This window comes from Aulonocara sp. 'chitande type north' Nkhata Bay, linkage group LG18 (assembly GCF_057382095.1).
Source record: "Aulonocara sp. 'chitande type north' Nkhata Bay isolate Kocher_YH1m ecotype deep benthic linkage group LG18, A_spYH_male_GT1.1, whole genome shotgun sequence".
In the NCBI taxonomy this organism is placed as follows: domain Eukaryota; kingdom Metazoa; phylum Chordata; class Actinopteri; order Cichliformes; family Cichlidae; genus Aulonocara; species Aulonocara sp. 'chitande type north' Nkhata Bay.
Window position 1 is genome coordinate 38292994 of NC_141361.1, and position 60948 is coordinate 38353941.

Genomic DNA, 60948 nt, shown 5'->3' on the forward strand with positions numbered 1-60948 from the left:
AAACTATGAGTCAGAGAGGTTAGCAGAAGTAGAGTCGAGCCTCAGGGCAGAATCAACCCACTGTCTGCTCACACAGACACAAAGACTGAGTGAAGACAACCTACGGTCCAAACGTTGGCTTTCAGCAATACTGATTCTTATGTTTGAGGGCACACATGCACCACACATATCTGAATGTCTCAAATCACTTAAATCGCTTTCAAATTTGTGTCCCCTTTATGAAGGCCTGCATCGCACAATGGAGAAGTCATAGGGCTACACAATACAGTCTCAGGAACAGTTAACTAGACAAATCAAGAACGTGCTCCACGGTAAATTTGTTTATTCGTATTATTATATTAGGTTTCCCCATGTCTCAGTGATCTAAATCTTACACAGTATACAAACTGGGTGCTTTAACAAGCTCACTCAAAGGTTAAAAGTGTTATAGCAAAACCTTTTTTGTGGATTTTGTTAGAAGGGTTAATAAACATCTCAGTTCCCAAAAATCTGAATTTTCTGGCTATTTTCTGATGTGTTGGGTCTTACAGTGCTACAGATGAACTTCTCACCTTGAACACACTCGTACCCTGATATTGGACGCACACACACACAAAAACACAAACACACAAGTTCAGTCAATGGCACACTGTAAAGCCTACAGAATATTTCAGATAGAGGACTGCATTGTTGTTAGGAGGTCAGAGGTGAACATCTGCAGAAGGACAGTTTCCATTACATCAAGTGTTCATAACTATCACCCAATCAGCCTAAAGTCCCTTTTTGCTCCTCTCACCCTTACTTCACCTCTAGAAACACGCAATCACGCAGACACGCACAGAAACAGAGTGAGACACACACAGGGAGAAAAAGAGGTCGTTGCTGTGAAGCTCAGTGATGTTTTTGCCTCAGTGCATGAATGTATACTGAGGTAGACTGTAGTCTACCTGTCTGCATATAACACACATGCAGATGCAGACATAAGCTGACGACAACAGCGAAATCTATTTTCCAAAGTTTATTTTCTAAAACTGCTTAAATCCTGTTGAGCTGTTTACATCAGCCTATGTCCTGCTTATGCATTAGTAGGGCACAGGGAACTGAATGTGAGATATTCGGCGTGTGTGTGTGTCTGTGATCGGATGTTTGCTCAGCTGCAAGTGTTGTTCTCAGAGCCTCTTGTCTTGCTCCAACGCGAATGCTAATGAAACACAAGGAAGGCAGTGTAAGGAGGTGATTCTTTAGCACATATGATCCTGTAAATACTGTCACATTATCACAGTTACAGTATAGAAGGTGTGTATCCCACTGGGCAACAGTCCAGGACTATAAGACAATTTGGATCCTTCACGGCAATGATGTCATTCCTGTTTGTGTTTTGAAGGCCTCGCCATTGTGCATTGTGACAGATTTTTGCTGTGAACTGTCTGGAATGAAAGGCAACCTTTAGAGAAATGCGACAGGAAAATATTATCTCATGTTTGCTCCACATGTCCCTCTGGCAAAGGACCATCTATCGGCATCCACCCACTGTGCACCACAGAAACCACTATTGTTCAGAATTCCAGTAAAATGCTAGAAAGTGTCAATTTAATTATGCTTTTTCTGTGCATCGGCTAACAGATAGGTGTGACTTCAGGAGAAATTCCTTCATCAAATAGTTTAACAAGTAGTTAAAGTTTGATAGTATTCATTTACACCTGGCGCAGGCTTTGTCTTTAAAGCTGGAATAAAATGTGGATTTTTCCTAATGAATGATCTGAAGAATCAAAAAGGTTTGGTCATCTCTGCGGTTCTTTTACAACTGTAAAAGACAGACCTAACATCGAAGAATCTCAGGACCCTGCCATCACCCCACCACTTTCCCCACTTGAGTAGCCTCATGGTTACTTGAAGGCTGACCAAAAGTCTAGTTACATGGCCTCACCAAACTCCTCCCACACCAAAGTTATTGCCAGAGCCGGTTGGACTGCTGGTACCTGTCAGCTTCAGAGTCCCATAGACCAATCAAGGCTGATGGGACTCTTTCTTTAGCATGACTGCTCTCTTCACCACCAAATGATATATGTTTTGGGCAGGCGGCCTGTCCAGGATCCCTTCCTTGCCACCTGATCCAACTCACCACCAAGTGGTGACCAGTTGACTGCTCAGTAGCTAAGTCATGCAGCGACTGATGGGGAAAAAAGTGATCACCAACCTGTGACTCAGGGTGTCTTTTATACCAGAGTTGGCAAAAGTACAGACATTCTGTACTTAAGTAGAAGTACAAATACAACTGTTAAAAAATACTCCAGTAAAAGTACTGATTCAACTTCTTTACTCAAGTAAAAATGAAAAAGTTCAGTGTCTGAAATGTACCCAAATAGGAAAGTAAAAAGTAGCTCTTTGGAGGACGTTTCCATTTTTGTGCAGCGCTAACTGAACCTTGTGCTGTCTTAGCATAATGATAAAATAATATCAGTAGATGGGAATACAAACTTTAACTTTTTATTTAAAAAAATCGAATTATACTCAAATTGAATCTGAAGAAAAAGAAGGATGATAAAGGATTTGGTCTATTGCCTACATTGTAGAGGGCGGCTTTGTTTTTAAATAGTAAAATGTGTACAGTCAGAGGTGAAAGTGGATTTATCAGGTGGGAAACCCGAAAATTGTTTGTAATGTTTCATGCAGATGTGTCACGAGTGTCCTGGCTGATTTCCATCCTCTACACTGAAAGCACACTATTTCTAGTGTCTTTTTTCTCCAAGGTATAAAGTTGGTATGAAGGTGAATGGATGTCAGCATCATCAGCTAAAGATTCACATGAATCTGTGCTACAGCTGATGTAACGGAAATCAGACCATGAAAGCACAGCCACTGTGCAGCAGTCACACACTGTTCTTTACTCCATCACAGTACAAACGTAGCTGTTTATCCTGCAGAGGATTGTCATGCAACCTTTAAATAACACAGTGAGTTTACCTCAGTTTGTTTTGCATGTTTCACAATATGAAAAATTTCCAATCAGACCCAGTATCTGATTTAAAAACATGAGGACTTACACTTTAAATTTCCAGCTAATCAAACACCACTGAGCAGTTCTTACCTTTAAATCTTCTAAGTGCCACAAATGGAGGGGCAGCTGGTCATTCCCTGGCAGATAACAGCCAGGTATCACAAAATCATTTGAGTCTCTCATTCATCAAAAGCGCGGAAAGCCAAAATAGGTACTGAAGAACCGAGTGCACATTCACTGTTCCTCAGGGAACGATAAGGGCTAAGGGAAAGAGAAATGTCTGAGCTGATGTAAAACAGTTGACAGTGAACCGTACCGCAGAATGTCACAACACAGAACTTGGAAGATCTTGGTGTGCTCGAGGACAGCGGTCCCCAACCTTTTTTGTGCCACGGACCGGTTTATGCCCGACAACATTTTCACGGACTGGCTTTTAAGGTGTCGCGGATAAATACAACAAAATAAAACTGGTACCGGTACCGAAAAAAAGAAGATTTATTCATAACAGACGTGAAAAGACCCAGGAAAAGAGAGTAAACGATAAAAACGATAACAAAATAACGCTGAAAACCGATAAAAACCCTGAAAACCAGACATTTCACACCTGAGCTTCAACTCTCGCGGCCCGGTACCAAACGACTCACGGACCAGTACCGGTCCGAGGCCCGGGGGTTGGGGACCGCTGCTCTAGGACAAAAGCTTGTTGTGAGGAAATTAAATTGCTACATGTATATTGTGTATGAGCTCTCTCCTGGATTGAAAATTTGGGATTTGCTGTGCCATAACTTCCCTTTAAGCTTGGAGTACAGCATCACGAAAATCAAGTTTGCATTACTTGGGATTTAGAGTTTTAACAAACTGAGTGTGTGTTTATGTGACACTCTCTATCTGCAAAGAGGAAAAGATGGGCATAATTTCTGTGCCCACAGAGTCAGACCCAAAACGCAAAATCATTCCCAAGCATAAACACAGACGCAGAAGAACCGTGTACTGTCAACATTTTCCTTAAACTTGGACATTTCGTGGCCTGTTTAGCAGAGGTAAATGAGTGAGTGCAACAGTTTGTCATGTAAAGTCAGACAGACAGGAACATGAAAGAAATTTGGGACGATTCAGACACTTACATCTGTAAATCTGTACGAAGCAGTGTTGTGGACAGACTTGTCCATAAAACCCTCAAAAATGTATTTTGAGATCAATCTGTAGCACAAATTTTAAGGGTGGGGCTTTAACAAAAGGGAACGCCATTGTTCAATTCAATTTTAGCCCGATTGCTATACTGCATTCACTTTAAATTAAGATGTATTTAAGGTTAGGAAAATGTGAGTGGAGCTAACAATGAGAAGAAATATCGTCAAACAAACTGGGCTCCTCTCATAGGCAGTTGCTGTCTGATGTGATCTCAGTAGCTTTAAACTCATTTTCATAGCTCTGTGGCTTCCAACAGTCTGCAGATGATTGTGAACTGAGGAGCCACAATTCTTCCATAAGATAAACAGCTGGTCACCACTGACCTCAGGTATACAGTTCAATTCAGTTTTGTTTATATAGTGCCAAATCATGACAGCAGTCGCCTCAAGGAGTTTTATATTGTAAGGTAAAGATCCTACCATAACACAGAGAAAACCCCAACAGTCAAAGGATATATACAGATAGTCCGGCTCACTCACACATGTAGGCAAGCTGACCCACCACACACACTACAGTACAAAGAGATGCTGTTATCTTTTAACCCATATGACAATAAAACCTTTACTATCATCCAGCATACAGTATTTTTCTTTTTTTATTTCTTTTCTATCCAGAGAGAGACAATTATCCTCTAAGACCTGAATGTATGCCAAAACATGAGAAGCTCACAATGGGGCTGGGCTACAGCTACAAGCACAGTGGCAGTTAAAGCTATGTCATTGCTGCAGTCATAGTCACGCCTACAGCCTGTCTCTGCACATGTTTTTAACTGCAGAAAACTTGGACTTGTCATAGAAGGGGTAGCACATTCATGATGGCTGCATTCCATCTGGCTGAGGCTATGCTGTTTGACACATAATAGAGTTGAAGCATCATTTATTCCATTGGTACTTTCCCTCCTGCAGTTAGTGAAAATGTATACTGGGGGAAAAAAGCCATATTTCCTTGAAGCAGTCTGCAGCTAGGATATCTATCTAGCTATATCTAGCAGGCGGAGCTGAGACCATGTCATTGGGTTATTTTCCCACTAAAGGAGTCCAAATGAGTGTATACATCTAAAATCATGGGCTTGCTAGTGTATAAAAGGGAAATAGAGGTTTGTGGTATGTCTCTCAAGCTGTCAAACTGAAACACCACACTTCACACCACCCTGAATCCTCCCTTAGTTATGCTGCAATAGGTGTAGGCTGCTGGGGGAGTCCTTTGATTCACATTGAGTATTTCCTCTTCAGTCACCTTTCTCACTCACTATGTGTTAATAGACTTCTCTGCACTTAATCATCTTGCTATTAATCTCTGGCTCTTCCACAGCATGTCTTTATCCTGTTTCCCTTCTATCACTCCAAACATCACAGCAGATGGCCCCGCCCCTCCCTGAGCCTGGTTCTGCTGGAGGTTTCTTCCTGTTAAAAGGGAGTTTTTCCTTCCCACTGTCGCAAAAGTGCTGCTCATAGGGGGTCATATGATTATTGGGGTTTTCTCTGTATGTATTACTGTAGGGTCGACCTTACAGTATAAAGTGCTTTGAGGCGATAGTTGTTGTGATTTGGCGCTGTGTAAATAAAGTTGAATTGAATTGAATTCACTAAACCAGCAAGAGTGAGAAGATGGAACACAAACTCATTTTTGACTACTTTTCTGACAGTAACATAAAGGGAGTAAAGCCTGACATTTGAGGCACAGTGCCATACACACTAACACACATTTTCCTTACATATACAAAAAACTAACTACGCTGATGTCCACCCGAACTCTCAAGAAGGTTTTAAATGTGGCATATTTGTGGGAAGTGGCTCAGTTAAGAGTTTCATAAGTTTCATAAGTTAAACTTAAAACGTTCTCCTTCTCTGAAATCATCTGGAAATATTGTGTTCAAAATGACAACGTGTATCAAAAGTTGGAGAAGCAGGACATTTCTTCATTTGGTTTCTGTGTCAGGTTCTTGTGTGTATGTGCTCTGTACATGCACCAGTTTCATGAGAGTTACGTATCTTTATGTCTCTAAAACACTGGTTTAACATTTAGCTGTGAGGCTATGCAGAGACATTTGCAAGAGTGATAAACAATGCTAAACAATTCAGATGAAGCTCAGCGGGTCCCCCCCCCGGTATCATGTGTGTCCCTATCTTTATAATATACTGTATTATGTTATAGTGATTGATGCTCATATTCAACACGACCAAAGATTCGTACAACAAGATTAGTCTGTGAAGGTTCTCAGTCATCCAGGTCATCATAGTCTAAAGAGCTTGGAGAGAAAAGCATCTGGACTTCTTTGAGTTCTTTGAGTTTAAAGAACAAGTACAAGTTTCACTTAATGTGCTAAAAGCTCTAAACGCCCAGTTGCAAAACTTTTTCTACTTTTTCATCAGTGTGAAAAGCTGATAAGGTAAAACCCTACAATAATACAGAGAAAACCCTACTTGGTGACAGTGGGAAGGAAAAAATCCCCTTTAAGAGGAAGAAACCTCTGACAGAACCAGGTTCTGGAGGAAGATGGGAGAAAAGCCAAAAGTCACAGCCAATCAAAATAAAGCTTAAAACAATTGCGATTAATTGTGCAAATACAGAAGCTTAACTCACATAAATTAGTGAAGTTTCAGACTTTTTTCAGTTGGAAAAATGCTGTCTTTATATGCTTGATGCCCCAAAGCACAGATAGAGTGTAAGAGACACACAATGATAGTGATTCATGGCCAGCTTTTTCGAAAGAAACCATGGAAACAGTGTACTCAAACAGCAACAACAAACAGCTTCTCTTGAATGTTATGTTTGTTTTTTAAAAGCCATTACTTCAAGCTGTAAATCTGAATATTTATCTTCAAAAAAATCATCAGGTCAAACCAATAAATGCTTCTGATATTCCTTTCATTTCCTCGGCAGCAGCACAAATCCCCCTTCTTTCCTCATTTTGAACCCAGGCACACGCAGTTTTTCTGAAAATGCTAAAGGGTCCCAAAGTCAGAGCACTACATCACCTCTTTGAGCATCACATCATGGAAAATATGAAAGAAAGGCTATTTTGACTGGAAATTGAAAGGACCCTCAAAGAAACACCCATTATGCTGAGACTTTTTCCCCCCATTAAAAACAGAGCTGACCGTTACACTCATAAACCAATGGCACCTTTTACAGTTGGCCCATTGTGCCCAACTGTGTTCAAATCAAAGTCACTCTGGCTGAATGAGCACATTCCAGGCAGGACGTGGGACTGCAGCGAGGGCTCTCAGTGCTGTAATATACTGAAGACATTTAGGTAAAGGGTCTTTGATACACCTCTATAACATGCTTGCTTTCCAGGTTTTAGTCATAAAACACCAAAGGGAGCTTGGAGGGAGTTTTACTCCAGTAACATCAGAGACTGAATAAGGTCAGGAGTAAAAGTGATGTGAGGTCTTGGGTAAAACTGTTAAAAAGAAAGGCGGGCAACTGTCAAGTGCTAGTAAATGGTGGAAATTATGTTGTGGGCAGCAGAGAGAATTGAGTTGACATTTGGCTATAACTAAGGTTTTTACACTAACAGGACTGACATTGTCAGCAGCACAATAATATGACTTGGTTTTACTGTACAGAGGAAACACGTCAGAAACAAGACTCCTACTGGGCTCACCTCACATTCATTTATATTGGCTAAACATTGAATCCTTTCAGGGCAATTCAACCAACGGTAAATGGAAAGTGAAGGTTCCTGGAGCTGGGGCATTTTTTTCGGTGGGGGAGTGGGGGTCTGAAGTATGGGAAACAGTTTTCAGCTGAAATTGCAGTGTAGTCTACAAATGTGTAAATCATGAATGACGATGAAGTCCACTCTGACCACTAAATTTAAGTCCAGTGTTGTGATTTCAGCCCTTAAAAGCATACCTAAAAGAAGTTATCTGATTTCAAGTTTCTAAACTCAGGAGAGTGTTTTTCCCACTGGCTCGTTTGGACAGAGCACTCATATATTCTAGACATGCATCCAGTGGACATTAAACTGATTTTAAACTGCCAGGTTAACAGCAGTGACCAATGGGACATTTGTGTGTGAGAAGAATTCACAGTGAGGAAGTGGGCTTCGTTTGTCTTTGCGTCCACCAAGGACTGCTACATAACATGCTCACGTTGTAAGAATGTATCTGACATGAAGAATTTCCTGTTGTGCTACATGTAAGGACATCTTTGTGAAATGACACTATCGGGAGTTCATAGGTGAAAACTATCCATGTTCAGGGTGAGCTGATTGATTTCCAAAATCTTTAGGTTGTATCAGTGTAGACCCAAGTTTGTTTACATTTCAGGCCCACACTGTATTATCAAAAATATTCACTCGTCTGCCTTCCACTTAAATTCATCCCAAAGGTTTTCTGTTGGGTTGAAGTCAGAACTCTGCACAGGCCAGTCAAGATCTTCTACACCAGACTCCATGTCGTTATGGCCCACGCTTTGTGCACTAATGTGTGGATCCCTAAACTTTTCCTACAAAGCTGGAAGCATGACATTGTCCAAAATGTCTTGGTATGCTCAAGTATTAAGAACTTCTTTTACTAGAACTAAGCGGCACAGCCATCTGTGGTGACTGGTTAGGGGTGAGGGAACCTTGCCCACTTCCAAGTCTTCAGACAGAATAATGCTTCCTTAACCGTCCCAAATAACCACCACAAGCTTCTAGGACCAAATCAACTCACACAGCTGGTTTTTTTTTGGTTAAAACAGCTGTGGGGTGCTGTACACTCTAGACTGTAAACGTATTAATGTCATTGCTGGATTTCTGCATTTTAAGACGAGATCGAAAGGCACTGACTCATTTTGTTAGCCTCGAGCTGCTATCGGAGGAGCTGTAGCTTTTTGCCTCAAGTCTCAACCCACAGGTTGTTGCTTTCTCTGGGTGCTGTGGGCGCGCACAGTGTCACGAGCTGTGTGAATAATCAATATCTCAGTGTTGACAAGTCTTTCCGAGACATATCAAGAACATGAGTTCTAACCAGATGTTCTAACATTATTTTTATCATCCATTGTCAAACATCACCTACACACCACTGACATCAAACTGGCACAGGATCAAAACATGCCACTCATAACTCACTGCATGCACACACACACACACACACACACACGCACGCACGCACGCACGCACGCACGCACGCACGCACGCGCGCACGCACGCACACACACACACAGAGGAAACCCCCTCACAGCATTACCATACAAACACTTCACTTCTCACCCTGGTGCAGAGTTTGACTTCTCTGCCACTTCTACCTACATCATCATACGTAAAGGATTTAGGGGACAGAGGAAGCCTGGCCCATTCCCAAACAAACAAATAAACCATCACTCTCCTGCTGAGCTGTGAGCCGAGCCCCACAGCAGGCAGCCGCTGAATGAAAAGCACCACAGCAGGCAGAGGTGTGATAATGGAAATGGGAAGGGGGCTGAACCATATTGTGTGACTCATAATGGATCTGTGTGAGAGCAGTGGATTCAAGTCCAGACTCTTTTGTTGGCATTAAAGACGGTTAACTGCTATTTTGAGGAAGTTTTAAGCCATTTGTTTTACAAGAACTCTCCACCAGTTTAAGCTCTGCAAATTATTTGGGAATTAGTGAGGACAGGGTAGAAAGATGCTTTTTGGAGAAAAGCCTGTGAGGTCTGAGTGTTTTACATGATGTAAATCAGAATCTTAAATTATTTTACTAGATCATGTATGATTACCAGATGTTATCTAGCTGGAGAATAAGCACATAATTGTGCATGAATCCAAAGCAAAAATTAGATTTTTTGATGTATATTTATCAGATGATAATTTGAGCTAAAGGAGAGTGCAGCATAAAAAACTAGTAAGTTAGTTGACATGCTAGCAGACCAGACACTGAATTGTCCATTCCTGAAAGATTTATTCTTGTGATTTTAGTCTTTGAGAGGAAAATCCTAGTTGTTAAAAGTCATTTTTAAGAACTAGGATTTGTCAATAGTTTGTTTTTTTGTAAGGTTTCAACATTACCCTGAGAAATTTCATCAAGCATCTCTCACCTAAGGAAAGTTCACTTAAAATCCCTAAAAGACAATGACTCGCTTGAGAAATACCGTATAGAAACGTCTACAACCGTAGATCAATAATTTGGCATCATAGTTAACTTATATGCTTACTTATTATGTGTCGATCGCTTTAAAACACTTTTGCTGTCTATAGTTCAGTGGGATTAATCATCAACACTAGGAAACATGTCCCTCCTTAGATCAAGCATCTCTGGGTCACTGTCCCATTTTCTTTTTGCAATCGCAGACCCGTCCCAGCTGTTACTTTCTTTATACAGGCCATGCTGAGCTGCAGCTGCGTGAACCTTACCTTCTGTAACCTGCAGAGCCGCTGCCAGCCAGCACAGCAGCATGGTAAGACACCATCTAAGAAGACACATCAGACACATAATGAAAGTTGCATTTGGAGAAATTCTGCATAGACTTAAAAAAAAAAGAAAGTTAAAACACACTGCAAAAAAGTTCATGACATCGATTTAAAATTCCAGCTGAAATGTAATAGCAGAAATCTAGCAGTGTATAGAAGAAATGAACAGGTCTGCTCTGAGAAATGCTTTTATAATTTCAATAATAATAATAATAATAAAAATGCAGAAAATGTTGAGGTAAGATATAAATAACAGCTTCTTACCGCTGAGACATTTCAGTAAATACGCAAATCCAGCTTTGGAAGTAAACTCCAAGTACATGTGTGAGGCAAACTTTGTGTCCCTCTGCCTGACTGTGCAGACCTGAAGTCACAGTGCTGCTCTCTCTCCCTCCCTCTCTCCCTCTCTCTCTCTCAGCACAAAGACTCCCTCAGTTCTGTCTCTGACTCTTAGGATCCACACAGTTGGGAAATTTGACTCGCTTGAAGGAAAAAAACGTACTCTTTAGACCTTCTTTGTTAACCTGCTGGTTGAGACAATTTCCTTTGATTGATAATAACGTGATGGGCTGTTATTTAAAGTTAAACGCATCTACCAGTGAATCGACTTTCTATGTACAATACTGTTTAGAGTGCTTTCATTCATTGTACCTGCAGGGATATATTTGTATCATTGAAGTGAAAGAAATCCTGTAATGCTTCCTAATGAAAGAGTGACACAATGACGAAGTCAAAGAACATGGCCGGAGCTTCCTGGTTGTCCTGGGTCAAAGATTTGTTGTTGGTCACCCAGTGATCCTCACTTCCCCCATCCCCTGTTTCATTCTGTACACACTCACCCTGAGAGATCACTTTACTGCCTTTCTCCTATAAAGTAACTTTGTACTGACCTGTGTGTCAGATATAGTTGATGGTAATTCAATAAACACCTACAATATAACAACCAAGGCTTTTCTGTGATACGGGAAGTTTTGGTGCCACCTCAGAGGAAAATGACGATACTAATAATGTGTGTACACTAGCCTCTCCATGGTTCATGGAGAGGCTTCATCATCCAATCAAATAGTTTAATTAAAATGAAAAAAGAACAGGATTCTGCTTAACAATGAGCAGATGTTTGCACCTCTAAAAAGGTACCAATTATGAGATTAACGTGTGCAGCCTTAGGCTAAATGAGACAAAGCCTAATTTCTAAGAAATTAGAAAACAAAGAACATGTTTAATGTTTAAATAAAGAAGACAGAGGATTTAACCACAGAATTGATATATTAAAAAAGAACAAATCAATATTCGATCAAGTGCAGTAGTTTAAAATAGCAGAGCTTGACCGTTTTAATCTCCTCTTAGACATTCTTTCTCAAGCTAGCAGAATGAAAGGATAACAGGTCAACAAGGTCAAAGGGAATCTGTGGAATAATCATGTCATGATGTTAACACCCCGGCATCACCAGATTCTGGAAGGATAATGTCTGTGAGAACAAGAAAAGTTACATTCTTGCTCACTGCATCACCTTATACTGAGAAAATGCCCTTCCTAAGACACTTGTGCTATTTATACTCTTTCTGTCTATCTATATATCTATCTAGACTCCTAGGTAGGAGAAATCTGTTCTTACTGCCTTTCAAGTTTAATAAAGGCCGGTAATGTTTGGGTTAAATTATTCATTTGAGATGGTTGGGTGGGTCCAGGTTGTACAAATTAGCATGTAGTAAAGGTCATACATTTCTTGTATCAGATGTGCATTTTTTAAACTAATTTTTCCACTCTCAGAAGGTGTCACTCTGCTGTACAATCACAACACACGTTTTCATTCTTTTTCTCAGAGTTTGAATGGCACACAGAGGGCTCTGTCACTTGAATGTAAATCCATATGGGCTTTCGATTGCTTTCCACAAGTATCTGAGAGAAATGTCAAGTTTAATATCGGCGAAAAGGTCTGTTATGTCTTCTAGCTATTTGCTAGCCTTTCCTATCGGATGGCACTGGGCAGGAAGTATATCATGTGTTTTAAGAACTTTTTTCTCCTGAAAACAATAGCTCGCTGAGGCAGAAAACGATGCTTAGAAGTGCAGTGAGACAGCTGTAGGAGGGGGTCAATTTTCAATGTTCACTCAACTTGTACAAAAGCTTAATAAACAATGTCTATGCTGAGCAACAGATAGGTGGCATTTCATCTCATTTTACACAAACAGACACTATTATTAAGTGCCAAAATCAGTATTTGACGTAATATCAGTGAAATATGAATGCACCTTGTTACTCATGCTAGCTAGCAGTAGCATTAGCTGATGACTCAGCAGCTTTTCCTTTTATATTGATTCCCTCAGTTCCAGAAAACCAGCAGGGTGATAACCAAAGACTATTTTTTATCACCAGCTTAAGTCTCTTTTCAGGTACCTTGCAGCTGCCTGGGGTATACTCTACCTCTCATTCAGTCACAGTTGGAATAGACTCTAGCCCAACAGCAGTCCTGATATGGATAAACAGAAGAAAATGATGGAACGAAGTCTAATTTTTCATTTATTATATGTCTCATATGTGGGTTCATTACTGTAGACTGCAGTCCATGTAATCTTAACGAAAAAACGAGATGCTGAAAGTCCAAGATTTGCAAAAATAGAATCCTCTGTGAACCCATCGTTTACCCATTTTAGTATTTCATGAGCTTTGGGGATTGTTTCACACACTGACACTTGAGGTCATCGTGGTTTTATGTGGATTGTGGCCAGCAGACAAGACTCTCATTGGGGCAACAATAAAGTGTCAAATTAGGTTAACGGTTCTGAAGGGACAGCCTGCACTTTAAAAGGAGCAAGGGTTATGGACAGCAGACTGCGTAACAGAGTTGTAATTCAGATGGTGATCAGAGCATCAGACTGGGCAGGTCGTTATTGTTGCTCTGTGCGTGCTGACCCAGCTAACCACTCTCTGGGAAAAACAGGAAGCCATTTATCCAGGGCCAAGTTTCCCAACAGCCTTCTTACAGCAGCTCCAAGATGGGCTCTGTTGTTTTGTGAGCCAGTGATGATTTTAGAACTAAATTAATTTTTGGAAACTGAGCCTGAGAGGCTTACGTAAGAGACTCTCAGTACTACTCTCCTCTGGGTCAGACAAGAACTCAATACATCTGGCCAGAGAATATCACCTTGGTCACCACTCAGTTTTTTTTAAACTATATATTTATTGTTTTTTTTTTCTTCATTTAAACATGAAGTAACACAGACAGGGTCGACGTAAATAAGAAAATATATTAGAAAAAAAAGTTATATCATCGGGGAGAAAATTTTGATATTTGGTTGCCAATTCAGAGTTATATATACACAAAAAGAATATCTTATTAATACAAATGTTATAAAGAAATAACACAGGAGTCTACAGTCATTTCTCTGTGAAAGCATTTCCATTTCTCCCAATATTGTTCATATTTTTCTGAAAATAGTCTCAAAGAGAAGGTTAGTCGTTCCATAGTGTGAATTTCATGTATTATTTCTGTCCAGTCCGAAACATTTGGTGCTTCCTCATTCAGCCATTTGCGTGTAATAGCTTTCTTGCTGGCAGCCAGTATCTGTAGCCGGTATCTATCCTGTTTCTTTAGTCTGTTTGGTATATTGCCTAAATAAAAAACACAGAAACTCCCTTCAAGCTGGGACCCAATTATCTGTTTAGTGTGTGCAATCACAGCTGACCAGTAGGGAGAGATTTTAGGACATTCCCAAAAGATATGGAAGTGGCCTGCTGAAGTCTATCCACATCTCCTCCAATATTTCCCTTGGTCAACATTTTTGCTTTGGTGTTCTTTAATCTTAGGTGTAATAAAAAACCTCATAGTGTTCTTCCAAGTGAATTCTCTCCATAGTTCGGAGCTGGAAGTAGTGGCTATAGTTTTACATATATTAGACCAATCTTCTTCTTCAGCTCTATTCCGGCCTCTTTCTTCCATCTAAATTCAATATACGTGGTAGACAATTTCCTTTCTGTTTGTAGTGTTGAGTATATCATAGACATTTTTTTTTTTTTAGCACTTTCCCTTTACATATGTTTATAAAGATTTGGACTAAAGACCACCACTCAGTTTGATACAATAATATAAAACTTTGAAGAGGATAAAATATTTACTGTTGGCACGCATTTCAAGTGTTTTGTAACAAAAGGCAGAAATTGAGAGGAGTAGAATGTCATCAGAGACATCACAATGGTCTATATCTGGCTGACTACTACTTTAGTTTCGTTTCCTTTACATACCGTCTTCCTGCTTCCTGCCCTTTGTCTCTGTGTGTTTATAGATATGTTTTATGTGATTGTTATGGGAGGTTCCTTCCAAGTCTTTACAAACACTTCACATTGAGGATAAGCTCATTTTGAGGGTCACAAGCAGTCTAAGCAGAGATTTCAAGTCTTCCCTCCTCCCTCTCGCTAGCCGCTGTCCCCAGGTCCCTACCGAGGCATTCCAGGGCCAGCCGAGCGGCATAATCCCTCCAGTCTGTCTTAGGTTTGGGGTTTCCTGTCAGTAGGATATGTACAAAACACCTCAGCTTTGGAGGCATCAAGAAACCAACCATCTCAATCGGTTCCTTTCACCACAGAGGTGCACAGGCTATTTGACATTTACTGTAGACACAAATTAATTATTGTTGTTTTGCTGTCACACATCATTTTGTCCAGGTCCATATCCATTGTTGTGCCTTGTTTTTCCCCCCTTTATAGTGTACTGGTACCTTAATGCTTATTACCTTTACCAAAGAAAATTAGCACAGAACATATTGCCATAAATAATCAGACATGACAACTTCATTATTATACAGACTTTAAGTTATATTTGTTTTTTGCTAAATAACATCCTAAAAAGAGATGAATCAGTACTAACCTATGATGAAAACAACAACAACAACACTACTATAGAGACTCCATATTGCATCCTTTGCCACTAGCTGTAGTGGCGTCTAAGGAAAGAGCTCACAGACTAACATTATGACAACATACAAAAACTCAGTCAAACTCATCAATAATTAAAATGTCCTGAAACGTTGAAACCAGCAAATCATCTGTATCATTTTCACTCTATTACATCTTCATTATGCTTGGCACATTCCCATCTGTGGCAACAAAAACAGTAATGGCCTAGTGTGTTACGAGCAGCATACGTTTGTTCATGGTCATCAACACATTATTCCACATTTGATATTCTTTCACAATATTGGCTAAAAAACATGTTCAACTCATTTAATCATCCCAAAGTAAAACATTTGTTACAATGAAGTGTCACAACTGGCACGGAAATAAATAATAAAGATCACAAAGGAAATATCATTGAATGTTATTGCCAAACGCAAAAGTATTCCTATAAAAGTCATTGCTGTGATCTTTAGGGTACTCTGTAAAAGGACAGTTTCCACTTTATGTGCATGTCTCAGTGAAACCAACGATTGCACTAAAGGCAACAAAAACAAGCTGCAGTTCATGTTTTTTCATCTGGAGGAGTTGGAGTGGTGGAGCCCCTAGTGGTCTGTCTGTAGTCAATCCTCTTCACTTCCAGACTCTGCACTAAGCTGAGGCTGTGCTGTATGCAGAGTCCCTTGTTGTCCAAATGTGGCACTCTTCTCTTCATCAGTCATCCAGGTTATTGTAATCTAAGGAGGTTGGAAATACTGGACTTCTTAAAAAACAAAGTCTGTTGTCACTGTCCCACCTTAAAGCCTTTGTGTCCAAACATGGTTCGTTTAAAGTACACGTCCAAAAAAATAGGAACCTCTTTGCGCTAGGAGTAGATAGTAATGACCTCCCGACCTCCTCCCCGAACCAACAGTACACGGTCTAGACCTTCCATTAAAACTTCCAGGAACTCCATATCTGAGACACACATTCTGGTTAAGGGGGTTATGCACTACTATTAGACTCAATATGCTTTATTATTTTCTTACCAGGATGAATCAGTAAATGCCACTTCAATATCTTTATTCTAAGTATCGGGTTTTTAGGTCTGATGTCATTAGCAGTTTCCAGGTCCAAACTCCACTTCAGGTCCCAAAGTCAAACGAACAGTGCAGCATCACTGAGAGCTAAAAACTGTCTAAATTCTTTTATCTTTAATAAAATGATCAGCGTTGCTGCTTTACCAGGTGTAGTAATTAATTTTAACATCCAGGCATCCATGAAAACAGAATTTATTAAATTTAATGGAGTTAGAAGTTAGCAGGAAGTTAGCTCGCTAGTTTCCACCCAAACATGATATAGCATGTTCTGAATGAGAGATTTCTGAAAAAATTAAACCTACAGCTCTGCTGTCACTTCCAACATAAATGAAGACAGAAAAACTAAACAGCAGTAATGTTTGTAGGGTTACTGAAGTTGGGCTAGCTGTTTTATAATGTGCTACATTAGCATAATCTAAACACATTATCACAGTGAAGCTGGAGGATGAACGCTAATGTTTTTCCACTTAACAAAAATTAACATGAATGCTCCACAAATGCAATTGCATTTCTTTTAGGGGCTTGTTCAGATTAAATAAAACAAGATACAAAGCATTAAAACATGTTAAAAACACAACAGCCTTAATAAACGCAAAGTAGTCTGGACCCGGAAGCCGGGTTCATACGTCGTCACTTAAAGACTGGATAGAACTGCTGTTATAGTTGGATAGCTTAGCTTAACTTAGCTTAGAACTGGGGCAAAGAATTAACATTGGTCCAAAATGTAAAAAATAACCCAAAATTCAACCTGGAGTTACGAAGATATGGAAACATTAAGGATTTACTTTGTTTTTTATAAGACTGCTTAGAGTCCTATTAAAACGTTTTCACAACAGCATCTTAGTTTTTATGTTCAGTTTTAGTGTGGTTTAATTAATGACATTAACTGAGTCAATATGCTTTAAAATGCTTCTAGGAGGATTTTTTTAACCTTTGGAAGAAGACACGATTGTTGACTATCTATCCATGCTTAGTTAAGCTAGCTGACTCTAGCATACAAACATGACAGTGCTATTAGGGCTGGGCCATATCATACCGTTCACGGTAATACCGGTATAATGTTGGGCAACGACAAGAAATTGAAATATCGCGATAGAATTTGGGTAAAACGCGTGTGCCTATGTTTTCATACGCACATGGCGGAAAAAGCATGCCGGCGGCGACGGAGAATGAGGAGGGCGAAAGCGGATCGTTGAATGAAGCGGATGAACCAGAAGTGGTTGGTAAAAATGCTGCAGCTTCAGTGGTGTGGAACTGGTTTAGCTTTCGACCGTCAGATACACAACAAAGCACTATTTTTGGTAGCGCATGCTAGCGGGTCATCGTTACTACCGTGTTTTTTGGAAAATACGGCACACTTAAAATCAATCCTTTGATTTTTCTGAAAATCGACAGAGCACCTTATAATCCCGTGTGCCTTATGTATGAACTCTGGTTGTGTTTACTGACCTCGAAACGATTTTATGTGGCGCTCGAAAATCTGTCAAATGTTTTAGGACGATTTTGCTAAGCTACGAACCCGCACCGCTTGATGGATTGTCGGAGCATTACCGCTTTTGCAGGCAGGAGTCTCGCGGAGTGATACGTACTGTGCTTCAACATAATATTACCGTATTGTGTGTGTGTGTCTGGTCGTTAAGTGATGACGTGACGAATCCTACTTCCGGGTCTAAAGTAGTCTGCGTTTAATATGGCTTTTGTGTTGTTAACATGTTTAATGTTTTGTATTTTCTTCTATTTAATCTCAAAAAGCTCCTAAAACAGTCAGTGATCACTGTTGACCTCCCTCAGCTTTTATTACCGCTAATCATTTATTTAAGCTCAGTCTTTAAAACCTTAGGATGTAACTACAGCCCAGCCCATGCAGCAGTATATGAATGACTAACCTCGTATTGTGGATGGATTATCTCAGTTGTTCTCCTGGCTGAAGTTTGGTCCTTTTACAGCATCCTGCCATGCGATTACATTTGTTCCTGACCGAGAACACTCACAGTAACTTTTATCGAGTGGAAAAAAGTTAGCTTGTTTATATTACGCTAACATAGCTGTGTCGCTAGCGGTCACGTAGCACATCATTATATACCAGCTAGCCCAACTTCAGTAACCCTACAAACGTCACTGCTGTTTAGTTTTCTGTCTTCATTTATGCTGGAAGTGATAACAGAGCTGTACGTTTTAATTTGTTTCCAAAACCCCGCAGTCAGGACATGCTATATTGTATTTAGATATAAGCTAGCGAGCTAACTTCCTGCTAACTTCTCCGTTAAATGTCATAAATTCCGTTTTCATGGATGCCTGGATGTTAAACTCAATTGTTACACCTGGTAGAGCAGAACGCTGATCATTTTATTAAAGATGAAAGACTTTAGACAATTTTTCAACTCTCAGTAATGCCACAGTGATCATTTGATATATGGACCTGCAGCGGAGTTTAGGTCCAGACACGGCTAGTGACGTCAGACTTAACAACCGGATAACCTCTTTTTAAGTTTTGTGGATATTATACATGGTTATGCTGAGGATATGTTGGCCAGTTTCCACTGGAAATGCCTTTTGGTTAAACTATCAGCAAGGAATTTGCACTGTTACGTTTTTATATAACTTTAATGCACATAAAAAACAGCTGCTTATTTTTGCACTAATAAAGTTGTGGAGTTGTAAAGTATTTTGTCTAGTGTCAATTATATCGTCAGTTATATCATTATCGCAAATTTTCAAATGTATAGCTTGATAAATATTTTTGGTCATATCGCTCTGCTCTAAGTGCTATGACTAATCTCATATTAATAGCAAGAAAGTGGGTGTCTAAATATCAAACAGTTTATCTACTGTGGTTGACTAAATGACTGAACAACTCACAGACTGAAAGAAAAATCCAGTTAAGGGCTTAATACTGCTGGTACTTTGAAAAAGGATACAGTTGTCATCCCCTTTCTTGTTCTTTGGTGGGCCCGGCATGTTCAGCAAGACGAGCTCCGAGTTACAGGATTTCTTCACCACCACCTCGTTCAGTTTCACCGCTGTGTGCATCCTCCGCACATTAGAGTGGTTGCTATGTTTAACCAGAGACATTAACAAGGTCTTTAATTTAACAAAAAATCATGCAACACAGTCAATCATCTTCTAAAGTATGCTATACTATCATTCATCTGTCCACTCAAGTGCAGTATAAAAGATTGGGGATGACAATGAAGGATGCAAATGCAGATGGATGCAGTTTCCTTGTGATAAAAGCACGAGCTTTTTGTCTCATCACGTATGCATGCATGAACTAGTTAATCGCTTTTCTACCAGCATGCCAACAGAGATTATTTCACACGTGAAAAAGTTCAAGCACATGCAGCCAAGAAGTGAAAGTTACTTACAGATTCTCCCACTCACTAGAGGATAGAGGATGGGGGATAGAGGATGGGGGACACACATCCAACATTAATAGCAAAATATAGCCTCTAAATATTCAGAGATTGTATTTAAATCATCACGCTGTCACTCCAGGAATCCCTCCTGCAACATTTTGAGTAAATTTGCAATGCCACTTTCTTGCAATATATATTCTAAATTCTGTTTATGTATGTGTCAAAAGTGTGAGGCAGCATACTTAGCTCTACTTACGGTTTCATGTTGAACATGTCTTTCACTGCCATGTTTTCTTTGTGTTTGTTCCTCTCATTCTGCAGTTTGTCTTTGGTCCAGGTCATGTGGACACGATCAGAAGTGGCGCCAGCAGCCTTGTCATTCGCTGCAGAATGAGATGCTGTGTTCCGGTCGTGAATCAGCTGAGCCTGAACAGACGGTGACATGATATAAAGTCTTATTAGTTCCGTGATCTTCACCCTTAATCTTTCATTAGGAGAGCTGATACTGAATACCACAGCTTTTCAGGAAATGGAGACATTCTAATATGGAAAGAAAAAATGATGAGAAGAAATGTCTGACATGACAGCAGTCAAGCGATATGTTTAAGAGCATAAAGTACATGCAGACTCAAAGAATCACATGAATGAAGAAAAGCCTCAGCTTCCCTCATGTGATGGTAACACTTCTATATATGACTAAATTATTAAAAACCTGCAAATTCATATGTGCAAAACCTTCTGCATATTCTTTTGCAGGACTTGTTTTTACATTTTTAAAAGTGGTTCTCTTTGACTCAAGTCTCCACCTGCATCTGGGACCCCATGCAGACACCTTTGGACTAGGCACGCGCTTCCAAACTGCCTCAATGATTCCCATCACCAACAGGGCAGACTCTGACCCTGTGGACCTTTCTGCAGCCTTTGGCACTGATTCTCACACCATTCTTCTCTCTCACCTCTGGCTGGCTTTCTTGGCCTCACTGGTACTGAACTCTCACAGTTTCAGTCCTACTTTTCCAACTGAACACAGCTTGTCACCTTAGGAGACTCTTGCTCCACCTCTATTCCAGTTAACCATGGGGTGCCTCAAGGCTCTGTGCTTGGACCCCTTCTCTTCACCATCTACATGCTCCCTCATGGGCAGTGGTGCCATGGTTTCTGTTTCCATTCTTATGCTGACAACACACAGCTGTCAGTGCTAAACTCTCCACAATCAAAGCTCCTTGACCAAACGTCTGCATGAAATTACAACATGGATTTTAACTACCTAGCTCAAAAGCAATAGCACTGTGCTTTTGCTTGTGGCCATCAAGACCCTGCTCCAGAAGAATGGAGCTCTTCATCGACATGGGTGATCCCCCCCATCTCAGCAACCCCTGGACTCAATTTAATTTCAATTTTATATAGCACGTAATCACAACAACAGTTGTGGCACTTTATAATGTTATAATGTTCTACACTTTTATTCCAGGGTTATTATAAATCTGTCACCAAAGCAGCTTTTCTTCGTCTAATGAACATCTCTTGACTTTGGTCATCGCTCACTGACTCTTTGGCGCTATCTGGCTGCAATGGAGTCCCATTTGGGATCCCCAACATATCACTCCACATAAAGCTCAACTGGCTCCTGGTCACGTCACGCATCATTTACAAGTTGCTTCTGCTCATTTATAAATCCTGTTAATGACCTGGGCCCTCAGTACCTGTCTGGCCACCCATACATGCAGCCTTGGATGATGTGATCCTCAGCCATGGGGCTCTTTTCTGCCCCTCGCACCAACCTCCATATCTTCTTTAAAACTCCCATCCGTTCTTCAAAACTCACCTCTTCTTTAATTTCTAGATTTTTTATTATTGTTTTAATAAAGTGTCGTTGAGTTTCTTGAAAGGTGCTGAACAAATCTATATTGTAGTAGTAAATTGTATCTATAAAGCACTAAATTACAAAAATAGCTGGCCCGAGGTGCTTTATATTGTACGGTAAAATTACAATAAGAGAGAAAAAGAGAAAACCTCAACAATCACTGCTCCTATGTACAAGCGCTTGGCAAGAGACAAGAAACAGGACCGATGTTAAAACAAATAAGCTTCATGCAGAACCCTGGACATGCTCTCTTACCTATAGGTAAAATGTGTCGTTCCAGCTCTCCAGTGCAAAAATGCATGCATGATAGGGGGAAAAAATGATGGTGCATGATGCAAAACTAGTGACATTATTCTTTGTGTCAGACCTGCACATGTATAAGGCAACTGACCGCTCATTGAGAGTTCCACATCTTAAAATCTGAAGATGGGCACAAATCAAAAGATGAAGATTTGGGAGGAAATAGTCATGACTGATATTTTGGTGCCTGCCGCTCAGGGAGGACTTTGTGTCCCCCTAGCGGCTGTTTTTGGTTTCTGACACTCTGTTAGCAACATCCTGGAGGGTGAACAGCCGAAACAAGCTCATGCATACACTTAACAAATGAGTTAATTCAGAGCACTGTCTAAAGCATTCCGGCGGTTATGAATAGATTAGGATGGTAAAGATGATGAATGGGATAGAGCGACGGCTCCAGGGTTGTTTGTTTGGTCTAGTTGCCATGGCTACCTCATCCTCTGGAATGCACTGAGAGTAGAGGGGCGGGGCGTCGGCACTCGAACACTTCTTCCTCTTTATGGAGGCACGCGATACATCCGTGATGCTCTGAATCTGAGCCCATTGTCCATTCACAACGCAGTGATTAGGGGGAAAAGGTCAAAGGTCAAGAACAGCAGAACAGACCGTGAAGACTTTTGCAACACCTTAATATTTAAGCAGTTTTTCCTAAATCCTGTCATTATAAAAATATTAATTATTGTTGATATGTTTGTTTTAACAAATCCATCATATGACCATCATAAAAGTCTTGCAGGAAAACATTAAAATATGCCAAAATAACCAGCTTATACATCGCTTTACAATCATTTGAAAAACGTTAAGGATGTCCAGTATGTGTCCCTTTACCTCTCTCTCCCTCTCTGTGCGGGACAGCTGCATCTGTTTGAGCATTTGAGATCTCTGCTCCATCACCAGCGTCTTCTCATAGGTGAAAGCTGAGATATCACTGTCATGCTACAGGGAGAGAGAGCATCTGCAAATTCAGTATGAGTAGGTATGGAACTATTATCATATTAAGTAATCTAATGCAGATTTAAAAGTGAATTAAAAGTGTAGACAGTCTCACCATCTCCACTACCTCCACCACTGCATTTAGACGCAGTTGGTAGAGAAACATCTGGAGATCTTTCTTCATCTGAATGGAGTTGTCATCCATCTGTGCCACAGTGAAGATTCGCATTTTGCACTTCCTCCATACCTAAACAGAAAAAGTTATTATAACCAACCACCCAGAGCAACACGCCCATCTTTTATCCAGCTCAATTAATAGGCCACCTGAGTGCAGCACGAAAGATTAAAGACCTGCTTTTATTATTTTATTATGACTGAAGGCCGGCAGGCTCTGCATCAATATTAAACTGTGTGACATTAGAACAGGGGTGGGCAACTCCAGGCCCCGAGGGCCGGTGTCCCTGCAGGTTTTAGATGTGTCCTTGAACCAACACAGCTGATTTAAATGGATAAATTAGCTCCTCAACATGTTCTGAAATTCTCCAGAGGCCTGGTAACGAACTAATCATGTGATTCAGGTGTGTTGACCCAAGGTGAGATCTAAAACCTTCAGGACACCGGCCCTCGAGGCCTGGGATTGCCCACCCCCCGCATTAGAAGCTGTTAGCAAAAGATCTTGATTTGCAAACAGGTCAACGGCTATTTACTACAAATCTTTGGGGAAAATGTTTAAAGGTTAAAAGAAGAGTAATTTTAATTTTGGTTGAAGTTGATTAAATGTAGTCCCATATGGTAATTGTCAAGTCAGAACCTACGGGACTGAGAAATGCAGCCACCTTCGAGGCGCAGTTCCCCACATGACCACTTGAGGCTGATTCCAAAAGCGACTTGATCATGATCTTTTTAACTCTCATGTTAAAGTGCAAACTTTAGCCTTGTAACTTACATGTTTACAGCCTGGTACCAACATGGTTTTGGTCTCCATAAATAACAAAACACATTCACAACAACATGCATGTGGTGATGTGTTTGTAAGATTTCCCCCTTTTGGGCATTCCTATGGCTTAAAGTCAGGGGTGTGGCCGTTTTGATTGACAGGTTCAGCTTCCTCAAGAACTGAACTCAAGACTTTATTTGTGATGTTCAGAACACTTGGTATCGCTGCTGTGTGATGAAGGATGTACAAAAGTCTAGTGAGGGCACTTTTTGCATTTGTATGTTGCTTAGCATTAATTAGCAGATATGGAAGCAGCTTGATAACGAAGCTTGCTAGTATTAGCCAGTAAGTTAGCATACACTCATTTCAAAAGGAAACTTCTGGCTGGAAGACAGCAGCCACAATGCTAACGGTGAGAACATTGAGACAAATTTTAACGGTGTATATAAATGCACTCTATTCATCCTGCTTACTGTGGCAATTTATATAATTATTGATTTTTATCTTACTTTGGAGTCCTTGTTTTTTCTTGAACGGTTCATATTTAAATTCAACTAAAGAATCTTAAAGTAAAAAGATAATTTAGGCAACACAAACAAAGACACACCTTGTGCTGACTAAGTAAGAAAGGCAGAAGCATGAGCAGTCCACCATCATGTACGATCCACCACACATCAACGGTGCCCTCCTTCAGACGCTCCTGGTTAGCAGGGAAATGGTCAATGTTCTTGGCTACGAGCAGAGCCTGATGTGCCGAAGTCGTCTCTCTAACGGTTTCTGCAGGGAGAGAAAAAAGATGTTCCTGAGCCCCGTCCAAAATCTCTAACCTTGTGCGTAAATATGGCGGCCCTAAACACCGGAAATTATGAAAACACCAGCAAACAGAAAAATGCAGCAAAGGCACATAAAACATGGAAGAAAAAGAAGAGAAATAAAACACAAAGGAAGTAGAAAAACCAAAATCTCACAACACACAGAAGTGTTTTTGGGAACACATTACTGTGACGAAGCAGCTGTGGAAGTGACACACACCCAAACATGTGAAGTACTTTTGCAGCATTTTTCTATTTGTTGGGGTTTTTCTTAAACTGCAGTCCATTTGAACTCTCAGGGCCACCGTAAATCTGTAAAACCATAAAATCCTGGCGCGCAACAATACTTGTGACTATCGCTTAATTTGTCATCTGCATCTGCAGGACATCTGGACTAAAAACATCTGTAATCTACTCGGTAATGTGTGATTACATGTCTATGTGGTCATAATAGAAGAAATGTAAAAAACAATACAGTAAATGTCAAATGCTGATATTTTTGGCATTAATATTTTTGTAATGACATCTTTTCTATTTCTTTACAATAAGAATGTTGTAACGTTAGCACGCCATTAAGGACAGGTTTTGTCCTCTTAGTGAAGTGAAGGGCTCATTAAAAGAAATGCAGTTCTGTAAATTGTTGTCCACAGTATTTAAGTAGTTATGGATTAGCAAATGATTGATCTCAGTTATTACAGCTTTTGAAGCCTTTTGACATGTTGCCTCATCAGAAAGCCTTTTGTAATTTTCTCAGTATTGCAGTGTTGTCACACAAAACCCTTCTGTTGAGTTTACCTATAAAGTTTCTCCTTACGGAGGAGTCCCGGTCCTGTTTCCAGCCTGTTGGCCAGGCCATCAGCACGGCATTGTGCTTCATTCCCCCCAGTCCAGCTGACTGAATGAGTATGGAGAAACCATCTCGCAGGCTGGACGACACCACGACGTGAGAGAAACCCTTTGTCTTCTCCGCAGCCATGGCTGCTTTCAAGTTCTGCCGGAAGCAAGCAAGGAAAAGAAAGGAACCGTTTTAGGTGCTGAGTGGTGTGCAATATTTTGATTCATTCACAGCTTCGGCAACATGTTGGTTCATATTCGAGCGAACATATAGAGCAGGAAAACAAACGTAATTACAAAAGTAAGAGACACATGGAAGAAGGTTAAACGCAAACATTAGCATGTACAGTGAAGTCAAGGCTAGCCGATGAGAGCGAACGACTGAACAAACTGAGAAACCTGCTCTCCTTTCTTGGCCTCGTCCCCTCGGGTCATGTATGTCCCCTCCAGGACGGAGCAGACGATGGTCAGCCCCTTCCCCGCTTTGAGCTGCGTGGCGAAGGACAGGAGACGAGGGTGTGTCACCTCCAGGTCTGAGTTCAGTTTACACAACACCAGCAGCTGAGGCCTGAAGACAGAGCCAAAAAATACAAACGTCTAGCAGCAAACAACCGAAAAACAATCAAAGTAATTTTTCTGAATGAATGACAGTCTGTCTGCAGACAACTGTAGTTCTTTAGAGGACAAGATGATAAAAAATGTAATGACTGTCAGTGACAATGAGGCTGCAGCTTAACTGTTCAAGATTTGAAATCAGATTCAGAAAAATAACTGTGCCGAGGTAAAGGTGATGTCATATTGTTCAACATTTGTTCAACAGCCCAAATCTGAATATTCAGTAGATTAAATGTAGAGCAGCAGATTTCTCTGCCAATCTCTGAGTTTAAGAAGAACGTGTTTGTGATTTCTAAGTGATTAAATATAGACCAATCATTATTTGTTGCCTCTAATTAAAATACTCTATTGTGAGAGAAGTGTTTTTGCACTCACCTCCAGTTTTTGGTGTGTAGCGGTGCCTCCTCTAGCCGGATGAGAGCGTAGCGTGCGGCATTTAAGGACAGACCTCTGATTCCATCTCCCCACTCCTTCACTGCCCTGCACCACCATTAAAACTGTTTTACTACATCTCAACAAACAAGAACTCATTTTGATTTTCAGAAAAAGGTGTTGTTGGGATGGGAGCGTATGTGGCTCTAAAACTTGTAGAAACCTTTTCACCACCTGATGGCATCCTTCCAGTTGTGTAAGCTGCCAATTCCTTGCACACTAATGCATCTGCATAACATTAGAGATGCAGGCTTTTGAAAAGAGTGCTGATAACAGGCCAGCTCATTCCTCTCCTCTTTAAATCGGCGAGTACAGCGCCCGTGTTTTTCAATTTTAATATTTTTATTCATCTGGCCACAGAAGATTTTATATTTGGCCCAGTGAACATGGCGGTTATCGGTCATATTCTTTGCAAGAAAGAGCTTTAACCTGCATTTGTGGATGGCACAGCAAACTGTGTTGACAGAAATGTTTTCTGGAACGGTTCCTGAGCCCATGCGCTGCTTTTCAGTGACATAATATTGTCTGTTTTTCATGCAGTGCCAACTCAGACCCTTTTTGGCCTTGTCTTGTGCACACAGATATCCAGATTCTCTGAATCTTTTAATGATATCATGTACTGTGTATGATAAGATAGTTTGCATTTCTGAAATTGTTCCACATTTTGTCAATTTGTCACAGTTCTTTGAAGACTGGCAAACCTTAGCCTCTCTTTACTTTTGAAAAGCTCAGCCGCCCTAAAACGATTGTTGTGTATCAGTTTGTTTCTGACCATACCTTCTTGCCTGCACCTGGTTTAAACGCTGAATTGATCTCATCACCTGAAACTTACCCTTTGTATTCAATGTATTTGTAGATACAGCCGGCTATCACTATGACGACCAGAGCGTAGATCCAGGAGGAGATGAACATGAGGGAGAGACAAAGACTCATCCCTAAGAAGGACAGAGTCCTACAGGAAACAAGCAGTGTCATCATTACTGTTACACTCAGAGATAAGAGAGTTTTCTAGGACATGCTCTTACCAGTGATAGAACTTAAAGCGAGGTCTCCAATTGGGGGTGCAGAGCAAAGTCTGGACAGCACAGGCCAGGTTGACAAACAGATAGCACATGAGGAAAAACCTGAGAAGACCAGTGATTAGTATGAAATGTAAAGACATTAACAAATTCAGTGACAAAAAGAGGGAAAAAAGCACATACATGGAGAGGATGGGGGCTACATGATCCAGAGAGGCAATAAGGATTCCTATCTCGCAGATCCCGACAGTCAGCAGCAGAGCCCAGGTGGGCTCACCGTTAGCCTTCCCATGACCAAAGACCTGAGAAAGAGAGATCCAAAGGACAGAGGTTTGATGTAGTACTTATTTTTATCAAGGTCAAAACGGCACGCCTTTCTAACGCATATGTCCCCCCCTCGGCCAACGCGGATGCAGCCTGTGACTCTCTCCACTCTGTGGTCAGCAGACTGCAAACACAATCACCGAGAGCCCTTCTCATAATATCAGGGGACTTCAATCATGCCTCACTGGACTCCACACTGCCCACCTTCACCCAGTATGTGACCTGCCCAACCAGAGTCAATAAAACACTGGACTTACTGTATGCCAATGCAGAAGAGGCATACAGTTCATCACCTCTCCCTCCCCTGGGCAGATCTGATCACAACCTGGTGCACCTTGTCCCTGTGTATGAGCCCTTAGTGCGCAGGGAGCCACCAGCCACCCGCACAGTGCAGAGATGGTCAGAGGAGAGCGAGGAGGCTCTTAAGGACTGTTTTGAGTCGACTGTGTGGGAGGTGATCTGTGACGACCATGGAGAGGACATCGACAGCCTTACTACATGCATTACTGACTATATAAACTTCTGTGTGGATAACACTGTACCTACCAGGACTGTACGGTGTTTCTCCAACAATAAACCTTGGATTACCCCAGAAATTAAAACCGTCCTCAAGCAGAAGAGGAGGGCCTTCAAATCCAGAGACAAAGAGGAGTTGAAAAGGGTGCAGAGAGAGCTGAGGGGACTGATAAGGAATGGGAAGGAGAGCTACAGGCAGAAGATGGAGAACCAGCTTCAACAAAACAACGTTGGTGAAGTCTGGAGAGGCCTCAGAACCATCTCGGGCCACAAACAGCAGAACTCTCTGCCTGGGAGGGATGTGAGGTGGGCAAATGAACTGAATCATTTCTTCAACAGATTTGATTCAACCATGAGGCAGTCTACAACATCGGCTGCAGACTCACCCACCCCCACTGCTGCTGTTTCACCTCAGACACTTCACACCTCCTCTATTCACCCTGCTCACTCCCCCCCACCCCCAACAACAGCATCCAATACACACTCAACACAAGGCTCCAGCCTGTCTCTCTCAACCACCCAGGTTAGGAGGGAACTGAGGAGGATTAATGGCAAGAAGGCAGCGGGTCCAGATGGCATCAGCTCGAGGGTCGTCAGGTCCTGCGCGGACCAACTGTGTGGGGTGATGGAGCACCTCTTCAACCTGAGCCTGAGGTTGGGAAGAGTCCCACAGCTCTGGAAAACCTCCTGTGTTGTACCAGTGCCAAAGACTTCACGCCCCAAGGACCTCAACAGCTACAGGCCGGTGGCTCTGACATCCCACCTGATGAAGACCCTGGAGCGGTTGGTCCTGGCTCAGCTTCGGCGCCTAATAAGCTCATCACTGGACCCACTTCAGTTTGCCTACCAGCCTGGCATTGGAGCGGATGATGCCGTCATTCACCTCCTACATCGTTCCCTCGCTCACCTGGAGACCGCTGGAAGCACTGTGAGAATCATGTTCTTTGATTTCTCCAGTGCCTTCAACACCATTCTTCCCTCGGTTCTAAAGGACAAGCTGGTGAACTCTGGAGTGGACCATCACCTCACTACATGGATCCTGGACTACCTCACCGACCGACCACAGTATGTGAGGACTCAGGGCTGTGTGTCGGACAGGGTCGTCTGCAGTACGGGGGCCCCACAGGGAACGGTTCTGGCTCCGTTCCTCTTCACCATCTACACTGCAGACTTCTCCCACAATTCCACCCAGTGCTTCCTGCAGAAGTTCTCTGATGACTCTGCAATAGTCGGCCTCATCACTGATGGGGACGACAAGGAGTACAGAGGACTGACTCAAGACTTTGTGGACTGGTGCCAGCTGAACTACCTCCAGATCAACGCCAGTAAAACCAAGGAGCTGGTGGTAGACTTCCGCAGGCACAAGCATTCTCCACTGCAACCACTGAACATCCAAGGTATGGACATTGAGGCTGTGGACAGCTACAGGTACCTTGGTGTTCATCTGAACAACAGACTGGACTGGACTCATAACTCAGACGCCCTCTACAGGAAAGGCAGAGCAGGCTGTACCTGCTGCGGAGACTCAGGTCGTTTGGAGTGGAGGGCCCACTCCTGAAGACCTTCTATGACTCTGTTGTGGCTTCTGCTATCTTTTATGGCGTGGTCTGCTGGGGCGGCAGCATCTCTGCTGGGGACAGGAAGAGACTGAACAGGCTGATCCGAAGGGCCAGCTCTGTTCTAGGATGCCCTCTGGACCCAGTGGAGGTGGTGAGTGACAGGAGAACGGCGGCTAAGCTGTCATCCCTGATGGACAACGTCTCCCACCCCATGCAGCAGACTGTGACAGCACTGAGCAGCTCCTTCAGTGGGAGACTGCGGCACCCACGGTGTGGGACGGAGAGATTTCGCAGGTCTTTCCTCCCCACTGCTGTCAGACTCCATAATAAAGACTTTAACTGATCAAGCACACACATCCATACATATGCAATAATACTAAGTGCAATAATCCTTTCTGTCATCGTTGTATTTTTACTCAGTTGTATATAGTATTTGTATTTGTATTCTATTTTTATCTTATTGTATATAGTATTTTATTTTATTCTATTCTGTACAGTTGTGTACTGTATTTATTCTTATTGTATTCTAATTTTTGCCTCATAACTTTTGCACTGTCCACTTCCTGCTGTGACAAAACAAATTTCCCACGTGTGGGACTAATAAAGGTTATCTTATCTTATCTTATCTTATCTTAACTCCTGTGTGAGAATTTGCAGCTTTTCTCTCATTTATTAGGTTAGAAACTGAAAAAACATTTTGAGAAAAACATAAAATGAAACAGATTAAATACACAACCCAAACATGCTTCCTTAAAACTCTGGGAAGCTGCGACGGGTATAATGTAACCAGTCCTTTAACAATTTATGAATGAAACAATCAGTTCAGAAGACTTTGTGAAAAAGAAGGAAATCTTTTAAACAATCATTTAAAAATGAGAAAGTAGACCAAACATTTTTTACAGTACACATTCATAAGTTATGACTACCTCTGCCGTTGGCTTTTAAACGGTAAAAAAAGCACAATAATGAAGCACGAAAGGAAGCTGCGTGTGCACTTTCAAGATAAAAATGAAAAAGGAATAGGTGTTTTTCAAAAGAGGTGATCTTCCACTAACCTGTAAGAAAGGAATGATGCCGTCGCGAGCAATGGCCTGCAACAGCCGGGGGGCACCTGTAAGGCTTTGCAGTCCCGCCCCGCAGCAGGAAAAAAATGAGCCAATCACAATCACCCACGGTGATGGCCAGGCCAGAATGCTGATGACAGGTTTCGTCTTTACTGAGAAACCAAACCTGAAGCATACATACGCTTTATTAAACAGCAATCGCAATGATAAAAATGCATTATGAGACGTTCTGAAAAAACAAAGCACCCGCTTTTCCAAACATTTAAACATTCTTACTTGTCTCTCAGGACCACTCCTTCAATACAGGCTCCAAACAAGACCACAAAGGAGATATCTGACCAGGAAGTTAAGATGAAAACACTGGGACAATTTACATCAACAGCCTGTGACAATATCAATCTGCTGCTCTTCACCCACAGCTGGTGCATAAATATCACCTCATTTAGAAGCAGCGTGAATCTGGGAATCATCAACATTTTCTTCCCTCAATTCGTTTAATATTAGTAATGATAATAAGAAGACAAAGAACGCCCTGAATTGCGTAAGCCGTTAAGACAACTAATGGAAACAAATAAGTAATTATAAAGTCAACAAAAAGTGCTTACAGAATAAAACAGAGAACAACGTGGAAACAAAAGAAATCTAAAAAACAGTAAATATATGAAAATAATGAATAATAATGAAAGTAAGAGATGTTTGGATCCTCGCTGGATGTCAAACCTTTCTCAACTTTTTAGTCAAAGTAATAAGTCATAGTGCATGACCCATTACATCTCAGTTATCATCACACCTGAGGAAACCGGGCTTTCTGCCTTTCTCCTCAGACACTAGTGTTTCAGTTTCTTCAGCTGCTCTTGTAACGTAGTAACAGTGTCACCTCCGTCTCCACTGCACCTCGAGATAAATAGGTTCCCTAATGCTGACCAACAGGGATTATTAGTGGAAACAGTGGATTTACTTTAAACGACTTCTTAATCTCAGCTAAAAATGAGACCAAGAAGACAAGAAGTGGTGTCCCCCCAAACCAAACCTCAAGCGTGCCTTTACACTTGAACACTCGTGTGAACAAGCAATTAACCCTTAGGAACACCAAGAGAGTCTTGCACTGCCACACCTGATGTCCAACTTTTCCTCACTGGTCTTTCAGGTCTGGGAGGATCAAGAACCACAAGACTCCAGAAGGGCCTTTTCTGGATTTGCTCCTTGGGGAACCAGCAGCAGTGAAAGAGTTTCTGGGTGTTCCTGCAGCAGTTCCACAGACACAATCGACACATTCAGGATCTCGAGGATACAGATGAAGGATGTGGTGAGAATAGCCAGTATGGTTCCTATTGGGATGGATCTCTGGGCGTCTCTGAGATCACCTGACCTGTTAGAACCAGCCATTATACCTGAAACGCAACACAAACTTTACTCATGTAAACGCATTAAAACTATAATTCCTCATGCTCAAGTCCCTTGAAACGTTTATCCTAAATGATTTCTCATCTTTGTATAATGTGACCACAATAAATCATCTACCTGTGACAGAGGGGAAGTATATTCCCACCAGCAGAGTGAAGTAGGTGGCCCAATCGTTGAAGACGTAGTTCTTAAGTTTGTCGTTGTTGGCCTCGGCTGGGACAGAAGACAGGTTTTTCCTCTCTATCACCATGTTGTCTGGGCCATAATTGCCCCACAAGTTGTCTAAAGGAAAGACAAGCACAGGCTGCATGATCAGAATTTACTGCAGAAAAAAAAGACTGACAGGAGGAACTCTCAGTGGATTTTTGCTTGACGGTGACGCACCGTTGATGACTTCCCCCAGGACTCCCGGTGTGGCCTGGATCTCGGTCAGGTTGTTTAAGGCGAAGTACTCGTCACAGGTTGCGTTGAGATATGGACTGTCACAAAAAAGGTTCCAGAGCTCCACATCTGTTTTTGCGCACTTTTCAAACATTTCATTCTTCAGAGTGCGGTTCCCCAACAGACAGACACTAGAGGAGAAAAATGAGATCAAGCATTTCATAAATTGTTGCAGACACAGCCCCCCCTCCTCACGCACGACAAAGGAGTGTCTACTTATTATTTCTTATTGTCAGATTAGATTCATCCATGTGCATGTGACGAGGGCGACAATCTAAAATCCACCCATCCATCGTCTTCCGCTTACCCGGGGCTGGGTCGCGGGGGCAGCAGCCTAAGCAGAGACGCCCAGCCTCTACCGGCTGAGAACCGTGATCTCAGATTTGGAGGTGCTGATTCACACTAGGCTGCGAACTGCTCCAAAGCAAACTGGAGGCCATCACCTGATGAAGCCAACAGAACCACATCATCCGCGAAAAGCAGAGATGAAATTCTGAGACCACCACTTGGCTGTGCCTAGAAATTCTGTCCATAAAAATTATGAACAGAATCGGTGACAAAGGGCAGCCCTGGCGGAGCCCATCACCCACCGGGAACAAGTCCGACTTATTGCCGGCTACGCGGACCAAGCTCTTGCCACAGTTGTATAAGGATCAATGGGCCAAACACCCCATAATCCTGGAGAACCCCCCACAGGACGTCCCGAGGGACACGGTCTAAATCTGTGGAACAGGTGCTGGCTTTACAGATACATATTGGTGTCAGAATTTGAAGATGTTCAGTGCAGTACTGAGTAAAGGACACCAGAAGTAACGGTGCCAAGGTATTCAAGATCCCTTCCAACTTTACACTTTGTTACAGTCGCAGTCTCTTGGATGTCTTATGTAAATTTCAAATGCCCATGCTAATACATACGATCTTTTTTTAATAGTAGTTTCAAGTTTTATTGTCATGTACAGATAAACAGTGTAGCCACATTTATCCATAATGACATTCTTTGGCTCGTGCTCCTCAGCTTTACATGAGCATATAGAGAGTGCAGTTATATTGAGAAGAAAACAACAGAAAATAGCAGTGATAGTAATAAAATAATAATAACAATAACATCAATAAAAAGGAGAGAAAAAAGTATTAAATATTAGAGAATTTAGTTGGTATTTACATTTAAGACATTTAGTATCTAACAAAAAGCAAAGAAAACCAGCTGAAAGAGACTAGAAACTACAATTCTACTTTTGTGCAAGTTAAACAGATCTCATACAGTTACTCTAAGACGTTATTTTAAGGTTTTCCTAAAACTCCCTGAAGTCTCCAGTTTCTCCCATATTGGCTTCTTTTCATTGGCTCCCAGTTAAATCTAGAATTACATTTAAAATCCTTCTGCTCTCTTACGAGGTCTTGAATAATCAGGCACCGTCTTATCTTAAAGACGTCATAGTACCATATCAACCCAACAGTGCACTTTGTTCTCAGACTGCAGGTTTACATGTGGTATTTAAAAATAGAGTGGGACGCTGAGCCTTCAGCTTTCAGGCCCCTCTTCTGTGGAACCAGTTCCCAGTTTGGATTCAGGAGACAGACACTATCTCTAACGTAAAGATTAGATTCAAACGTTTCTTTTTGATACTGCTTGAGTTAGGGCTGGATCACTTGACACTGAATCCTCCAGTTATTAGTTTTCACTCCAATTTTCACACTCATACTTTCATTGTGTATTTATACACCACTCTACACTTAATTAGTCTGGCTCTCTTGTACTTCCTAACCTCGCCCCCAGCTGATCATTGCAGATGGCCCCGCCCCTCCCCGAGCCTGGCTCTGCCAGAGGTTTCTTCCTGTTAAAAGGGAGTTTTTCCTTCCCACTATTGCCAAAACGCTTTCTCACAGGGTCATCTGATTTCAGGTTCTACCTTATTAAAATAAATATAAAGCATGTACTGAATTGAATCTCCACTCTTCAAAAGCTGTATATCACTGCAGCATTTCCCTCCCCCCACATATGAACTGTACAGTGTGCAGAAAGACAGAAGCTGTTTTTCATATTTTCCCTTCTATTTACCAGATGAAGACAAATCATATCAGAAAATAAAATACACATTTTAAAAGACTATCTGACCGAATGACTCTAAAAGGTGTTTCAAGTTTCTTGCAGCTTCACACACTCACGTATACACTTACCCAAGTACTTAAAACAAACTTTGCAGTGGTTGCAAACTAACAAACAAACTAATCCAGTTCCTTATCTTAAAAAAAGGATAAATCAGCTGTAGTACAATAAACTGCTTAAAATGTATCTGTAAGCACTGACAGTACGTGATTTTCACTGTCAGAGAAAACATGCCAGCACTTCATAAAAAGCGGTTGCTCAGTTATTAGTCGCTCACCTAAAGTTTGAGGGTTTGATGGCCGTCTTGATGGCTCCTGCGTAAGTGGCCATGATAGACAGAACCACACAGGACAGAAACACCAGAGCCAGCTTGTTCACATACCTGCAGACAGAAGGAGAGGGGCAAATGTGAGCCTGTGTGGTGTGTTCTTCTGTTTGTGTGTGTCAGATGGTGAATGGAAACTTACTTCACCCCTACAAACACAACCAGTGCCATCAGGAGCAGGCAGCAGGTGCCATAGATTCGCATGTCGTTGGCCGTTGTTTCTTTGACCACTTTTTCAGGTGGAATGATGTAGAGCTGGTAGACGGCAAAGAGAAAAATCAGATCGATCGAGGGATTAATGTGCAATCAGAAGGGCACTGACATGGCTGCCTCCTTGTATGACATAGAGTTTACAAACCAAAAGAATCTCTATGGTTCCAAGAATGTACAAGGATCCAGCGAAGGTGGTTCCCAGGTACAAACAAAGTCCCACAGCACCTCCAAACTCTGGACCCAAGGATCTGGAGATCATGTAATACGAGCCACCGGCTGTCAGGAAGTGATCACAAAAATACATTTTACTAGTTTCATATCTACACATACACAAATGTAAAAAAATAAATAATGCCAATAAAGTTTCCGGTGACAAACTGATAGTTGTTCCTTTTCCTGTGCTCGTAGACCAGTTTGGGCATAAAACTGTTTCAGAATGTTTTCTTTTAGCTCACAGGGATTACTTGCATAACACTGACCTCGCTGTTTGAAAATGTTGCCCATATTTGATATAAACATTGATTATTTTACCAGCATCTACATAACATAAAATAACGTAAAATAAGGACAATTGGTCCCCTTTAAAATTGGGCTCTGTCCATTTGCAGCTTTTGTGCATTGCATTAGATTTCATATATTAGCTACTGAGAATATTCTACTGAGATTTAAAAATCCAATATTCCAACATATCGAACTATGTTTTCCCTTTCAGACACAAAACATAACAGACAAGGGCCAAATATGCTTATGTTATTTACTCGTTTGTGTTCTGCTAAATGTATAAACTGTAAGTATGTATCAAGCGCTTGTTGTGTTTGTGGTATTACAAAGAAGTGTGTTGCCAACAGGGATGATGCAGAGTGTCCAATCAATCAGCAAATAGCAGATATCGGCTGATAACACTGGCATGCCAAACAATTGGTTGTGCTCTACACAGTGTGCAGAATTAGCTTGCTCTCACACAATGATGAAGTTTAAAAAACATTTTGGATGCTGTGCAAATCATAGCTCAATTCAAACTCTGTATAATCTCACTCACAATTGCAGCTATTTTTGCAGACTGCATGTGCATACATCTCTTGTACCGTAAAAGCAAATCAAATAATTCATTATGTACCTGGGACAACTCCATTTGTTGCAATGGCACTCATTGATATAGCTGTGAGCAATGTCTGCATGAAAAAAGCAAAAGAAAACAGGACAGATGATCACCAGTGGATGGTTTGTAAAAGCAACATAAAAGAAAGAAAGATAAATGAAAATAACTTTGACCAGCTTGTGTTTGTCAAGTTTGTTAAGTTGTCAAGGTGCAAGCATCATGCTCAGATAATAGTGCTTTGAATTGCAGCTGAGCGGAAGTACAATGTGTCAATAAAATACAAAGTACAGTAAGTGCCTGAAAACAGTCACTGAAGCCTCTGATTAGAATTAGGAGTGCAATAATGTGAAACATGCAGCATGCAGAGTACTAAATACTCTGCATGCTGTTTTGTGCAATATGCCAGTGGAAAAAACATTCCAGCATTTTGTTTCCACTCCATCAAACACAAAGTTGCCTAAATTTAGCAGAATCAGTGAAAGCACCAGTGTCAAACCGAGTGTGACTGAGGGCCAGGCTGAAAATCAGAAACACTGAAGTACAGTCATTGTGCATTTTGTATTTATTGTACTTAGTCAAGAAAAATAAGCTTGATTGTCTCACTCTGCAATGTTTGAGTTTTACTCAAACACTGTTGGAAAATTCATTTCATTCACCATACAGTCAAGCTCTGTGCAGTGAAACTGGTTACAAATAGCAACAAATAAAATACAAAAACGCAAATAAACTTTGTAGTTTCTGCAGAGATGAAATGGCGAGAGTCTCTGTTTCCAGGAGATTTGTTCTAGAAGGTTTCTCCAAGGTTTTACTGAATGAGCCCTTCTGTTAGGATGCTGCCCCACTAACGGGGAGGAACCTTAAGTGTCAAACACAGACACAAGAAAAATGAGACCACTGGCATCATCACCTCTATTGCCCGTCATCTCTTTGGTGTGGAGCATACGAGCGTGTCAGGGTGAGTCTAAAATGTAAAGGAGTTGTAGTTTGCAGATTGTTCGCATCACATCACATGAGTGCTGAGCATTCAAGTTCAAACTTTGAAACAGGCACTTCTCTGTCTGGCCATCTGGAGCTACTGACGTATGTGCTGCGGTTGTAAATAAGGTTTTCTGCTCGTTTTGGGGACTCGGACAAAGACATTAATGCTCATCACACCATAAATTCAGAGGAGCTGTGATTGGCGTGACGTAAATCTCACACTCAATCGCAGCTACATCACTGATGGCTGGCCAAGAGGGACAGTTTGTTTAGCACTGCCACATTTTGAGACTCATTAAGCAGCTCGTCATCTGAAGCTGTCAATTACTCACGCAGATGCAGCACATGGAGACAATGGCGAAAGATCCGAGAATTCCTGCTGTGCCGACAATCCAGGTGAGGCGCAGAAAGAGAATCACCCCCAGAATGTTCTGCATGCAGGGCAGGTAGACCCCAATGAATGTTCCCATATGGGGGACCTGCCGACAGACAAACAGACATGCACAAAGGTGAGAGTGAATCTTGAATTATGCCTCATTGCACTGTTACTGAGGAGATGAACATGAGAGTAGGCTGCAATGTGGGGAAATCCAACACGTGTCCCTCCTCACAGCCACACCAAGCCACTTAAAAAACGTCTTGTCATTCAAAGTGTTAAATTACAAAGCACATCCTGCACTTAACATTACTGTATGTTTACAGTGCGTCGGCATGTTATCATCTGTTTAAGATGCATCAAACTCAATGCCACTTACTTCTAGTTAAATCTAAAAATAATCTCTTGCGTTTTCAAAGACTCTACAGTCAGATGTTTTCTGGTGGTTGTCCTCTTAATGCCCATCAGATCATGAGCAGCCAGCCCAGGGTTAGTGTCAGGTTTTCTTTTAGCCACGTGCCGTTTCACAAAATGAAAAAGTAAGGGAACAACTAAATCATACATCCTTGATTGGCGAAAAATCAAGTTACTGACTACACTGTATGACAAAGGTCAGCGGAAACCGGAATCATCAACACAAAATATTACATTATTCACTTTTATTTTAATTACATGCGTATAAAACATGTCGATAGGTTAAACAGTTTTACTGAAGAGAATAAGGCTAAAAAAATCTGTATTTTCGAGATAACCTTGTGCTTAACACAACTTGCAGAAAATGAAAACAATTAGATGGAAAATATGAAAAATTTAATCACACTGAAGCTGTCATTTACCGACTAACATCAAAGCTCATTAAAAACACCAGCAGGGTCACATAACTTGAACGATTTAAGTGCAGTATAGCATTAGCAATGCGGATTACAATAGCCAAGCACATGCATACTGCACACGCACGCCTCCACAAACACCAAAGAGTACGTACCATTTTCCGACATGCAAACATTTTGTCCTGTGCTTTCTCCATTGCACTCAGCTGTTTGTCAAAATGCTGCAAAGTGCCTGCTGTGGATTTCCAAACCTCCCACATCTTCTCCTTTCTGTTACACTGCCTCGCTCTCCTGCCTGTTTTCTCCCCTTCACTGAGCCGTTTAAGTTAAAGGTCCAGATCCTCTGCAGAGCTCTCAGCTCTCATTCAGGGGGCGGGTTTTAGTCAAACATCATCAATGCTTCCACATAGAGCAACAGACCAAGGTCCCACTGTCTCGTCAATGACTAATGTTGTTTTTGACTTTAGCAAAAGCACAAAAGGGACAGAAATTGTTGCAATGAAAGCGCCTTCTCAGTTAAAAGCCCGTTTTCTGCAGCATGTACAACTTTTGCCACAAAGCAGCAGTTTTGAAACATATTTTATTGTGTGTTTGTCTGCTTTCTTTTTAAACCTGTGGACCTGTGGTCAAAGGCTAGCTGTTCCTCTGTGTATCCGGTTAATAAGCCACTCTAACAGACTATTGGCAGTAGCTTGACAGTTATCAAAGTCACCCACCCAGGTAACATCTGTACAGATGTTTTACCAGGAAAAATGTTGTCGTTTTTCTCTTCAGTTTGAGTCGAAGAAAATTGGTCTCCCTGATCACATTTCCATACCAGGCAGTTTATTTAAGCACAAAGGAGATGAAATCAATCTTATGACCTAATGAAGGTGGTTGTTAACATCCCTCATCTAAGTCCTGATAAAAAGATAGAACTGTTAATGTGCTGTATGTCTGGTTGTGTTGAACCGGCTGTCTGCACTGTATTTGTAAAATCCCCAGCTCGATCACATGAAGCTCAAGGGATTAAAGATGGATAGATTTAAAACAAAAAAATCTGAACATTTAATCTTTTCTGCCTCAAACTCTTCTGTTTTCTCTCTTTGTCGCACCATTTGACCTATTTTCACTTGCTCTTGGCTCAGTTTTTGGCAACATTTTTAAAGCAACTGAAAGATTTCCAGAGTGTGAGACCTTGAGGAGGATTATGGTAAGACATTCAGACTAACGGTTCACAGAATGAGTTTCCACCTCCGGTTGATGAGGGCCTAATCTGTGAACAAAGTGAAAAAATATCATTGCAGTCCATCGTCGTCACTGTGCACAGTGCAGAAGAAGGAACAAGCCTTTGGGCTCCTATTGTTCATGCTTGTGTTGCTGTCAGTCCTTTAGCTTAACTTATGTTGAAGACAACAGAAATCAAACAAACTAGTGCATCTCAAAAAAATCTTATTATGAAAAATGTTCTTTTTTTAAATGTTATTTAACTCAATAAGGTAAAATAAAAGTAAATGTTAAAGGGTGGGGTTTATAACTCATGCAAATCAAAGAAAACCGTCATTTGGACTAAAGCCCCATTCAAACAGCTTAAAGATGTACGTCTTGGTCCAGTTCTGTACATGTAACCATGGTCGGGGAAAGACTGATGACTCAGAACTCTTTCAGATGACGATCACCAACAGCGCCCACGAGGATAAACCACATAAGGTCATTGCTGAAAAGGTTGGCTGTTTGCAGGGTGCAGTAATAAAGTATATTAATGGAAAGCTGACCGGGAGAGAAAAGTGTGGTACAAGAAGGTGCATAAGTAACAGCCATGACTGCAGCGCTGATGTCGATTATGATGTTTGACGTCATGTTCGGTTCAAGAGAACTTTACAAGCGACGGTCTGACACTGGTTGCATCAAGATCATGCACCGACGTCTTCAGGAAGGGAGCTACTACTGTTTACTTAGCCTGGCAGGGCGAAGGACACTGTCTCAGCTGAACTCTGGACACACACGCACACAAACATATATACACATGCAGATGCGCAGCAGTCCAAAGTGCTCTTTTTGATGAATGTAAGTTTTGTATTTCTTTTTGAAATGAGGGTCCTAGTGTCTGGAGGAAGTGGAGAAAGCAGAGAATCCACTTTCCAACTTTATTAATTGCATTGCAATAACATCTACTGGTGTTTTTAACAATAGCTGTTTTTAAAAAATAGTGCACAGGTTAAAAGACAAAACAATAGGGCAGCAAGGCGTCGTTTGCATGCTCTCCCCATGCATTTGTGGCTTTTCTCTTCGTACTCTGTCTTCGTGCCGCAGTTTAAAGACATGCAGTTAGTTTGGTTAGGTTAATTAGGGATTCTAAATTGCCTGTAGGTTTGAATGTGAGTGCAAATGGCAGTCTGTCTCTCTACATTAGGCCTGTGACAGATGGATGTCCTTTGACAGCTAGGATAGGCCAGGCCCCTCTGATCCTGAACCGGAGAAGTGCAAGAAAATGGTTGGATAAAAAGATAATTAAGGCTTTCATCTTGAAATAAACTTTAAAAGGCTGGTTTCAAAGCATGGAAACAAAATAAACTACATGTAAGGATTAAATATCTTTAATAAGGATGCAGTAACAGTAACTTAACTAACATAGAGTAACTTTACAGTCGGATACTTAAAATTGTGGGTCTGTGTCTGTATCCAAACACTTTCTAACTGCACTGTTTAGCATAAAACGTCTGGTCTCTATAGATAATTACTCCTTCACAACAACGTCTTGGGGTTATTTTTCATATTAACTCAACCCTTTGAACGTGAGGATCAAAATTAGGACGTTTACAGCTGCTGTGCTGCTAATTCAATTCAGTGAAGTGAATGAAACACGAAACCTCCTTTTTTGTTTGTGCTGCCTTTTATGTTTCATGTTATACTGAAACAGAATGTGCTTGTATATCGAAAAATAAAAACAGGATGGCAGATGAAAAAGATAAGCAGATATTCCAGACGAAAAGAAAGGCCTTCTTGTGTACAGATATAATCGGTGCTGAAGTTTTATTGCAGATGCTAAAAATCCCGCCAGAACAGATTTCAGGAGAAAGCACTCCGAGTGTTGAGGACTACACTAACGATTATGTTGGCGCAAAGCATGCATGCTTTCATTAAGAGTTCTGCTGGCTCAAAAACAGGAGTCACGTACCATGACTGCAGCCCTCCTGACTCCATCCTCGGCTTCCTCATGCTCACGAACACCCTGGGTTAGGTTGGTGTAATTAGCCAGTTTGTTGAGAAAAGATGAAACCATGGGCGTACTGTCCATTTCTTCCTGTAAACAGACAGAGAACATATAAAAATAAAGACCAATCCAGGCCTTTCAAGCATGACCAAGAAATATTTCCTATTGTATGTTCCTCAGACTCCCTTTATTGACTCCAAGATCTTTATTGTGTATGTATGTAGTAGAGATGGACCGATCCGATATTACGTATCGGTATCGGTCCGATACTGACCTAAATTACTGGATCGGATATCGGAGAAAAATAAAAAATGTAATCCGATCCATTAAATATCACGAAAGCACCTCACAAAACTTGCAACACGCCGTAACTCACCTCAGAACGTTAGCACGTCGGAGCAGTATGCATCATGTGATAGAGCAGCTGTGGCATGCGGGACCTGTCGGTGGTCTGGATAGCATGTGGAGCTTTGCTAGCAACCTGGCATTTCATCTCCAACAAAGTTATCCCCGAGAGAAGTAAAGCAAGTGTGTAAGTCCATCTCTGAATGTTTGTAAAGCATTCCCACGTTAAGCTTAACGAGCGACTGTCTCTCGCTCTCCGGCTGCTACTTCAATCGTGAAACTGCTTAAATCAGCTGATCGGCTTTTCTGTCGCGAGTCTGTCTCTCTTTTGTTTTTGGTCCACTTTGCGCCAGAAAGAGGAAACCAGCGGCTGAACAACAGCAGCACGTTTAAGCTTGATCAGCTGTTGTTAGAATGTATTTAATATTTCTTTCTACTCGAGGATCTTTTTCTACGTAGCTGACGGCTGGTAACTGTGCAGGGGCGGATCTAGCAAAGTTTAGCCAGGGGGGCCGATAGGGCATTAACAGGGAAAAGGGGGCACAAAGACATACTTTTCTTTCTTATTCTCATTTAAAATGTCGAGCTTTTAATAAATAATTATCTGACACCCAAAGTTTTAATTTGATGTAAAATGAATAGAAGTCAATTACTGTACATAGTGACTATTAAGTCTAATATATATACCCTAGTAAGCTATAGTACTTTTTCCTTTGGGAAGGTACCATCTGTGCAGTCTGCAATTTTGTTGAAGAAAGATGTTGAATCTATTTAATATTTCTTGAAAAATAATTGATTTCTGTGCATTTTTTTTTTCACACTGCATCAAATTAAGGTTGATTACGTCGATTAAGCATCATGAGGTGGCGCGTGAGGGGTGGTTCCCTATTTTTTATTTATTTAATTTTGTTGTTGCTGGGAGTTGGAACCCTATTAGTTAGGTTGCTTAATATTTACGCTAAGTACTCTTTAAAATACCAGAATAGGGAGGATGGTGTAGGTTTAAGTTTATTAGATTGATCAGTATTGCTGAACTATGAAATATTTTTTTTGTATACAGGTATAACAGAATAGCTTTAGTGTAGTTGTTGTTTTAAACTTGAGTATGAACTTGCAGACTTGCAAAATGCAGCAAGATATTTTAAAAAACAGTTTTGTTGATTAAAAAACACTATATCGGATTCATATCGGTATCGGCAGATATCCAAATTTATGATATCGGTATCGGACATAAAAAAGTGGTATCGTGCCATCTCTAGTATGTAGCACACTTTCCATGTATGAATGACAGTGAGTGAACAGACTTTAAGATAACTGAGACCATCTCAGATTGATTTTGTTTATGAGAGATTTGGGACAAACTAAACAGAAGCACTCAATGACCCCAGTCTGACTTTCTTCCTATTGCAAAGATTTAAAAATTGCAACCATCTGGTCACACAGTCCTGTCTGTTTTCTATTAATGTTACATAATAACAAAAACTATATCTTACATACCGTTTAAATCGTTAGCAGCATGTTTTGGACTATATGTATTAAAAACAGACAAATCATTCATTTTTAATTCATCTTACCTCAAACAAGGCCATATTCTTGCCTTCATAGTAGGTCTCTGTGTCCATGTCTGGGTTGATGAATGCAGAGGACTCCCTCCGGTTGTCATCTCCTTTTGAGGTAAAAAAGGAGAAAAAAAGAAAGAACCAATGAATAAACAGGCAAGAGGTTGACAGAATCATTAGATGTGTATTTCCATTTGGATTTAACTAATTGTCACTGCAGAATTAGCTTACTGACTGCCTCTTGTATGTTGATGTTATAACTTGTTGCTCTTAAACAAGGACAGAGTTGTAGAAGACTTCAGAAAGGTGTGAGTCTGCCTGGACCGAGTGTCATCAGTTCTTAGTGAAATTAATGGGTGTTAGTGGGAGGCTACTTGTCTCAGCATGGTAATCCCAGTGAGCAGCCAGCATCACCCATACTCATCCCCATGACTATTCCATGTTTTTTTTTTTATTGTTAGCACACAAATAAATGTGTCACGGCTGGTGTGATCCTACTGATGGATCTCTGTCAGTATTATGTTAGCAACATTACCAGAACCAATGATAGTCTGCAGTCCAAAGTCTCTCTAATAGTTAATGCAAATGACCTGCATAGCTACTACTCTTACTGACCACGAAAGACTGATGACACATCAGGGGCAGTAACTGTGGTTTAATGTCGTCCCAAGGATTCTTAAGTATGGGTTTTGTTGGACCTGTACATCAAACTACTGGCCCAGAGCTGCAACCACTGCCTTTGTAAAAACAGCACAAGACTGCATTACATGGTCCAGGCTGTATTTGATATAGCTGTGCTCTGTGACAACTGTGTCCAGTACCATTTATAGAGAATCAGGGGTCAAAGGTTTGATCCCCTGGAGACAAATGAAGGCTTTGGCCACACTTTAGGCTTATAGTTTTGCTAACAGCTTTTGTACACCACTTAAAGACACAGTGGCTTAGATTAACATTATGACTGGCCTGTTCAGACTGGCTTCTTTTGCCCCTGGTTGTCATGCAGTGGTCTATGACTGTTAGATATGGCATATTATCACACTCACATCACAGTGTTGTAGGCTACACTGTCGCCTTGAAGAGCCCAGGGCCTTGCATGGATTTAGTGATTGTTGAAGATAAATTAATGAGGATGGTGTACCGTAGATGCACATGACATAGTGAAGATTGTAAGAAAATTTCGCATGTGGTATTGAGTGAGAAAGAATATTGGTATGAAAGCTGCTTTTTCAACATTCATGCAACAAAAATATAAAAATATACAGGGAGTGCAGAATTATTAGGCAAATGAGTATTTTGTCCACATCATCCTCTTCATACATGTTGTCTTACTCCAAGCTGTATAGGCTGGAAAGCCTACTACCAATTAAGCATATTAGGTGATGTGCATCTCTGTAATGAGAAGGGGTGTGGTCTAATGACATCAACACCCTATATCAGGTGTGCATAATTATTAGGCAACGTCCTTTCCTTTGGCAAAATGAGGCAAAAGGACTTGACAGGCTCAGAAAAGTCAAAAATAGTGAGATATCTTGCAGAGGGATGCAGCAGTCTCAAAATTGCAAAGCTTCCGAAGCGTGATCATCGAACAATCAAGCGTTTCATTCAAAATAGTCAACAGGGTCACAAGAAGCGTGTGGAAAAACCAAGGCGCAAAATAACTGCCCATGAACTGAGAAAAGTCAAGCGTGCAGCTGCCAAGATGCCACTTGCCACCAGTTTGGCCATATTTCAGAGCTGCAACATCACTGGAGTGCCCAAAAGCACAAGGTGTGCAATACTCAGAGACATGGCCAAGGTAAGAAAGGCTGAAAGACGACCACCACTGAACAAGACACACAAGCTGAAACGTCAAGACTGGGCCAAGAAATATCTCAAGACTGGTTTTTCTAAGGTTTTATGGACTGATGAAATGAGAGTGAGTCTTGATGGGCCAGATGGATGGGCCCGTGGCTGGATTGGTAAAGGGCAGAGAGCTCCAGTCCGACTCAGACGCCAGCAAGGTGGAGGTGGAGTACTGGTTTGGGCTGGTATCATCAAAGATGAGCTTGTGGGGCCTTTTCGGGTTGAGGATGGAGTCAAGCTCAACTCCCAGTCCTACTGCCAGTTTCTGGAAGACACCTTCTTCAAGCAGTGGTACAGGAAGAAGTCTGCATCCTTCAAGAAAAACATGATTTTCATGCAGGACAATGCTCCATCACACGCGTCCAAGTACTCCACAGCGTGGCTGGCAAGAAAGGGTATAAAAGAAGAAAAACTAATGACATGGCCACCTTGTTCACCTGATCTGAACCCCATTGAGAACCTGTGGTCCATCATCAAATGTGAGATTTACAAGGAGGGAAAACAGTACACCTCTCTGAACAGTGTCTGGGAGGCTGTGGTTGCTGCTGCACGCAATGTTGATGGTGAACAGATCAAAACACTGACAGAATCCATGGATGGCAGGCTTTTGAGTGTCCTTGCAAAGAAAGGTGGCTATATTGGTGGCTGATTTGTTTTTGTTTTGTTTTTGAATGTCAGAAATGTATATTTGTGAATGTGGAGATGTTATATTGGTTTCACTGGTAAAAATAAATAATTGAAATGGGTATATATTTGTTTTTGTTAAGTTGCCTAATAATTATGCACAGTAATAGTCACCTGCACACACAGATATCCCCCTAAAATAGCTAAAACTAAAAACAAACTAAAAACTACTTCCAAAAACATTCAGCTTTGATATTAATGAGTTTTTTGGGTTCATTGAGAACATGGTTGTTGTTCAATAATAACATTATTCCTCAAAAATACAACTTGCCTAATAATTCTGCACTCCCTGTACAGCAAGCCTCTCTGGCTTTTAAAATAAGATTACAAAAGGGTTATATACCGAGGGTTATAGAGTCGGGGCAACAGCTTTGCTCAGATTGCTTCTTCTAAGCTGGGACTACCCACTAAGAGGCAGGATATCATCGGAAAACAACAATGAGATAGTGATTATGTACTGTAAGCCTGCCACTAACAGCTGTTTAAATCCAATGGCGTATCGTAGGATGAGGTTGCTCATAAACACAGATCCAGAAAGACATTCCAGAAGCTCTTGATTGTCCCAACTGTTGTTAGGTGTTGTCCAAAGAGTGATGAATTGTGTGTGTAAGCATTCAAACAGTTTTAGTGACCAAACCAGAACAGAGGAAATGCCATGTTTGCTGCTGCACATAAGGTTGTTTGCTTTGGGTCATTAGTTGCTCCTTTTTCTTTTCAGCCTTTTTCTTTCTGCATCTTTTTTAATTATACATCCACCCTTCCACTCTCTTAACTCAAGGGTGGGGAACTCCAGGCCTCAAGAGCTGGTGCCCTGCAGGTTTTAGATCTCACCCTGGGTCAACACACCTGAATCAAGTGATTAGTCTATTACCAAGCCTCTGGAGAACTTCAAGACATGTTGAGGAGGTATTCTAGTCATTTAAATCAGCTGTGTTGGATCAAGGAAACATCTAAAACCTGCAGGACACAGGGCCTTGAGGCCTGGAGTTGGACAAATTCAGGCTGTAGACTATCCCAGCTGTCATAGAGCAAAATATCAGCATCATTTCCTAATCAGTCCATAAAACATCCAGACATGCAATTTTATAAAAAATCTTTTTGCATATACAAACTCTAGTCTGTTTTACTTGTAAATGTAGAGGTTTTTTCACTTTCACTCTTGCCCGTCTCTCAAATATGTGTTACTCTGTGGTATGTATGCGTGCTTATTCATGCCCTAAAGCTATCAAAACTATATCAGCAAACTCTAACTGTAATCATATTCACTAACCTTTGATTCAATGTTACTGATCATTAAAATTTAGTTTTTGCAAATCCTTGTGTCTGAATTAGGGTGGCTATAACTCTGGAGGTAGAGCAGATCATTTACTAATTGGACGGTTAGTGTTTCAATCCCAATTATCCTTGGGAAAGCTACTAACCCCAAGTCTCTGATGCATCCATTGGAGTGTGAACGTTAGATACGTAGAAAAAAGTGCTTGGGTGAATGAGGCAAGTTGTACAATGCTATGAGTCCTCAAGTGTAAGAATGTGCTATACTGTATAACAGGGGTGCCCAATCCCGGTCCTCGAGAGCTACCGTCCTGCAGCTTTTAGATGCATCCTTGTTCCCACACACCTGAATCAAATGGTTTGATTACCTCTTCAGCATACCATCATGTTTGGCAAAGGCCTGATAACAAGCCATTCATTTGATTCAGGTGTGTGGGAACAAGGATGCATCTAAAAGCTGCAGGACGGTAGCTCTCGAGGACCGGGATTGGGCACCCCTGCTGTATAAGAACCAGCACATGTAAATTGGTTTTGAATATTGCAAAGTGAAATAGAGTTATCAAAAGAATATGAAGCTGTGACTTAATGTCTAAAATGCTTTTGTATTCTGCCAAAGAGATATCAAGTAAGGTTGAATTAGAGCCGGGCTATACTTTCATGTGATAGCAATTTGTTCCACAAGATGTCGTAGAGGTTGTGGCGGGCCAATGTAACCTCAGAAGTCATTAAAAACACAGTCATAGTAAAATGACATCCTGGGCAAATTCAAAGCTTCTTAATGGGATTAGATATATCAAAACTCCATATGTGAATACTTTTCAACAGAACCACTGGTGAAATAGCTGTTTCACCAGCGGTGCAAGTTTTAGATAAAAATGTGATGTGTGAAATCTAGAAAGATACACAAGCACACACACTACACTTCAAGGTCTATATAGAATCGACTATTTCTTAGCTGAATTACATGGTAAAATCCACCAAACATGATATAGTGTTGATCAACAGCACAAATGGGTTAGCTTGGAGTCCTATGTGTGTGTCACTGTCAAGTGTCCTTATGAGCTACTTTTTTCTCTTTCCCCTCACTACATAAGCAGTCGTGGCCGATGGCTGCCCTGCTAAAATTGAGTTTTTCCTCCAATGGTGTCCCAGGGCACCCCATCTATGAAACAAGCATTTGAAAGAGACTGCTGTACATAGCTGCATAAAGCAACGTTAATTTCAAGCCACATCCGTTGGTGTACAGTACCCAATTTTATATTATCTAAACCTCATGTGCCAGTGTTTAATTTTTCTAATAGTTTACTTGGGAAAACAAAGTCAGATTGCATTCATTTTCTGTATAGATCTTGTCAGAACTGTTTGATGGGGAACATGGTCTGTCATCATATAGTCATGTCAGACAATTTGCAAATCATCATATTATCAGGTAAAAATCAAAAGACTTCTAAAATGGGCTGAGTTCTAAATGTCCTCTGAAAGTTCGTTGAGTGAGCGTAAAGGACTCTGACAGTTTGATGCAGTAATCATGTTAACCAGCAGAGGTCTCCATTTCAATATGTACAAAATGCCACATAGACTTTGTCTATGTTCAATAAATGTTTAATCCATTTAAATTACTAAAACACACTAAAATCCATTTGGCACATGTAAGTTGTTATTAAGTGTCAGTTAATCTGATTTGATTTGATATACCTTTATTAGTCCCACAAGGGGAAATTTCATAAGGCTGCAAAAAATGATGTGTTTGCTAAGGTGACCATAAAAATATATATATAAAAAATATTTTTGCAATCTAACATTTGGCACAAATATTTTTTTCTTTACGGAAACATATGTTACATGCATGTGTTGCTTAGCGTGGACAACTCACATGATTCTTGGGAAACAAGTACAAAACTCAAAACGAGACTTTTTTTTAAAATCATTTAAAAAAACAAAACAAACAAACAGGTATTATAAATGACATCTCGGAGCACACCTGCAGGACCAGCCCACCAGGTTATCTGTGGCATGTGATTTGAGAGCCCCTTGGTTAGAATGACAAGCAAACAAAAACACAAACCCATGCCCTGTGAACGCTCCCTGTACAATTTAGCTAGTAACAGTTTGACCCAAAATAGACATCCTTTAAACAGGAAACAGGGTGGCAGCTGCTTTTGGCAGTTCTCCAACCCCAAAGGGCTAACATATGGAAAACAGAGCTACACATGACGATTTATGTCCTTTGCGTTGGAGAAAGAAGAAGGACATGAGAACCACCTCGAAATGAAACAGACAAATGCTATGAAGACATTTAATGCTGAGTTTAGGAAATTTGCTGGACGAGGAGTATCTAAGGTGTAAAGAGCAACAGTGGATAAACCATGGGTGAAAATCTCCATTTCCAATTCACTGTAAACAAGGATGTTAAAACCAGTTTTGGCATGTAATTTTAATTCCCTTGTTAGGCAAATGTTTAAATACAATATTAAACTTCTTAAATAATAGTTTCAAGAATGTGTGACAGGATCAGCTGCAAAGGTTGGTACACCAACTCACCAGTTAGGTGGTCTGTGTGAATGTGATCAACCAATTTGCTTGGCATAGCTCTAAGGGAGGAAACTGTTCAGCTAACAAAGCCCTAGATTTATATTTAAATCTAGAGTCTGTAGATCCTGACTGTGGTATTCTTCTTTCCATCTAAGGTATCAGTCACATAAGCCTAGAAACCAGGCAGTGACCCAACCAGTTGGTGTATATTCCAACAATTGGTGAGTGGTTGCTCAAGGTTGCTGTCTGGGTGAAACTGCATGCAATGAAGGTGTGTACTAAATACCTCCTTGTGATTGCATTGGTTTCTAGTGGATTGCCGCTGTTGGCTGTAATTTGTATGGAAGATGCCAACTTGCCTGGAAACATTTCCTATAGATTCTCTGAGATGCAGGAAACTTGGAAAAAAAATGCAACGCAAACCTCACAACCTTACTTCACTTTATAATAAAAAGCGCCTTGAAGCAGCTGTTAATGTGATTTGTTGTGCTGTAAATAAAATAAAACTTAATTGAATTAAAAGTGAAATTTCTGCTTTACAGTAGCGATCAACACACTCCGGTTTGTCTACTGCTTGGCAAGTAGTTTGGGTGTGTCTCTAGGACAACATGACCGGTTATCATTTACTACTCCAGTCTTCTTCTCTGTATTCGTTTTCATAGAGATGCCCTGCTTTTTGAGTTTCATCAGTGAGGTTCATTCAGAAGCAAACAAATAATCTCAACATGTGTCAAAACTACGTGCTAAAACTTGACAAGGAAAAAGAGGGACAATATGAAACAGGACACTGTACACATGACACCGGATACTTCTTTGGAAAATGATGAGTTGTTTATACAGATTGCATCTTGTCTGTTCAGCACTATGCATAAATCGGTGCGTACGTGTGTGCTCGTCTGTCCGAATGCAGAGCAATCTGTGACTTTTGTCTTCTCCAGAAAGGACATATTGTAAGGAGTAAAGTTGTAGTAAAATGTTTTTACATTACATTATGAGTTGTTATAGGGTCACCACTCTAAAGGATCTGTTGGACCTTGATACACAGATAACAGAGGGTCTACATTGTTTGGAAACCTTTTTATTTTCCCCTCATTAGCATCAGTAAGAGATACAGGTTTTCAGGGGAGGATTTCCTGTTCATCCCCCCCTGTGGGCTCCAAGCAATTTTAAATAATTTCCTTATCCTATATGTTGACATAATGTAATCTTAAAAGAGCAAAAGCACTGAAAATAAACCACTACCCCCAAAACACCCCCAAAGTCATTAAATGAGGTAAAAAAACAACAACAACAACAACAAATCACCCACACACACAAAAAGAATGAAGCTCACTCAAATAGAAAAATTAAATAGAATATAAAAATAAAGAATGAATAAATTAAAACTAAGTTTAATTATATGAAGAACAAAAACTATGTAAATGTGTAAAATTACTACTTTTATATCACGTCACTCTGTATTATATATACATATGCACACACCAGCACCTAGGGCTGTTCGATATAACGATATCTATCGGATATAAAAACGTCTGTCGTTTCATTTTACGCTGTCGTTTATTTCGTGGTGTCGCAAAATAAACTGTTTACGGCAATATTGTTTCATGGTTTTGATGGTCACTGTAGTGGCTATATTCATTTCCTAAAGTTAATATAACCACACTACTGACAGACAAGCCTTTGTTTTGTATGCGTTGTCGTTAGCAACAACGACGGTAAAACCACGGCGTGTCCGCTTGTTCCACATAAACCTTTCACAATAAAGCTCAAGATCCTGTTGAGACTTTTCAAAATAAACTGAATCATGTGAAAGAGCAGATTAATTACGGATGAGAATTAAAAAGAGCCTCCAGGTGCTAAAAATAAACCTTAGACTCAAACGTTAGAACAGGCTTTTCCCCGCAGCACGCCGTGTAATAAATACTCACAAAGAAAACGGCGTCCGTTACAACTTATGTCTAAAAATGTATCGTTTCATGCATCGGTTAAAAAACTCGACTCCAGCTACACGACACACAGCTGGAAACACTTCAGGTCGAGCTGCTCGAGATTCACAGAATTTACAGAAAATGTTACATTTTTGTGATTTATATCGTTATCGGACGATAGATGTCTTAATATCGGGACATGAGATTTTGGTCATATCGCACAGCCCTACCAGCACCAATTTATTAAAACTATTCATTTTGCAAACACATATGACAACACCATATATAAAGCTAAAGCTGAGTCTGTACAATTCTAAAAAGCTTGAAAGTCAATATTTGGTATCAGCCCCTTGAGTCTTCCACAGTTTTCCTGGTATTCTTTAAGTAGTCTTCAGGAATAATTCTCCAGGTTTCCTGAAAGATATTCCAAAGCTCTTCTTTGGATTTGTCTGCTTTTTGTTCAATTTTCTGGTCAGATGATCCCACACTGCTTTAATAACGTTGAGGTCTGGGCTCTGGGGAAGCCAATCCATGACTGATTCCATTGTGTGTTTTTCTATGCAGGTATGTTTTTACTGCATTGGAATCACTGTCATACTGAAACGTTGTCAGTTAGCGTTGGGCGAATATATCGACTATCGACGATAGGCTGAGCCTATTGTCGATCATTTTTACAAGGGCGATTTTTTGATTTACTTGGCCATGAGTAAGTTAATAATGATGGAATTAATAGAAGCAGTAAACAGAAAAAAAATGACAATAATAGCGCCGTTTTAACAGCACACTAGGGCTGAACGATATATCGCATTTGCGATAATATCGCGACATGATCAAGTGCAATTTTCTAACCGCAAAGGCTGCGATTATACTCTGGACATGTCCAAATTCATGGGCTGCATCCTCCTGAGGCCGCATTTGTAGACCGATTACGTCACAGCGACGCGCCGAAGGCTGTCCAAATTACTACCATATCCCAGAATTCATAGCGCAGCCCAGCCAAACTCCAGTTTCCAGCAATGGCGGCCGCTACTAAGTTTTAAAATTACTCATACTAATCTTTCTGGGTCACAAAATAAACTTTTAACATATTTTCAGGCGAGAAAGTAGTTGTGTAAACATCAAATATCTGCTCGGTTTATCAAGATATCCCATATTTGCAAAAGTGCTTCGACGTTTTCAGAGGCGTCTGCTACCCACCAGCTCGACAGCTAGCCGGGAGCTCGAGGGTTACTGATGCGGCCGAGAACGGCACAACTCCCGGCACATCATTTTCAGATCACCGCGGAGTTTCGCTGCTCGGGTTAAACGTAATATATAAGTCACTTAGACAACCTAAAAATGTTATTGTTGGGCTTTTTTCAGTGTTTTGTTTGTTCGTGAGTAAATCGGTTTGGCTGAGATTAAAGTTATTAGATTAGATAAAATAAAACTTTATTAATCCCCCGGGTGGGTTCCTCCTTGGTTTTCACACAGCTGACTAAACGTCAAACAGAAAACTTATTAAACAGAAGTATGAGACAGTCGAGAATTTACACCAGTGTCTGGTTATATTTTAGATAGCAAGAAGCAGACGGCTGAGTTTATTAAACTCCACCGAGACAGCGGTGACGCTAATCTGAAGGCTAGACCGTCCAATTTCACGCCTTTAAATTTTAAAAGCGTGTTTGTGTGTGTGTTTATACAATTGCTATTATGTTTCACTTTATGTGTAATGTTACTGACTGCAGAGATCAGTAAGATGTGTGTATTTTTTATTTATTAGTTTTATTTATTTAATATTATTTTTTAATTGAATGACTGTCTAGTAGTTCACAGATGTCGAAAAACTGAGTGTGGTAAAGCCACTGATTTTGTTTATGTATATTTCTGCAATCTGCACATTGTACTGACTTTCATTTTAATGTTTACACCAGGGTTCCTTGTCAGCACTTTATGCTCAGATGTTTGTAAGCTAAAAATAAACTATTGTGTATGTTCAAATATACTGTTGTGATTGAAGAAGTTAAATAAAAATGTCAGTCATCAATTCATGCATCACCTCATGTCATCATAACAGAGGTCTGTCTTCCAGGAAAGAACAGTTTAAAATTAATGTAATATAGTATTGGCCATACTATATGATGTATTGCTTGTCTTTGTTTAATAATACAGAAGACAAAGACCTTAAAAAATAATCGCATATCGCATCGCAATCGCAATATTGGGGCAAAAAAATCGCAATTAGATTATTTTCCATAATCGTTCAGCCCTACAGCACACGAGCAAATGCACCCTCCTCAGAGTGCGCCCAAATGTAGCGATGCATTTACGCAAACTCCTAACAGAAAGAAAGAAAGGCAGTAACCTATGTTCAGAAAAAAAACATGCGGATGGTGGACACATACATGCTCATGCAAGGTAGTGGTGTTTGAGTCCCAACACCACCAGCTGAAATGTGGCCCAAAACCATGACAGAGCCTCCAACGTGTTTTACAGATGGCTGTAAGGATGTTGGACCTCTCTCCTGACCTCTTCTGTATTGACAATAACTTGAACCAAAAATGTCAAATTTGGATTCATCTCTTCATGAGACCTGTTGCCACTCGTTCTCACATTAGTTCTTCTATAATTTGGCATACTTCAGTCTTTTATCCCCGTCTTAAAAATGAGTTCTTAGGAGGCAGCCGTCCACTGAGACCATTTTTGACGAAGCTTCTGTAGAAAGATCAACTGAAATGCCAGATACAGCTCTCAGGTCCTTTTTCTATTTCTTAACAGCATGGCTTTTAAATACCATCCATATTCTGCATACCTCAGATTGTTTCTTAAGAATATGATACTTATCATGCCAAGACATGTCAAGTCCACAGCCAATAGTTCTTTGGTAATCACTTTGCTCCATCTCCTTCCAATCGTGTTACCTTTGGTGTTTTTCAAAGATTCAAGAAATTAAAAATTGGTTCTTTACCAAGTTTTCAGTTATAGTAAATGGACTGGTTCTTATATAGTGCTTCTCTACTCTGACCACAAGCGCTTTACACAACTGGCCTCATTCACCCGTTCATACAAGCACTTTTTTTCTGTGTAAATGCTTTCTAGCTAACATTCACATTCAGAGAGCAACTTGGGGTTAGTATCTTGCCCAAGGATATTTGTCATGCCTGGAGCAGCCAGGGATCAAACCATCAACATTCCAACCTGGGCTACCTCCTGAGCTACAGTCACCCCAACGTTATGTGATTTGGTTCTACAAATCATGTGCGTCAATGTGGAGTCTAACATTTAGATTAAAAAGAGAGTAATTTTATTTAGCGCTATCCAAATTGTGACAAACAATGTCCATCAACAAGACTGAGTGCAACATATGACTGATCGCTGAAAATAAATGCATTTAGTCACTGTCTTTGTCCTTAAACTGATGGTGGATTAAGCACAAAAACGCACATGTTAAACATTAAAAACACCAAACTGGGATCACAGGAGAGGAAAAGGAAAGAAACTGGGTTTGTTGAAGAAAACCTGCCAGTAAGCATGTTGGATCAGTCTGTGAGCTCTTAAGTTTAACCGTTGACTCTCTTTCTGAAACAGATAACCATGTACACTTAATTTCTGTCAAATAAATAACAAAGTAACGTGTCATGGTTTGTAGTTCTTCTAAGACTGTATTTACCTCATTTTAAGACCTACTAAGAAGCAAGCTAATTTTTAATGTGGTACTCATATGTAAAACCTTAGAGTTTAAAGAGGGTCTGCTCTCTTTTTAACATTATTATAGTGAGGGTTAGAATATAAAAAAACCTAACCTGTTATGCTTGTTTTACTGATACTTCAAATCTGCCTCTAATCTCACAAATGCTTTGGGGGAACATGTCCTAACTGGTGGGTCCAGAATGATGACCATGGGTGACTCGGGCTCACTGTGAAATCTAACTGATCAAAGTCAGAAAACAAAAAACAGATTAAAAAAAAGGCCCACATATGAAAGATGAGCAAAAGAGGAGGCATAAAAGAAGTTCCGAGAGAAGCAAGACAACCAGAGTTCAAAGCAAAATGACCAGAAATGCCTTAGCTAAAGACAAACCTACATTTATTGCAGGAATTTTCCCTAAATGGAAAGTATGCCTGTTCATAAACATGACACTTGTGCAGTAGAGTTACTTCATCAAAATATTTAAACAAGGCAGTGTCTTGTAATTGGATTTCATTCGAAGCCATTTCTGCAGACTTTTGAGTCTAAAGTAATAAAAAGAACAAGCACACCTAGATTACAATAAAGATATCAGCTGACATTATGACTTTCTTTATCACTTAAAAATCTTGAAGCAATTTTTTGTCTTTCCAGAAAACAAAGCCTTCAAGCTTCTCCGCTTCTTCGAGCATTGCCCCGTGTCTGTTCTGTTTCTGCAACCTACATCCAGTAATTTTCTAACATCTACAAGTCTTTATATTGAGGATTTGCTCCTTATAAAATTCTCTTACTGATCCATTTAAAAACTGTGGCAAAAAAGTAGCCAGAAATGCACAAGAGGAGTTTGATAGATTTCAGACAGTACAGCATAAGAATGTAGATTTTTGCAGTAAAATGAGAAAACAACCAAATGTTTCAGCTGTTGCATACAATCCCACTGCTGAATATTAAACAAAGACTACTATTTGAAGTCGCGTTGCTCCCAAGCTTCGAAATACGACTTCAAGGTATCTGGAACGTGTAGCACAAACAACCTGACCCAACCCCCAAAGTGGTTGACTGGGAAACTGATGGATGTAAAGAGGTACAACATGTGCACAAAGAAAAATGGTTAAACTAAGTGTTATAAAGGTGAAAGAAAAACAGGCAGTAATTTTAAAAGGTATAATAATATTTCATGTAAGGATATAGACTTTGTACTTTGTCACTGTAAAACAGTTAGGCCTCTTTTACACAACTTCCCTGCTGTTTGAGGTTAGTTTAGTTTACGGTATATTTAGTTGCTTTGTTCAAGAACTGACATACAGAAACACATGCAATGAGGCAAGGAGCCTTAACCATCATTCAGGGCTGCTAAGGCATACATACCAACACCAAGGCCCCCCTTCCTGCCCGACTCATCCAAGTGCAAGTTATAGCTAGTTCATCTCTGACTTTGCATTTTTCCTTGTGGGTGTCTATATGTGTTAAGCATGTGCCTGTCAAAACATGCATCTGTTTGTGTCAGCGCGCTTCCAATGTCATATTTAATCTCACAATGACGCATGCAGTTTATCAAAATTGCACACCTATACTTCCCGCAGTGCATGCTGGGATAGCAACCACAAAACCCCCAAAAAGCAGGCTTGTGTATGAGCACATCAGCAAAGAACTGTTTACACCTACCTGAAAAAGGATCCTCTGCACTGTCAGCCTCTTGCTCCTCTGAAAAGATTTTGCCCAAGCTGATAGGTCTGTTCCCTCCAGCTGCAGCTCCACTGTTGCTGCCATCTTCCACATCCTCCACTGGCACCACAGTGAAGGTGGGCATCTTGATTCTTCTTTTACCCGGAAGAAACTATGAAGAGATTACAAACTAGGAAGACACTGGCTTTTCCCACAGAGAACAGATTTTAAAAAGTGTCCAGATAAATCTAAATAAAAGGACTGAACCCGATGAGGCAGGCCAAACTTCACTTTAACCACAACATGGCACTCAGATCTTTTGTTTCCCTTCTTTTTGGTGTGTAATCCAATGTCCTCTAGACTCAGGGTGAAAGTACCGCCTCCTGCACATGAAGCAGGCCAAAGTCCTCCTGTGTATCAAGTTACGCCCTCTCCTTGTTTCTTTCCCTCCCTTTTCTCCTAACTGCTTCAGCACTGTTGGCCCACGTGACCCTCTGTTTACCATATGAACAGTTAGTCCACACAGAGGAAGCCCTGCAGCCCCTCCCACTCTGACGTCCCACTTCTCTCGCACACACCTTAGAAATGCAAGACGGCAGGGAAGCAATATCCAGAAGTACATATAAAAAGGATCTGACTCATCCACACGAAGCGGAACACCCGAGTCATGCTTAGCAGGACAAACCTAAGTCTGTTTCTTTCTGCTTTCGTTTGTTCCTCTCCCTTCGGCTAATAGTTGTCGTCTCTGTGTTTTTCCAGGTAAACAAGAGGAGTGTTCCTTTTCCCACATTGCATGATGGGTAATGAGGAAGAACAGCGATTCAGAATATTCTTGCTCTCTGACGTCCGCACACATTGTAACAGCAAAGGAAACACCTTGGAAATCTTGAAGAGTGACTTTCCTCTTTATTTCTCTGTATTTCCTGTCTGTTGCGAGTTCCACGATTACAATGGACAGTCACAGGCGGAAAGGAGTGAGCTTTGAATAACAACGGCCACAAGTAAACATGCATTGTGTTTAGTTTGTGGGAACAATTATTTTATTACCCATCTTTCTCTTTAAAAGGCTGGCAGGGCCTGTCTTACTCAACTATAAACTACCTGTTACATCATATCTTTGTGTCAGTACTGTGAAGTCTGAGTACTGAGAAACTATACAAGTGTCTGTTTTTGAAAGTGTCTGTGTCAGTCAGTATATTTTGCAGCACGTCTGTTAGGTGTTTAAAGGGAAGCTAAACTACATGTCTTACTTGAGAATGCCATTTTGGCTTTTGAGGTTTAAAACTATAGTAAAATATACTATGGTCTGAAATTATACATGTCTGTATTCATCTAATGTATTTTATACCACTTGTATTTAAAGTTTAACACATTGTTGAGTTACTCTAACATAAACCCGAGACACATGGAAAAATGCCATTTACACCCTGAAATGCAAGACAGTATGAACAAGCAGCTTTACTGCTGCTGTTTTCTGTATTATTTTGGTAGTTCAAGTTTTGCTCTTTGCTCTCCAGGAGGATGGTATCATTTTTGTGCTATTTGTTAATTTTTTTAATATTACATTGCCAATCCTGGACCTCATCCACTACATAGCATTATTAATCTGGACATTAACTACACAAATGCCTTTATGTAACATTTCTAATGAATCCATTAGAATCACGTAATAGATTAATTAGACAAATCATCTCAGAAAGTTGATTCTGTTCATCTGTATGTGACGTTTTCAGTGCAAGAAATATTTTGTAACTTATCCAAGCGACTTCTTCAGTCTTGGCTGACAACAACACATTTGCACAAAGTACAAAACTAGCACCGCTGACTAACAGTGGGCCGTGAGCTAGATCTCTTAGGCTGTAAAATTCCCGTCAATAATGAATTCAGAAGTCGATGTGTAGGGTTAACCAGTAAGTGCCACAGATCAGGATTTTATGTTTGTCTCTCATAATCTATTGGAGCACAAACTGAGTATCATGAGGACGCTACAACAACACAAAGTGAACAACATCGCCACAGACACAGCAGCCAGGGAAGCAGAAGAACATCATGTCAAGAAAGCATGTTGTTCTAATAGTTTTCCGTTACTTGTCTTTTGTTCTGCAAACACAGAAACACAAGCACTTCAACTCAGAGGTGTGCACTGAATACGATGAATATGATACAGGACCACTGTAACCAGCTCCTTATGTTATTTCAGAACTTGTGCTGACAAAATAACCAGATACTCAGTATTGTTCACACTGACAATATTGTGCACCCCTATGTATGTTTACACAACTTATAATGTAGCAGGCTGCTGGGGATTACTCTGATCCCCTTATTGACAATTTGAGAGGTGAAACACAGTTTCGCACAAGTTCATGTACGAGATTTAAACTGCACACGCCAACATTCACGCTGTATTTATGTTCATAACAACATCTCTCGAACACACTTCTTGTACAGCTTCACTCTGCTTACATTACCTGTGCTCACCTGCAGACACAGAAACACAAGCACTTCCGTTCAGCGCGGATTCACTCTGGAAGCCGCTCGCGCCACGCGCGTGTGCCAACAAGATCTAAGGACCCCCAAGCTGCCCTACCCAGTGCCTGCGCGAGGTCCACTAATGGGAATTATAATAGACCTGTCGCTACCCGGGGTACCGATCGGGTTTCCGGTACGGATCGGGTAGTGACAAGACCCTGTGCACGAGAAAATGCTAACTTCCTGGTTTGAGACCGGATGTAGGGTTGTACATTTCCGATAGCTTTACTTTGCGGTCAATCGCTACTGCGAAGATATCCTCCAAAATCATGTCCAAAACTCGAAAACGGAAAGATTGCGTTAAGTTACAAAGAGCAGAAGGTGGGAACACTCACCACTGTTGTGTCATAAAAAAAATCTAATGATCAGTTTTGACGTTTAAAGCGTTTAGATCGATCAGTTGTTTACATCACTCAACACAAGCAGAACTGCATCACTGCAGCAGAAGACACATCGTCCACATTCAGAAGCACATCTCTGTATAGTGACTGGTCTTATGATTTAAACAGGCAAATGTTCAGCATTCAAACTACAGGTGAAGAACAGTCAAACCAGATGTTTCCCCCATAATGTCGAGATCAGCTAGTCAAGTACACACCTACACAGCATGTTAACAAACCCTGAAAAAAGCCACACAAAAAATGAATGATTGCTGGTAACGGTTTCTATACATTAGTATTTACAAAGGGTATGTTGTGACTTGCCTTCAAAATTACAGCGGTCCCTCGCTATGACGCGGTTCACCTTTCACCTCGCTGTTTCGCAGATTTTTTAGTGCAAGTTTGCACTTTTTTATTTTACGTCACATTGTGTCCTGCGTCCTGATCGCTGCAGACGATCTCCTCCGTGATGTCTCTCCTGTACAGTACAGAATCGC

At 40.8% G+C, this 60948-nt stretch overlaps 1 protein-coding gene across 8 annotated transcripts; it reads right to left on the bottom strand.

Annotated features, from left to right (window-relative positions):
• Nucleotides 1-15326: 15326 nt before the first annotated feature.
• Nucleotides 15327-60142, bottom strand: LOC147309142 (solute carrier family 12 member 7-like). Of its 8 annotated transcripts, none has more exons than XM_086270630.1 (28): nucleotides 60011-60142; nucleotides 57543-57714; nucleotides 43968-44059; nucleotides 42013-42138; nucleotides 37982-38128; nucleotides 36690-36744; nucleotides 35718-35848; nucleotides 35502-35614; nucleotides 35312-35416; nucleotides 32871-33058; nucleotides 32604-32768; nucleotides 32375-32473; nucleotides 31359-31416; nucleotides 31074-31248; nucleotides 27803-27921; nucleotides 27626-27724; nucleotides 27433-27552; nucleotides 26544-26648; nucleotides 25953-26121; nucleotides 25515-25710; nucleotides 24515-24684; nucleotides 23086-23217; nucleotides 22866-22973; nucleotides 22470-22571; nucleotides 20133-20302; nucleotides 19886-19900; nucleotides 19439-19572; nucleotides 15327-16398 (listed from the first exon to the last, which is right to left on the bottom strand). In XM_086270630.1, the coding sequence occupies exons 2-28, from the start codon at nucleotides 57685-57687 to the stop codon at nucleotides 16307-16309; spliced, it is 3330 nt and encodes a 1109-aa protein (XP_086126756.1). In that variant the 5' UTR covers nucleotides 57688-57714; nucleotides 60011-60142; the 3' UTR covers nucleotides 15327-16306. The 8 variants fall into 8 exon arrangements, 7 of the variants coding, with proteins under 7 accessions (XP_086126756.1, XP_086126757.1, XP_086126755.1 ...); XM_086270631.1 differs by having other exon boundaries at nucleotides 60021-60122; XM_086270629.1 differs by lacking the exon at nucleotides 60011-60142 and having other exon boundaries at nucleotides 57543-58672.
• Between the last annotated feature and the right edge of the window lie 806 nt (nucleotides 60143-60948).

Excerpts from the sequence above, each read along its gene's own strand:
- LOC147309142 (XM_086270630.1), bottom strand. The coding sequence starts at position 57,687 with ATGCCCACCTTCACTGTGGTGCCAGTGGAGGATGTGGAAGATGGCAGC. Across the intron at positions 32,769-32,870 it reads CCTGGGGGAAGTCATCAACG|ACAACTTGTGGGGCAATTAT; the intron begins GTGCGTCACCGT and ends TCTTTCCTTTAG. Across the intron at positions 26,122-26,543 it reads CTACACACCAAAAACTGGAG|GCCTCAGCTGCTGGTGTTGT; the intron begins GTGAGTGCAAAA and ends CTCTGTCTTCAG.